The 72,089-nt window shown below is 38.5% G+C and overlaps 4 protein-coding genes across 6 annotated transcripts in view; 3 read left to right on the forward strand and 1 right to left on the reverse strand.

Moving 5' to 3' along the window:
• Nucleotides 1-1,011: 1,011 nt before the first annotated feature.
• LOC753669 (peroxisomal bifunctional enzyme-like) lies at nucleotides 1,012-17,830 on the forward strand. Of its 2 annotated transcripts, none has more exons than XM_030989989.1 (17): nucleotides 1,012-1,403; nucleotides 3,339-3,375; nucleotides 4,312-4,423; nucleotides 5,039-5,177; nucleotides 5,637-5,793; nucleotides 6,646-6,775; nucleotides 7,463-7,574; nucleotides 8,176-8,263; nucleotides 8,850-9,005; nucleotides 9,616-9,879; nucleotides 10,657-10,809; nucleotides 11,511-11,682; nucleotides 12,593-12,733; nucleotides 13,260-13,384; nucleotides 13,942-14,039; nucleotides 14,876-14,988; nucleotides 15,999-17,830. In XM_030989989.1, the coding sequence occupies exons 1-17, from the start codon at nucleotides 1,255-1,257 to the stop codon at nucleotides 16,076-16,078; spliced, it is 2,226 nt and encodes a 741-aa protein (XP_030845849.1). In that variant the 5' UTR covers nucleotides 1,012-1,254; the 3' UTR covers nucleotides 16,079-17,830. The 2 variants fall into 2 exon arrangements, with proteins under 2 accessions (XP_030845849.1, XP_030845850.1); XM_030989990.1 differs by lacking the exon at nucleotides 8,176-8,263 and adding an exon at nucleotides 8,325-8,412.
• A 769-nt stretch (nucleotides 17,831-18,599) lies between these two features.
• LOC105440322 (low-density lipoprotein receptor-related protein 2-like) lies at nucleotides 18,600-38,114 on the reverse strand. Of its 2 annotated transcripts, XM_030989992.1 has the most exons (17): nucleotides 37,977-38,114; nucleotides 37,545-37,596; nucleotides 36,574-36,620; nucleotides 36,047-36,160; nucleotides 35,129-35,303; nucleotides 34,351-34,484; nucleotides 33,568-33,760; nucleotides 32,244-32,324; nucleotides 25,986-31,223; nucleotides 24,775-25,406; nucleotides 24,021-24,176; nucleotides 23,389-23,478; nucleotides 23,054-23,162; nucleotides 22,465-22,590; nucleotides 21,790-21,867; nucleotides 21,192-21,272; nucleotides 18,600-19,214 (listed from the first exon to the last, which is right to left on the reverse strand). In XM_030989992.1, the coding sequence occupies exons 1-17, from the start codon at nucleotides 38,085-38,087 to the stop codon at nucleotides 18,643-18,645; spliced, it is 7,989 nt and encodes a 2,662-aa protein (XP_030845852.1). In that variant the 5' UTR covers nucleotides 38,088-38,114; the 3' UTR covers nucleotides 18,600-18,642. The 2 variants fall into 2 exon arrangements, with proteins under 2 accessions (XP_030845852.1, XP_030845851.1); XM_030989991.1 differs by having other exon boundaries at nucleotides 24,775-31,223.
• Nucleotides 38,115-39,648: 1,534 nt separating this feature from the next.
• LOC373285 (cortical granule protein with LDL-receptor-like repeats) lies at nucleotides 39,649-54,715 on the forward strand. The gene is made up of 14 exons (XM_775076.5): nucleotides 39,649-39,944; nucleotides 40,404-40,470; nucleotides 42,349-42,578; nucleotides 43,583-43,798; nucleotides 44,218-44,362; nucleotides 45,115-45,314; nucleotides 45,827-45,965; nucleotides 46,682-47,385; nucleotides 48,043-48,123; nucleotides 49,659-49,755; nucleotides 50,712-50,834; nucleotides 51,543-51,728; nucleotides 52,495-52,560; nucleotides 53,054-54,715. Exons 1-14 carry the CDS (start codon nucleotides 39,834-39,836, stop codon nucleotides 54,019-54,021), a joined length of 3,333 nt encoding a protein of 1,110 aa, XP_780169.3. The 5' UTR covers nucleotides 39,649-39,833; the 3' UTR covers nucleotides 54,022-54,715.
• Nucleotides 54,716-65,172: 10,457 nt separating this feature from the next.
• The window catches only part of LOC589066 (polypeptide N-acetylgalactosaminyltransferase 13), a 14,182-nt gene continuing 7,265 nt past the window's right edge, over nucleotides 65,173-72,089 (forward strand). The window contains exons 1-5 of the mRNA XM_030990679.1: nucleotides 65,173-65,436; nucleotides 66,045-66,259; nucleotides 67,076-67,325; nucleotides 68,518-68,684; nucleotides 71,435-71,595. Of these exons, the coding sequence (XP_030846539.1) occupies nucleotides 65,273-65,436; nucleotides 66,045-66,259; nucleotides 67,076-67,325; nucleotides 68,518-68,684; nucleotides 71,435-71,595 (957 nt within the window). The 5' untranslated portion in view covers nucleotides 65,173-65,272. The remainder of the gene's footprint in view (nucleotides 65,437-66,044; nucleotides 66,260-67,075; nucleotides 67,326-68,517; nucleotides 68,685-71,434; nucleotides 71,596-72,089) is intronic.

Genomic DNA, 72,089 nt, shown 5'->3' on the forward strand with positions numbered 1-72,089 from the left:
AAAACATTTATTCCTATAGAGTGAGAGATCATGGGGAAACGAAAGGCGTCAGTGAGAGTGAGTGAGACAGAGAGAGAGAGAGAGAGAGAGACGAATATAGATAGGCATCCAAATAGTGCTGAAGATGGAAAAAGAGTGAGGAGAATGTGAGTACAAGAAGAGATGAAATTGAACATTATGTTATGAGCAGAAAGTTAGCGGATTTGAAGGAGGGGCTCAGGGTTAGGCCCCTCCTGCTGGATTTTTCGACCAGGAGAAAGAAACATAATGCACTACTATTAGTACTAGTGAGCACGTTAGAAATACTATCAAGTCAATTCAGGAAACGCAAGAAATGTACTGGCCTATTCCCCAAAGATGGTAAGCTTAAATATGTTGTCCCTCTTGAAGCTAAACTGGATAGGCCATGAAGCAGAATCTCAGTAGATAGTACGGGACACAAGAAATATAGATTAACAGCATTTGCTTATCAAACTTGTTTACATAATTGTAGAACATCGAAATATTTAGGTGTAGAAAGAAATGATTATGAAAAAATGATATTCTTAGTGGCATTATAAACATAGGGCTAAAAAGGGTATGTTTCTTTGACTTTAACTCTGTATAAATACTTGGAATACAAATAACACAAAGTTTTACCATCGACTCACATGTTGAAGTAAGAAGGGGGAATCCCCTGACACGCCCCTTGGATCCGCCCCCTACATTACCATACACATGGACTGCCCTGGGAGTTTTCAGGTTTGTTTACATTTCGTCACATTCACGCTATAGTCTCTAGCAATGCGCATGTATCGATGTGCGATTCATTGCAATTCGATATCAAATAAAAAAATTGCCTTTTGAAATATTTTTAAAACAAATTTCATAAAATAAAGGCAGTTAAATAAATAACTCTTATATTTTGAAATAAAATTCCAGAATAATTTGAGTAAAAATAAACAAATTTATTTTATAAAAGTTTGCTTTACTTAGATTAAGACTAGCACTGTTAAACAAACGAGGTACGGACATCAGTTTGCACTGTGGAAATAGTGAGTAAAGTTCACGAACTTGAGAGGGTTATCACGGCAAAATGATGGACTTTGTGACACCCAGCAGCCGTTCGAACCCAGTGGCCTAGCCCATACGATGTGCCTCAATGTTTAATCTCCGGACTAATGATCACCAACTATAATTTTACGACCATTAAAGTTATTTTAAACGGACGTGGACCGCCTGCATAAATTTCGTTATACAGCCAGCCTTCTCGCTATGTTACGTGCGAGGAAATTGGTACAGCTCTTCGTCAAGTCGAATCTGTGCACGAGCAGCGCTGTAGCATCAGAAGCAATGGCGACTCTATCGAAGCGTGGGCAAGTTGCCGTTGTGACTTTGACAAACCCGCCACTCAATGTCTTGAGGTAAATGATAAATTTGATGTTTCAGTTTTATACTGCATGTAATTTACTAGGCCTACATCATCATGTCAACCACCACCACCATCTTATTCTTAACCTGTGGAAACCTGTGATTGTGAACAGGTGAATCATTTCCTGTATGAAATTAAATGGAGCTCAGCTCAGTACACTACAATACATACAGTAGTCTAGATGTGTTTTTATTTTAAAACTGAGTTGAAAGAATTTGAAGACGCAGTCACAGAATTAGTAGAACACGTCTGAAGCTTATGCTTATGTAAACCTAATTTGTATCATTACTAAATTCAAGAGTAAAAAACAGGACGGGTTCAAGTCAAATGCAAGACAATAATACAAACTCCTTGAATGGTGACGCCGCCGGTCCTTGATCTACTCTGATAATTACTAAGATTAAGAAGTCACTGCTAGTAACATCTAGTAAAGTACATGAAAGTCAATGAATTTGAACCTGTTCTGCTAATGATTCTTGTGTTTAATATTATGGCTAACATGTTATTAAATTCAGCCGAGTCTGTTTGTGCTCTGTCATTTAAACTAGAGTTTTTCCACAGTGAATGAAGCCTACAAATGTAGGCTGTCTCATTGTACTGTCTATATACCCAGACGTTATGTGTCAGGCTAACAGGTTGTGTATCTGGACAGTTGACTTAAAATAGTAATTTGAGGAAGTTTACATGCTAAATTTTCATAAATCTTTCATTCAAGACCCCACCCAGGCGGATGACTGAAGTCTGCGTTGTGTGTTAACATGCCCCTCCCCTTGTTCATAGATGCAGGTTATGTCAAGTGGAAAACACTCTGTCCCTCGGATAGGATGTTAAATGGAGGCCCTGTGTAGAGAAGAGTCACTACCTTTGCACGCTAAGAACCCACTGCACTATTCGTATAAGAGTAGGGGGCAACCCCGGTGTAGTGGTCCACCTGCACACACCCCCAGTATAGTACGATAATACTCTGTAAAGAGGTCTGTACTCAAAAGGAAGAAGAAGAAGAAGACTTCTGATAGACAAGGACAAATAATTATGATCATGTTTACTGCTGTTTGGTGCATCACCGTGCATGCATACCAGACAAACGTGACGGCTTTATTTGCGCCCGGACACACAGCCTCCTATCATACAGGTATGATGGGGTCGTGTGTTGTCTGGAAACCTAAGAAAATTTGAGCTGTCAAGTTTGCAATTGAATTTCTCCAAAAAATTGCATCAAGTACTATACCGGTACTAAAGGCATGAATATTTACCACTATGATATTGTCAACAAACATTTGAAAGATTCATAAATATTGTCTACAAGCTCATTGATTTACTGTTTGAAAGAATCTTTCTGAATATTCAACCTTTCCAGACTTCATGTAATTATGTGAACCATTTTACCAAAGAGTCAAGGACCTTGTGCATGTTCGGAAACAATATCTGACTTACATTATGGATAAGAGTTTAATGTAAATAGCTGTATCTACTCTTAGTCTTTGACTCTTTACACTGTAACAAGTTTTTATCTATGATCGAAATTGATATATCTGTAGATGATTTTCATAACTTCAAAATGCATGCTCTGTTTAAACAGTTTATCATAAACTGTGTAATAAATAAAACTCTTCATGATAAAGTCAAGCAATGGGACTGTATCTGATGTAATGGAATGAAGTATTTCCTAGTGGCAATACAAATCCTATTATAGTAAAAATAGAAGAGATCAACACCTATAACTTCAAGTGTGTTTGCCTTTTTGATAGAATGCATCATAGATTTTAAAACAATATGAAAAGAATGTAGTCAGAAATTTCCCCATGAAGGTTCCTAACTTCCTATTTCTAAATTCCTATACCTAAACATACGGTTTATTAATGTACATTTATTTATCTCTTTCTATTTCCTTTCCTATTTCTCTGTGTCACTTCTTTCTACCTCACAGCTACCCAACTAGAGCTTCTATAGTTCAATCAATCAAGGTGAGTAATACTTCATGTATTTCTGGTTAAAAAAACATGGCACTTCTTCCTAGAGTTTTTCATCACAGTTGAGCCTTGTCCAGGCTTGACTGACAAAAAAAAAAAAAATACTGATCTGTAAAGAAGCATTCACATTCATATAAATAGAGTATATATCAAACATTTATGGCAGATAGATCTTAGAGTATATTTGGGGCCCAAAGATGCATGCAGCTTTTTTCACTTTTCAACAGATACAGTGCTTTCCAGAATACCAAGGTCATTGCATTTGATTCTGCAAGATATTCATCACTGCACTTACAAAGAGTCAACATGGATATTTATGCACAAGTACTAGCACCACCTCTACATGTAGGTTGTAGGTCAGGTTAGCGATTCCAAAGCATAAATCATCAAGGTGCCCTCTTTCCAAAACTATGCAAACAAGAGCATCCAGAACCGGTGCAATATGTATGTGAAAGGGTATCCATACAAAGCAGTATTTACATTCATATCTAAAGATTAGAGTGTATGGTGTAGTGTATGCACAAAGCCTAAAGGTCAAACTTGTGAAGGTCAACACACCTTATGACTGAATTATTTTGATTTTGAATAATGTAATGTTAAATGGATTGGGTAATTTTGTCTAAGATCCTTTAAAAAATCCTTGATTTAGCTCATGCTGCAATGATAATTATAAACCTTCAGGTCAGTCAGGAATCCCATGACTTTTACAAGCCGATTACCTGTCTGATTATCAAGATATTTATGATTTCATTGTAGATTTATTCCCATGCAATCAGCAACTTACTCACTTGAATGTGTATATTCAACTATTGAAAGTTCAGATATGATAACTGCTCAAAAACATAGTTCCAACTTTATAGGGATTAAGCATTCATATTTTGATACGTTTACTTGGATTTCTTTTATTTTCTTCAAATTGCTATACTACAGGAAGCAGAGCAAGATACATCAGTAAAGAGCATAGTCCTCTGCGGCTCTGGCAGAGCATTCTGTGCCGGGGCTGATATCACAGAATTCACCAATCCTGAACTGGTCTTCAAAGGTAACTGAGTGAACACAAAAAGTAATATAGAGTTACTTTTATCACATTCATGTTACGCCCTTTGTACTATGCAGTGTATTTCAAGGGGACTTGGCAAAATCTAGTTGCTCTAAAGAAAATGGAAATAAAAATTATAACAAAGTGAATCAAGGACAAATCAAAATGGTATCAACCCTCCATAGGACATTGACTTGAGTATAGATAGAAGCAGACAAATCCAACATACACTATTTTAGTCCAATTGAATATACCAGGGCCCCATTGCACAAACTTACCATTGGTGGTAAGTTGGTAACTACATGTACCATGGAAACCTTGATTTAATTGGCTGTTTAGCCCTGTAAGCATGGTAGTTGACATTGATTGCAAAGTTACCACCAATGGTAAGTTTTATGCAACAGGCCCTGAACAAAGACTTATAAAGTTAAGTCATTTCTGAATTAAAGTGAGATTATTTATGATATAGGGAATCTCTGTTTGGCAATAGGGTCATGGTTTGGTGACATAAACAAACATAATTGGACTTCCTTGTGCATGTGTCTCCGTTATTGTACTACCGCATTATCCATGAATTTTAGTATACTTATATTTTCAAGATTTGTTGTCCTTCCATAGAACCACACTTGATAGATGTGACCAAAGCGGTAGAAGCATGTAGCAAACCCGTTGTAGCAGTCATGCATGGTACATCACTAGGAGGTGGGGTAGAGCTTGCACTAGGATGCCATTACAGACTCATACATAAAGCTGGAAAGTAAGTATTACTATAATTGAGATCACAATTGTACGTGTGGGAGTTATGGAAGGGAAATTCACAGTGTTGGTACAATTCTCATTTGTGGCCCATGTAAAGCAATTATACTGTACATGTATATATGTCCTCTGCCACTGGAACATTATTTACAATTATAAAATGGGTTCAAGAATGTAGCCGATGAGAAGTGTCAAAAATTTGATGCTATTGTTATACAGTATTTTTAGATTTAGCTGTAACTGTCTTCCGTAGGATAAAAATCCCATCAAATATTAAACATATTGCTGTTTAGGGGATAAAAGAAGAGAAAAAAGGTAAATTAGCAGAAACAATCTCATGCCGTATTTCTTTTAACAACAAGGTAGGGGGTAAAGTAATCTGGGGTAAAGGCCACCTACGTATAATTTAATAGCCAGAAGAACCTATTTAAAGGAACTCATTTCTTTCTTCTATCTCTAGGATTGGTCTTCCAGAAGTGCACATTGGTCTAGTCCCTGGAGCGACAGGAACTCAGAAGGTCCCTCGGGTCATGTCAATCCCTAATGCCATTGATATGATAACCTCAGGACGCCATATATCGGCCAAGGAGGCTCACAAGATGGGCATTATTGACAAGGTTGGGCAACTAGCTATCAAACTCACCATCAAACACTCGTGGTATGATACTCTCCACTATTTTATGTTCCAGTTTACGTATACAAGTGGAGGATGGAAGCTAAGTGAAGTATTGTAGCCCTCAATAATTGAATATACCAATAAAAACAAAGATTACATGTTCAATCTGTACTGAAAAAATATGTATTTCTCAAGAGAAATTAATGTTGCAGTCACATGATGTGTTTTATACATTGTACAGTGTGTATGAAAATGTAAATTTATGAGTCAGTTGGAAGCATGATAATTTGATTTGATATTCATCCTTCTAGATACACCTACATGTACAAATAGGTTGAGAGAAGCCATGTACCACAACGCCTTATACTGTAACTGAGCACCTTTAATCCTTAGCTCAAAGCCACAGACTTTGCATCCCTTTTTTAATAACGTCAAACCACTTAATTACAGACTACTACATAAAGCTGGAAAGTATGTATTACCGTAATTGATATCACAATTGAACACCCATGTTCACGGTTTGAGACCCGCCGCGGCACTTATGTTCTTTGGCAAGACATTGATCTACATAATTTGCCACACTCAACCCAGGTGATGTAAATGGGTACCTGATAGGAATTAATTATTTGAAATGCTAGAGCGCTGTAATGGCAGCACAGCTAAAGCCGGGGTAATAATCTCCAAGTTTGGAAGCGCTTAGTGATTGCAATATGCGCTATATAAAAACTAAGTATTATTATTATTATTGCCGTGCCAAAGCCTGTGTGGACCACTGGACGGGACTTGTGTAGTGACTCGATAAGAAGAAGAAGATTATTATTATTATGTCTTTGCGTCAATCTTATTACTTTAGGTACTGGAAGACGATTACATGGAGCAGGGCGTGGCCTTCGCAGAGAGCATTGCCGGTGATCCAGTAGGACCAAGGCGTGTCAGTCAGATGCCGGTCAAGGTTGATGAGACCACACCCATGGTCTTCAAAAGTATGTGCAGTTTAATGTACCAATGAATTTGTATTATCGGGTATCATGAGTGAAAGTGTTGTTTCATTGGTGTATAATACCTGTTCCTAGAGAAAAAAGAAAGTAGTTTTTTTTAATTCTCTTTTGGATATCTTTCCTGAGAAAGGCCTGAGAAGGCAAAGTGGGGAAATACACTGATCCCTCAAAAATAAGGGTATCTGACCATTTTTGCTCAAAACTGACTCCTTGATTCCTTGTTTTCCTTTGGGAGGACACTAGTGTGTCGTAAGAGAACGGTACATACTATAGAAATGATCCCTAAAAGGAAAACAAGGAACCAAGGAGTCAGTTTTTAGCATACATTTGTATATATGATTATGAAGTTTGAATATTTAGGGAGTCTTGTCAGTTGGACATAATCTTTCATTACTTCAGATTAAGGGATCTTGGACAGATACAAGTATTTATGGAAATATGCACTCTGTTCTCATCCCACTGGTTTTAACGCATTGCCTACTGAGACCTGGTAGCCCCTGTATTAAACCAATGGCAATGAATAAATTAAGTAGTCAACGAGTTAATAGTAACCTCTTTCTTTCCCCTTTTTTAATTTTTAGAGGTCTTTCACAACTTCTAAGAGCAAATCGCTCACCGCTCTTGTGTACATGTAGTTATTTCTTTTGTAACTTGTTTTTTGTTCTTTTTCAGTGGCTTATGAGAAGGTTGCAGCCAAAGCCAGAGGCATGTACTCTCCTCTCTTCTGTGTTAAGGCTATAGAGGCTGCAACAAAGGCAAGCTCCTTTGAGGAAGGCCTCAAGATGTAAGAAAATATGACATATTATTTGTTAATTCAATACAATTATTTACACATATGTGTATGTACTGTGTTTGAGATACCATGTAAATATTATACAGATATGTTTATTTGATATCTTTTATATTTGTATAGAAACAGCCACCGTATAATTTTTATACAAATTTTACCTATAATTGTGTGCATGACCAATGAATTTGAATCAAGTCAAATTGAACTTGATTGAAATACAGAAGTACCGGTATAAAACTAGCAGTTTGTTGTGTATAGCAAAAGGCTATATTTGGCCGACAAACTATAATATTTCACCTATTTTCATTTTGGAGTTATAGCAAGTGGGGGGCAGGCTTTCACCAGTAATAGTTAATTGTAACTAAGTCACCAATGCATGCTTAGCCTGTATATACATGAACATTGAATTTGTGTGAGAGGAACCATGAAGATGAGAAATGGAGGCATGGATCTCCTTTTATTTTATTTTGTCATTCCAATGAGAGATGCGAATTCTGCTTGACAATCCTGTTTCTGTAAGCATCATGTGTGCATATATTTCGCTCATTCATTTGTTGTTGTTGACACTTCCAATTTGTTGACATTTAATTCCCAGGGAGAGACACATTTCAGAATTCCTTGGCCTCGGAGAACAGTCCGGAGCTCTCCAATACGCCTTCTTTTCCGAACGAGCCGTATCCAAGGTAATAAGTGGGAACATCATCATATAATTTTCATCAATTTATTTTGGTTTCAAACATTCAGGGAGAAAAATATTCAGACTTTCCTTGCCATCTCGGATCAAACCCAGGCACTCCAATATGCTTTCTTTGCAGAGAGAGCTGTCTCAAAGGTACATTGGCATTTAATTTCATTTCATTCCATTTATATAATTCTATTTTAATGTCCTGTCATTCCATTTCTTGTTAAAGCTGTGAGTGCCTCAGGCGCCTTAAAATGACAACTTTGCCTGGGAAATAATTCATCAAAAAGGCTCATCTATCCTCTTGAACTTCAAACAAGTTTCTAATTTGTTATGTTTGATACTATGGAATATGTTGAAGATTACTGGGCACTGCTAGCCCTCTACTATGTATTGTGTGAGCATAGTAAAGTTATTAAGATTTACTGGAGGAATTAAGATACATTTGTAGGTCTGTCCCATTGGTATCAATTCTGTTCCTTTTGGTGCTATATCAGGTTAATCTCTCACAAACATCCCTGCCTAAACCCCATTCTCCATCTCTCTCTCTCTCTCTCTCTCTCTCTCTCTCTCTCTAATTGTTCCAGTGGCATGTCCCTGATGGGTCGGCCAGCTACAAGACAGCCAAGGGTCAAGAGGTCAAATCAGCTGCTGTGATTGGTGCAGGTACCATGGGTGTCGGCATCACGATGTCAATGGTCATGGCTGGTATACCGACCTATCTCACAGAGCAGAACCAACAGGTGAGGGTTTGATACGATCTAGGGCCCCCCCCCCCCTGGGAAAAAAATGTGTAAAAACGCATTAATTTTACCTTTTTTTTTTAGATGGCCCAAGGGGGTGGATTCGACTTTTAAATTTTCAGGAGCAAAAAAAAAAAAAAAGAATAGTGCCCAATACCCCCCCCCCCCCCCCCCCCCCCCTACTGAGCGAAATTTTGGCCAGCACGATCTTTCAAATTTCAGCACACTAAATTTCAAATTGATTTCGAATTTGGCTCCCCCCCCCTAAGAAATAGTGGAACCCCACCTGGCCACAGCTCATACACGCTGCTGCACTGTACTGTGAAAATTGAAATTTCAATGTTTTTCAATTTCAATGAAATAAGTGATTTTTAGTATACCATCCCACATTTTTGAGATTTTTAAAATTTGTGTATAATAACATGAATACAAATTGAGAAATATGAAATATTACTGTCTGAGATACTGTTAATTGTGTTTTAGGTAGTCAGGTAAGAGAAAAAGCCTATTCAGCTCTGAATTTGGGACTGCTGTGGGACAACTCTAGTACTACTCTGAACCGACATAACCTTGCTCTGCTTTCTTTGATTGTTTGATTATTTACATGCAGTACCTTGACAAAGGTCTGAAGATGGTGCAGGGTATCCTAGCTCATGGGGTCAAGCAGGGTCGTATGAGCGAGTCCAAAGCCCAGCAGATCTTCTCCTTGGTCCGTCCGACCCTGACCTACAATGACCTGAAGGACGTTGATGTGGTGGTCGAAGCGGTCTTTGAGAACATGGCCTTGAAGAAGGAGATCTTGAAGACACTTGATGGTGTCTGCAAGCCCAGTGCCATCCTTGCTAGTAATACATCCACACTGGATATTGATGAGGTAACTTGTATATTCCATGAAACTTTACAAGCTTCTGTATCACAAAGCTAATACATGTACTCTTACCTTTAATAGATGTACATGTATGTTCACATAATTTGGATAAATTCAATTCCTCATGTACAAGTTCATTACAGTATGTTTGATTATACTCCAATTGTGTTATCTCAACAAAAAATTGCTCTAAGGAATTGAAAGCATAGTGTGTCATAACAGCTAGTGCATCAGTGGCGTATAAACCCATTAACTACTGATTTCTGTACTCCCCATACGCTCAATACAAGAAGCACCCATTTCCCGTAGGCAAGGGGTAAATTTATTACAGCGCCCAAGACATTTGAGGCTGAGCTCTGGGGAAAATGTGTCTTAACGTAAAACTAAAATCTACCTTTATTCAAGCAAGTTACACAGGTGCAGTACCAAACCCTTCCATGTCCTTGACTGATTTTCTGTGAAATGGGTTCATTAGGCCTAAACAAAATATAAGATGTATTGCCCTTTAGGTGCCAAAACATGGGTCGGTCGGTCGGAAATCTTTTTCTTTTTTTAAAGTCTTTTTTATAGTTTTTGCTTCCTCTTTGGGCTAATATTCCTTAGTTTTGAAAGTTTTTATACACATTTTTTTTAATTCATTAAACTTTTTTCTTCTAAAAAACAGTAAAAAAAAAAAAAATTAAAAAAGCCAACAGTAGATTTCAAGATTTTTGGGTCGGTTGCAAAGAGCAATACAACATCTTTTGTTTTAGGCCTTATCTATTTGTTTTCCACACATTTCAGATGGCTTCAGCCACCACTCGTCCTGATAAGGTGATGGGGATGCATTTCTTCTCTCCTGCTCACATCATGAAACTCCTGGAGAATGTCAGAGGTAAAGATACCTCACCAGAAACCATGGCAACAGCTATGGATCTTGGGAAACGCTTGAAAAAGGTAAGTGCTGTTCACAACCCATTGTTAATATAATAAAACACTCCTCTATCATTAAATATGATGTCTGGGGTGTTTCACAAAGATCCCAAACTTAACTCTAAGTTGGACTTAAACATTTGTAGCCTTAAAATAAAATATATTCAAAAGCAAAAATTCAAGTATTTTAAACTTTTCATAAATTCCACATCAAGGACATGAAATCTCCCTGATTTAACTTTGAAATAACTTTTACAACATATTTTCAAAGATGCTAACAGCTTTCCATAATCTTTACGTCCAACTTACATATACATGTAATAAGTTCAGCTTAGGATTTTTGTGAAACACCCCCCAGAAGATGTAGAATATTAGTGTTCAATGATTATTATACAAAAATTATAATAAAGAAATATTGCATTATGGTTGATGCTAAATTCAAATCATTGTCTCTGTTAAAAAAAAAATTGATTTTTTAAAAAAATATTTAAGTACATGTACCAGTAGTTAAATTCTGTGTATCAAACACACTTACACTGTAGTAAATAAAAAAGAAAAAAGAAGAGTGAAATCTTTATAGTGGGTAATGTCAATGATTCCTGCAATGATCTAGGACATTTTTGCTTTTTCTCCTTGATTTTATACATAAAAGGAAATTAAATAGTTCATATACAGAGCGACTATAGAGAACAATATAGATACATTAATACATTTTCTTTTATTAGATCTCAGTCTTGGTTGGCAACTGCCCTGCCTTTGTTGGAAACAGAATGCTTGGGCCATATTCTAGAGAGGCCATCTTCCTCCTGGAAGAGGGTGCTCTTCCCAACGAGGTAGACCAGGTCTTGGAGGACTTTGGTCTAGCTATGGGTCTCTGTAGGATGGGAGACTTGGCAGGTGAGTCTCGACCTGGGTGGTGTTTCACAAAATTTCATCAGTGACAAATGACAGTTTTTGTTATAAGCTACTGAAATCCTTGCTTCTGATTGCTTATCGACAGATTTATCACTGATATTTGTCATTGAAAAAAGGATTTGTGAAACGAGTCCCTGGCCTCTAAATAAGAATCGGTAAAAAGAAGCACATTTTGGACATCCCACTCCATTGCCTACAGGAACCATGTAGTTTGTGCACTAAGCCTGTTTCTCATAACAGAATTCAGTAGTCAATGGGTGAAGCTCCCTTGATTTAGAATTGGGTCTAGGAGCACACTCCTGTCACTATCAAAAGCACTGTTATTATGCTCATTATCATGGTTATCAATGCCGCAACCACCCCAATCACCATCATCACCATTATCGTCCTCATCATCAGCAGCAAAATCTTTATCAGCAACATCATCTCCATCATCATCATCATCATCATCATCATCATCATCACTATCATCATCATTGTCATTGTCATTGTCGTCATCATCGCCAGCATCATTTTCACTATCTTCATCATCACCATTATCATCATCATCACCATTATCATCATCATCATCATCATCATCAACAAAACCACTACCCCACACTGTTATCATCATCACCACCACCATCACCATTCTCCTCCTCCTCCTCCTCCTCCTCCTCCTCCTCCTCCTCCTCCTCCTCCTCCTCCTCCTTATCATCATCATACTGATCCCTTTCTTACATTTAGGTTCACTTCATCCTTTTGGCTGTAACCCACCAATTAATCATTGATTATCTATGTGCAAGTTTATACTACCTCAACAACCAACCCTTTTAGCCACATAGCAGTCATTTAGCATACTTCTACATATGTATTCCCTGGCTGATGCATATTTTCCTGGTGTGTTTTGTAGGTCTTGATGTCGGGTATAAGAGTCGTAAGGAATATGGTTACATTCAGAGAGAAGGACAAGATGATTTCATCAGGAAAGGAGAGCGCTACAGTCCTCTGTCTGATTGGATGGTGGAGAATGGAAGACTTGGACAGAAAGCAGGTAAGAATGATTGATCAAAGGATAGAAGAACTGAGAGAAGAAATAATTGATTGACAGAAGGAAAGAATAATTGACAGAAAGAAAGAATAATTGACAGAAAAAAAATGAAAGTGGTAATTTTAATGGGATCAATAAATCAATTCAAGGACTATCAAGAACATTCGGGATAGAGGAACAAAGGAGAGCAGTGACAAATCAACCAAGTGGGAGAGATAGAGACAGATTGGGAGGGATTTAGAGATGGTAATGGTACACAAGAGAAAACATGAGAAAGAAAACTGGAAGTCGGGGCATTGCTAGACATGATTCGGAAATAGGGGTGGGGGGGGGGGGGTTATTTGGAATGTTTAACTCTCTTTGGTTTTCAATTTACCAACAAAGATGAAAACAAAAAAATCCAATCTGACCATGTGGGGTTCAGATTGTTGTCCACAGTCGTCCAAATTGTCATTCCATATTCGTGGAATGCATAGAATGTATTGACTGTGTGAATAATATGTCATCAATGTTTTTTTTTCTCGTCCAGGCAAGGGTTTCTACAACTATGGCAAGCCAGGCGGTCGCAAGCCAGCAGTCGATCCTGAGGTCACTCAGATGATCATGGAGGTCTCAGAGAAGGCTGGTATCACTAGACGACACATCCCAGCACAGGTGAAGTTTCAGTCTCTAGCTCAGTGTATGTTATGTCTAAGGACTCTACCTGGAACATATGGATTATCTGCATTATGCCAAGATCATATTGTATCCAACTGGTTACAATTTCTAAATATTATGCAGGCAAAGCTCATTGTTGAAAATATTGCATGCAGTACATGTAGATAATGGACAGGAAAGATGTTTGACAAGATTCTTTGTGCAATGTTGTATATTCCTACAATTCAGGTGTGTGCTATGACAAACTGAAATTAAGATTGGAGGGTATTGCGTATTTCCCTTTTTTATGCCCGTAAAACTTTCCCATTACTATGGTATCCTAGTGCTACCTCATTTGCAGGCATGTATCACAAATCATTTGTGCTGAGTCAAGTTAGGCAATTGTTATTTTTCCTCATTACTTTTTACACTAACACCCCTTCCTCTGTGTAACTTCAAGAAGAAAATAATTTCCTTTGTTCAAATAAATGAGAATTAATTAGAAATGTGGGCAGATCAAATTGCATACAGCATGTAAAGGGTTAAACTAATCTTGATACCTTTTCTTTTAATAGGAGATTCTTGAGCGGTGTCTGTATGGTCTTATCAACGAAGGTTTCAAGTGCTTAGAAGAGCAGATAGCATCATCGGATGAAGATATAGATATGGTCTGGTAAGAAGACAACTTTCTACTGCTTCATACTAGGTTTAAAAGCAAGCTTATTTGCTCAGCAACATGTTCTGCAGGCTGTATTTCATCAAAGGAATAGGGTTAGGGATGCAGTTGGGAATGGGTTTTAGGTTAGATTTAGGGTTCGGGTTAGGTACAGTGTCTGGTTTGGATTGAAATTGGGAATTCAGTCTTCGTAGGAAAAACACTCGAGTAATTGTCTACAGAGTGTGCGTTGTGTGACTATAATTTTGTTGCCTGATGATAATTCAAAAGTTACTAATCCTTGAAGCTGAACTTGCTTAAATGTAGTGCTGAAAGTGTGGATTATTTTATATGTGGAAGTTTCATGGCTATTCTTGAAATAACATGCCCTAATTTGTTTTATATGAGCAGTATTTCATATCTTATAATAAACTGTAATATGCAACTATGATTTCAAAGAGAAATATGAATAATTTTATCTGTGCAAACTGCTTATAAGACTGGACAGAACAGTTTTGTTGTGCTTTCTCACGTTATCATGCTTCTAACGAAAAGTGGCCAATTGTGCATTATTATTAAGCTGTCTAAGATCCATGGAAAACTAAGACATACTGGTACACTGTACAATGTACATTATCACTTGCAAACTAAGACATTCATTTGCTCATCTATGAATGGTTGAATAGCTCATAAATTTCCTTTCTTTTCTCCATAGTAGATATCATTTTATGGTTGGCCGAGCAAAAGTATCAATCTTTAAAAAAAAATGTATCATCAAATGCATTTTTTAAATTTCTTATTCTTAAGTGGCTATAAATGTCATGCCTTTCCTCTCTCCTGCAAATATCTTTTAGGTTGTATGGTTATGGTTGGCCGAGACATACAGGAGGACCCATGTACTACGCTAAGAATATCGTTGGCCTGCCTAAAGTTCTGGAGAGAATAATGTTTTACCACTTCGAACATCGTAAGTGGAATTACCAGTAGTTTATTTCATCATACATGTTATTATTATATGGTGTCACCTGTGCATAGGAGGTGAAAAAGTGAACTGAATCACTGTAACCCTCGGGTCTCTCCTCCCGGTATAACTGATTGGGGGTGCATAGCTTGACCACTACTACATGGGTTTTCCCCTACTCTTATATGAATAGTGCAGTGGGTTCGTAAACCCGGAGTAGACTCTCCTCTTCACAGGGACTCCATTTGGCATCCTATCAGAGGAACATAATTTGTATGTAAACCCATCGATCCTTAATTGAGGGTTCCTGTCTTATTTGATTTTGTATTTATTTATTCATTTCAACATAGTAGCCCCACCAGTAGTTAAGATACTGTTATGCTTTGGGGCCCTGCATAACATAAACATACATATAAAGACATGCATATACATGAAAACATTATTACATGGTCTTCTTGATTCCATTCTCCATGTAACTCTGTCTTGAGCCACTCCAGACTCTGCTTCTCTCATCATGTATGGAATATGTGTCCAGTCATACTCCTCTCCTGATCCAGATTGAAATATTGCACAAAATGGAAGGGGGGGGGGGCATTGAGGGGTTAAGTGCTTTTTTGTGTGAGATAGAGAAAAATATATTTTGTTATTATGTGTTCCAAATGTTGAGTTGTCACTTTTAAACAAGACAAGTTCACTTAAAATATGAAAGGTATTCAGAGGGTGAGGGTGGTTCATTTTGCTTTATTATTAAGTTTCAAATTTTTAGCCTGAACATAAACACTTAATCAAATTTCAAAAGCTATCTGTACAAGTATTTGGTTGATCTAATATCATACATGTACCAAGACAGGCCTGTGATTACTGTTGAGGCACAATTATAAGCCTTACATCTATTATAGATGTTCCAATTATGGTACCGGTATTCCAAGATATTTACTACTTCACCATCTCAATTTCATGTGGAGTCTGTTGTCTATCTTTTTAACCGTTTCTCTTTGAATTGTTTCCCCATACAGCTAACAGTCCATACTGGAAGCCTAGCCAGCTACTCATAGACAGAGTATCAGAGGAGCACCCACACGCCAGCAAACTGTAGCAAGCCAGTAAATTCTTCATACAGAAGCCACATTGGAAGTGACTTCATAATCAAATTTTCACAATTCATTGAAATGACCTGTTTCAATAAGCTAAGCTTGCATTCTATGAAGTTCCATTTCATCATACTGCATCCGCAATAGCGCCAGCTACGACATAGGTCTGAGGAAGCTTGCAGGATGCAAGTGAAAGCTTAATACCAAAACAGGAATTTTGTCCACTGATTGTGAAGAAAGAACTCTAATTCAAGTAACATCACCAATCAGATGAACCTCTTCAGTGATTAATCAACAGTGTTTGATTTAGGATGTACAGATCATTCCAGATATCTGAATTCCAAAATCTTTATAAATGAAGCTCCAAAAGACCAAAGATGATAGATTATTCATTGCAGATCTATTTTTCTACCCGAGTCCCACCGCTAAGCCAACCGACTTGGTCATTCTTCTGTCTTTCGTTCTGTGTGTTGACAAATATAGTGTCAGCCATGCTGGTTTGACTATAGTATTAGTTAATAGCTTACCGAGATAATGGCAACTCAAGTTATTAATTTGATAATATTACTTCTTATTCTTTAATAATTCAATTATTTTTATAAAATGCGGTTGGTATATGTCTTTTTGCATACATGTGATCATATGGATTAGCTAATATGCCAAGTATGTATTCTATTTTGCCCTAAAATATGGATTCTGTGCAAAAGTAAAATGTAAAAGGAAATACAGCTGCAATGTGACTGATGAAGTCCTACATGTAATGTGTATCCAGTATAGAAATGAAATCCCAAAATATTAGATAAATGTTTTATTTATCCATCGTTAGTATTTTTTTTTTTGAAGAACAAATTGCCTAATATATTGAATGCTTGCCCTATCAGGTATAATACACAATACTCAAATACAAAGATTTTATAGCAAACCAGTTTTTATAAGGAGGCTCTACTGTACCATTATTTTGTTAAAATCAAAAACAAGAAAGATGGCCAATTTATGTAACAGAAGTACATCAGCTGATATGTTTCTATACATCGTATTTTATTGGTCATTATTGTGATAGGCAGTGGAGAAGAGACTGCACAATGTAATGGTTATAACAATATGTCAATGTAATTTTTGTCAATGAAGTTTTCACATTGATTAAGTGAAGTGCCTTCATAATTACATGTATAACTTGTTTACAATACTGAAATGGATTTAATCATGTGAAGAAATGTCATTTGATTGGTATTTTGGCAAACTTGTTGGTTTGTTATCATTTCTTGGAAGGAAAAAATGTAATGGAAAAATACAAACAAATAAACGATTTTAAGAAAATGAGAATTATGTATGAACTATGTGTTGTCTTTTAACCTTCCTGAAATAGTTGGATGAATGGATAATTTGTTCACTTATGAACTGCAATTGCTGTTCAAATGTTTTCAAACTTATGTGCCCCCCCCCCTTATGATCCTAAATCTACTGCTCATAATAAATCTCTTTTCAACAGGAAAATTGGGGCAACTTAAACAGAAGTGGCAATTGTGTCACTACCTAAATGTAGGAGGAATAGCTTTGTATATGCTTCCATTTAGATCGATAATTGAAGGGGTGAAAATATCAATTCTAAAAAATGAATACTGTACATGTATGTGATAATTCATACAATAAACATTGCCTATGTTTCAACTTGCCTATACAGACAAATTTTATATACTATGTAGCATGTGTTTTCTAATTTGAAATTCCAGACATGATAATAAAGTGAAATTATTTTACATATGGTTTCCACAAGTTTTTATGTTGACATTACATCAAGTGCTGTATTTTTAGAAAATATCTGTTAATTCCAGCCAACATCAACAGCTAAAGAAATACAAGTTACTCGCAAATTTCTTCCAATTTTTGAACAGAACAATATTTATTGTTTTAACAGGAAATACAAAAATGACAAAGTTTTCTTCATTGTTATCATTATAATCATGAAATTGATTCATTTAATGAATTATAATTATTTGGCATTGATCCACCATGCACTAGCTAATGAAACATAGTTTTGAACTAAAATCAAAAGCAATGAATAAAAACAGATTCATAAAATTCATCTCACCATATGTTATTACAAATGCACCTGTAAATTAGAATGAGTCCTTCAAGGACAAAGAAATAAAAAAGCGAATTTGTCTTTTCCAAATCCCTTAAAAACTTGACTTTTAATAGCCTGCTGATTGAATTGTATTCTATGAAATAATTGAAATATTATAAATGTCCACATACGATCCTTATAACGAATGGCTTCCTATTCTTTGATTGCAGATGATAACAAAGGAGTGTATTCGAGCTAACACCATTAAAAACTAGTTCGCTCGATCGCCACTTAAAGATGACTGTATTCGAATTTCGTTTTGTGCAACTTATTTTATTACTGCAAATATGCATCCGGAAGATAGATATATATTTGTTTTTGTATGTCCATCTTATTTTCGTCTCGAACCGTTTTATGTTACATGTAGGTAAATCTCGCTCTATATTTATTGTGATATATACTTAAGGAGAAACGTTGTGATATATACCTAAGGAGAAACGACGCTCAGCGTTTTTGCAACGCTTTCTTCTTTCTATTGAGTAAAGCATTCTCCAGTGTCACGAGGCGTGTCAACATCCCCTTACTAAGCAACGCATCATGCTTTCCTTCCATACCACCCTGTTCAGTGTCGGCTTGAACTGCGCCATCTTTGTCAATCCTCTTAGATCGCCTTTCCTTCAATTTCAAGGACAGTTCATTCTTCAAGCTGCCAATGAGGTCGAGTTTCTTTCGGGCATCCTCAGACAGAACGATTTTACGACGTCGATATGTTCCAGGTCCGGTCGCTCCCGTCTCGGCATCACTTTCGACATCGTTGCCTCTGGTATCCTGGTCATTCACGCCGTCGACTACATCATTAGACTCGTTTTCTTCAGGTTTGCGAGTCTTGCGCGCGGCTGTTATAGCTTCCTCCAGATCATTGACGATCGAGTCGCTCATAATTTTCTTGGCAGTTTGGAAAAGCTTCTTGTTCGAGAGCTCTTTTGGAAGATTTTGGTCACGATCAGCGAGAGGACTTGGTTCTTCGGTTGTTGAGCTTGTCACATTGTCAACCTCCTCTTGTTCTGTGAGATATTCTGCAATAGATTAAAAAATATGATACGTTATCAAAGGATGGTCCTATTTTTTTAGACAGGGGTCTGGCAAATATTTGAACATTTTGAAAAGTTCACAATCCATGAGTGGCGTTACGTATATCTAATAATAGCGTGTGTGTGTGGATAGGGGAGGGGTGGGTGATATCCCTCTATGTGCCCCCCCCCCTCAATTGTGAGTAAAGACAAAGGAATGTACTAGTGCTTAATCAGGGGCGGATCTAGCTTTTTGCTAAGGGGGGGGGGGTTGACCAAAATAATGACGATGCGGAGCATCGTCCACGAGCCGCAAAGCGGCGAGCCGATTTTTTTTGGGGGTGTTTATTAAACCCCGTAAGTGATGTTTTCCTGGCATCTATTAACGCAATGGAGACCATAAAAAGCAGTGCATGATAACGTCTTTTTAAATCAAGTAACAGTTTAATACACAGTTATATCCAGAGTTATCATGTGTTTGGTTAAGTTACCAGATGAGTTGAATATCTTCTCACAATATTTGCACTTGAAAGGGTTTTTCTCCAGCGTGCGTTCTTTTTTCTTTCTTTTTTTCTCTCCTTTTTTCTTTTTTTTTCCTTTTTTTTTTTTTTTTTTTTTTTTTTTTGGGCCGCCCAAGGGGGGGGGGGTTTAAACCCCCTAAACCCCCCCGTAGATCCGCGCCTGTTAATGGTGAATTATCGATGTTTTATCATAACTTAATCACAATTATAATTAATAAATGACACATATTTGTAAAGCTTAATTCCTCCTTTTTCATTTGATGCAACTCACATGATGCATATTAGTAATTAAAAGCAATTTAAAGGGAGGAAACCAAAAAGTAATTTGGCGGGCGGTATCTGAATTTCGAAGAAAAATTCACATTTCTAGAAAGTTCATTTTCTGCTCTTACATATGACACCTCAAATCAGGAATAACAACGTTCTGTATGTTTAAAGTGATGCTTGCATTTCAATAATTTGATTAAGCGAATTCGTTTTCACTGGCTGCCTGCCGTAGCAACAAACGGAATTGAAAAAAGGACTTAAGTTCGTTTCGTTGACGATCAGACATAGACGAAATACTTCATGCATGGCTGATTGTCAATGAAACGGAGTTAAGTCTTTTGTCAATTATGCTTGTTGCTACGGCAGGCAGGCAGTGAAAACGAACTTTTAAAATCAAATTATGGAAATGCAAGCATCACTTTACAGAACTTTGTTATTCCTTGCTCATTTTTCCTGATTGAGGGGCAGAAACTGATCTTTGTAGAAATGTGAATTTTTCAACCAAATCCAGGTACCGCCCGCTTAATGAACCCAATGAGGATCAACTTCACTGGGTTACGTAATACAATGTAAACGTGTGCCTGGGGGGGGGGGGGCGTTTCACGAAACAATTAGTCACCGACTAATGTCATTCTCACCGACTATTTTCCAGGCCTCTGATTGGTCAAATTTAGTCAGCATTGACAGTTGTCGGCGGACAAATGTTGATGAAACTTCCCCCTGTAAGTGTGGGGGTCTGTGCGCTATTCATAAGGACAGCTATTTATAAAAGACCGCTATTCATTTAGTCTCGCGTTATGGATAGCGGTCCCTATGAATACTGGTGCTTATGAACGGCGGTCCTTATGAATACCGAGGTAAATTGTCTCTGGTTTGCTCGCTACTCATAAAGGAACGCTATTCATTTTGTCCCGCATTATGGATACCGGGTCTTTTGAATAATATTCCTTATGAATAGCGGTCTTTAGGGATAGCGAGCTTGACCTGTTGGCCCGAATTCACAAAGGAGGTTTGTCGACAAACCTCCTTTTGTTTCGACAAACCTCCTTTTGTTATTTACAAACCAGGTTTGTAAAAAACGCGTCAAAACGCGTCATATGACGTATATAAACCTCGGTTTGTCGACAAACCTCCTTTGTGAATTCGGGCCTTTGTGTGTAAGTTGTCAGCAATGATCCATATCGAATATACGTACCTGCACGGTGCAATGTTTGCTCAATGTTATACAGCGTGTCAGCTACATCCTCTGTATTGTAAGTCGTATCATCATTGTTACCTTCAAACAAAATAAAATGAGATTAAGCCTTTTACTTTTCAAAAATATTTTTGTTTTATTTTTTTTATTAAAGTACAAGGATTTTAACTATTGCAGACACAAGTAAAATTTAATTTCCTTATCTTCTCACTTGAGGATGAAAGAAATAATAACAGACATCAGGTCTCTGCCCTTCTTTTGATAATATATTTAATTTCATTTTAAATCAATGTCAAAAATTATCAATACCAAACCAGACTTAAAGGTGATAGAAAAACACGCTCTTTATATACCTTCAAGTTTTTACTATTATATTTTCGAATGTCTTTGATATGTTGAAAGAATTGTGTTTATAAAAATGACATTTTATTTTTACTGTTGTAAAAATGTATTTCATCGATTTTTATGCACTTCTTTAACAAAGCTATGTAGATCCCGATTTCAGTTTTCCCAATTATGGATTACCTGGGGAAAGGGGAAATGTAACATGTGTAGGCCTGTTAAAATAATTTCGTGCAATTTAGCTGTGCATACATACCATTTTCAAGAATACCATTAAGATCCTCCAAGTCGTTATTCAGTTCAGTCAACACATACGAGAGACCATCATTGGTTCCTGAAAGATGGAAATGGAAATACAAAGTACCTAAGATTGAAGCTTAATGCGAAATGAATTCGATAAACTCTTCCACAATTATTGTTATTTGTTGGCATTGTATTTTAGATGATAACGTTTAATGAAATGATTAATGAAATGATTAATTAGATGATTATTTGAAGTTGTAGAAGCTCTCTCTTCTCCTTTGTAATCGCGTCTATTTGTATGTTCGTTTGTCTCTTTTTCTCTCTCTCTCGAGATCACTCACTCTCTTTCTATCTATCTCATTTACAACCCGTCTCTCTCTCTCTCTCTATCTCTCTTTTTTTTCATTCAATCTCTGTCTCTATCTACTTACCCCCTCCCCCTTCTTTCTTACTCTTTCTTACTCCATTTCTTTTTCTCTCTTTCCCCCTTTCTCTCTCTCTCTCTCTCTCTCTCTCTCTCTATCTATCTTTTTTTTCATTCACTCTCTGTCTCTATCTACTTACCCCCTTCCCCCTTCTTTCTTACTCCATTTCTTTTTCTCTCATTCCCCCTTGCGCGCTCTCTCTCTCTCTCTCTCTCTCAGAATGTACAGAGATGCAGTTTTAATAACGAGTTTCCCATCCATACCTTGTTGTGCTGGACATAATGCTTCATCTTCTCCTCCCAGACAGTCATTATAATCATCACACACAGCATGTACAGAGATGCAGTTTCCTTCATAACATTGGAACTGGTAGTGGGGATCACAATCTCCTGCAAAACAAATTCAGGGTTTATAAAAGAGCAGCGTAAATGCTAGACAAAATGGCAGATGTCCGTATTCTTCAAAGCAGTTCAAGTTTAACCTGGAAAAGTTTCATCCAGTTGAAAATGTCGACCCACCCTTTTCCATGTATTTCCCACTTAAACTTTAATTTGACAATACCAACAGATCATAATACGGAGTAGCACTGCATGTCTCTCCCCTTTGCAAACTTTGCCTGCCAACCCCAGACAACTCTTTAAAGCCATTTCGTGTTTCATTGAGTAACGTGTTTATAGTTTATATCGTTAGTTTAAACTGTATTGTCAGCAAATCGCAAAGGTTTACACTGGGGAGGAAGGAGGGATGGGGGGGGGGGGGGCTTTGGAACAGATACCCGCCCCTATCAGAATGGCTTGGTGCCAGTGATAGGGGCGGTCCATCTGTGCCACCCAAAGGTCTCTTGTCTCTTACCTAGGTTTTGGAAGTCATTACAGTTTAAGGGTATTTCGTCAGATCCTGTGGGGCAGTCATTCTTGCCGTCACACATACCCTGAATTGGAACACAGGTACCAGACTCGCACTGAAAACAAGAGGACAAATGTTTAAGTCCAATGAAACAATCAAAGACAGTGAACACGCCCAGCAAAATAAAACTTCAAACAAGAGAAGCCAAGATAATCAAAGAGTTGGCAATAACCAATGTACATCTTGATAAATTTACGGGTGTGTTTGGTCTATTTTTTCATATTTTTTTATATTCACTTTATCTAATTTCATTTCTTGCACATGATCTTTGTATGACTTACCTCATACTCATACGCGTTACACGCACTCGGGCAGCTGTTCTCATCCTCACCATCTTCACAGTCCCGATAACGACCGTCACACACGTAATCCTGCAGTCAAACAGAAATACAGTTTGTAAACGGGTCAGAAACCGTCTTACTTTGTCCCGTATCATAGCGATGACGTAGAGGATTTTAGTGTTTCAGCCTACATCTTATTATTTTATTCATTTCATAGCCCTGCTAGATCATGCTGACCTAAATGAAAGCGTTTTGCTGATGTCAATTAATATGCACCAGTCCATAAAATTACTTAACGTCTGGGACACAAAATTTCCAAAAACATTTGACTTGTCCAAACGCGGGATCCATTGAGGGTGAGGGGGGGGGGGGTATATCATATAGGGCCATCCGGCATAGCCTCCTGTCGATGGCCCTCGCGCTGTTGGAGTCCGTAAATTCTGGCTCGCTGGTCAGAATATACGGACTCCCAACAACGCGAGGGCCATCGACAAGAGGCTACATCCGGCTTGACGTTGAAATGTTGCTCCGTGTTCACAAAACAAATGATCCTTGCTATCTTGAAAAAAGGTGTTTCATTTTTTAATACAAACTGTAGAAAACAAAATTTGGACAGATCACTGCAAATGTACCTTTGGAATGCAAGACCCGTCGTTACACCTGAACTCTGATTTTCCGCAGTCGACAACGTTGTTACCTCCGCAGTTCTCCTCATCCTCTCCGTTCATGCAGTCCGTGTATTGTCCGTCGCATCGCCATGTGGAGGATATGCAGACTCCATTGGCGCACTAGGTTTTGATCAGAACGAATGGAAAAAAGGAGAGTTTATTTTGTTATTCTTGATGAAAAGGAAGAGTTTATTGACGAAACCCATAGTTGAGATATGGATGGAAAAAACTTTGACCTATCGTATTGAATTGTGCAAGCATTTGTCATCATTATCTGTCAAGTTATATTCAAATAATAAAATAATTGATTTTGTTTTCTTCAAAGAAAAGTACTATTGTTTAGTATTTCTAGACTTCGTTGCCCCCCCCCCCCCCAGACACACACACACTTAAAGTTGAACAAACGCACTTCAAAACAACTATCATGACCAAAGCAAACAAGTGTTTGGTGACAATTTTCACTTATGGCTCATTTTTGTTGGTAATATTTTTGGTGACATTATGTGGGTCTGATATAACATAAATAGAAGAATAAAATAAATAAGAAGTTTAAGCTGGGCAATAGTGCTTTTACTATTCGGATATAGACAAAGGGAACGATATTATGAAAATCATAAGCGATTTTTAAACCAAACCCATTCTAAGATCAGTTAGTGAATTGGCAACTTGATTATCAATGTGGAAGATGCAGGATTCTTATAAAAAGTTCTACATTTACCTGAAACTGGTCCCGGTCGCATACACTATGTGGTCCGCAGTCTGTCTCATCCTCACCGAGAGAACAGTCTTCGTACAACCCGTCGCATCGGTAACTGGCAGGAAGGCATGAACCATCGATGCATTGGAACTCGTTGCTGTTGCATCCACTGATCGGGCAGGCCTCCTCATCCTCACCGTGATAACAGTCTTGATGACCATCACAGCGGGCATCAAGAGGAAAACATTCTCCGTTGCTGCATTTAAATTGTCCTGTACAATCTTCAATGATGGGACAACCATCCTCATCGTCCTTGCCATAGCAATCGGAGATGCCATTACATTGAGCCGTTAGAGGAATGCATTCTCCTGAATTGCATCTAAACTGACCCGCACAGTCTTCTACCACCGGACAGCCATATTCATCTTGGTTGCCCACGCAATCTCGAATACCATCACAAACAGCAATTCTTGAGATGCATTTTCCTGGAGAACAGGTGAACTCACCCGGACACTGGTCTCCGAGAATAGGACAATTAAATTCATCCTCTCCTTTCAAGCAGTCTTGGGTGTTATCGCAGATTCTGGTAGCTCCAATGCAGCTACCGTCATCACATTCAAATTCACACCGATTGCAATCGACTTCATCTTCGCCTTCAAAACAATCCAACCTGCCGTTGCAGACATAACTCCTTGGGATACAGTTCCCTCGGTCACATGCAAATTCACAAACAGTGTTGCAGTCATTTTCATCTTCTCCATTGTAACAATCTCGATTCCCATCACAGACTTTGCTTTGCGATATGCAGGGGCCATCATCACACACGAATCCATCAGAACACAGACTTCTCATCTGGCATCCACCTGATTCGTCTTCTCCCTGAACACAATCACGTACTGCTCTGCATCTACCTCCGAAAGGGATACATTGTCCGTCGCTACATTTATATTGTCCTGGACAATCTCCAATGATAGGGCAACCAACCTCATCATCCCTGCCATAGCAGTCAGAGATGCCATTACACCTAGCCGTTAGAGGAATGCATTCTCCTGAATTGCATCTAAACTGACCCGAACAGTCGGCCACTACCGGACAGCCATCTTCATCTTCGTTGCCAAAGCAATCTCGAACACCATCACAAACAGCAGTTCTTGGGATGCAGTACCCAGGAGGACAGGTAAACTCACCAGGACACTGGTCTCCTCTAATGGGACAATTCAATTCATCTTCGCCATCGAAACACTCTTCCCTGCCGTTGCAGATATAACTCCTTGGAATACAGTTCCCTCTGCCGCATTCAAATTCATTTCCACATCCTGCTGGGCAACTTTCCTCGTCTTCCCCGGAAGAGCAGTCAGGTATGCCATCACAAACATTATCACCACCAATACAATGGCCATTATAGCAGGTAAACTCAGTACTGTCACATCTTTCGTTGATAGGACAGGAACTCTCGTCCAGGCCATTTGAACAGTCTCGACGACCATCACAGATGTACCGTAATTCAATACAGAATCCTGTCTGACAATTGAATTTACCAGGGCAGATATCTTCTGATTCACAGTTCTGCTCATCTGTACGATCTGGACAGTCTTTGTAGGTGTCACAAACTTTGCTAGACTCTATACAGGTTCCATCGCCACATCTAAAGCCATTGCAAGGGTTTGTTAATGGGCAACTTGATTCATCTTTACCATCATAGCAATCACGAACTCCATTACAGACAGCTGAATTAGGTATACAGTTTCCAACGTCACACAAAAATCCATCAGAACACGGACTACTAATCTGGCATCCACCTGCTTCATCTTCTCCTTGATAACAATCACGTATTCCGTCGCATCTAGCTCTTAGAGGGATACACTGTCCGTCACTACATTTATATTGTCCTGGACAATCTCCAATGATAGGACAACCAACCTCATCATCCCTGCCATAGCAGTCAGAGATGCCATTACATCTAGCCGTTAGAGGAATGCATTCTCCTGAATTGCATCTAAACTGACCCGAACAGTCGGCAACTACCGGACAGCCATCTTCATCTTCGTTGCCAAAGCAATCTCGAACACCATCACAAACAGCAGTTCTTGGGATGCAGTAACCAGGAGGACAGGTAAACTCACCCGGACACTGGTCTCCTATAATAGGACAATTCAATTCATCCTCTCCTCGTGAGCAATCTTGGGTGCTATCGCAGATCTTGGTAGCTTCAATGCAGCTTCCGTCATCGCATTCAAATTCACAACGATTGCAACCAACTTCATCTTCGCCATCGAAACACTCTTCCCTGCCGTTGCAGACATAACTCCTTGGGATACAGTTCCCTCTGTTGCATTCAAATTCATGTCCACATTCTGGTCGGCAGCCTTCCTCGTCTTCCCCGGCAGAACAGTCGGGTATGCCATCACAAACATTATCACCACCAATACAATGATCATTATAGCAGGTAAATTCGGTACTGTCACATCCTTCATTGATAGGACAGGAACTCTCGTCCAGGCCATTTGAACAGTCCTGACGTCCATCACAGATGTACCGTAATTCAATACAGAATCCTGTCTGACAATTGAATTTACCAGGGCAGATTTCTTCTGATTCACAGTTCTGCTCATCTGTACGATCTGGACAGTCTTTGTAGGTGTCACAAACTCTACTAGACTCTATACAGGTTCCATCGTCACATCTAAAGCCATTGCAAGGGTTTGTTAAGGGGCAACTTGATTCATCTTCACCATCATAGCAATCTCGAACTCCATTACAGACAGCTGAGTTAGGTATACAGTTTTCAGTGCCGCACTGAAATTCACAAACTGTGTTGCAGTTATTTTCATCTTCTCCTTGATAACAATCACGTATTCCATTGCATTTAGCTCTTAAAGGGATACACTGTCTATCGCTACATTTAAATTGTCCTGGACAATCTCCAATGACGGGACAACCATCCTCATCATCCCTGCCATAGCAATCGGAGATGCCATTACATCTAGCCGTTAGAGGAATGCATTCTCCTGAATTGCATCTAAACTGACCCGAACAGTCGGCCACTACCGGACAGCCATCTTCATCTTCGTTGCCTGAGCAATCTCGAACACCATCACAAACGGCAATTCTTGAGATGCAGTACCCAGGAGAACAAGTAAATTCACCCGGACACTGGTCTTCTACAATGGGACAATTCAATTCATCCTCTCCTCGTGAGCAATCTTGGGTGCTATCGCAGATCTTGGTAGCTTCAATGCAGCTTCCGTCATCGCATTCAAATTCACAACGATTGCAACCAACTTCATCTTCGCCATCGGAACAATCCAACCTGCCGTTGCAAACATAACCTCTTGGGATACAGTTCCCTCTGCCGCATTCAAATTCATTTCCACATCCTGCTGGGCATTTTTCCTCGTCTTCCCCGGCAGAGCAGTCAGGTATGCCATCACAAACATTATTACTACCAATACAATGATCATTATAGCAGGTAAATTCGGTACTGTCACATCCTTCGTTGATAGGACAGGAACTCTCGTCCAGGCCATTTGAACAGTCCTGACGTCCATCACAGATGTACCGTATTTCAATACAGAAACCTGTCTGACAATTGAATTTACCAGGGCAGATTTCTTCTGATTCACAGTTCTGCTCATCTGTACGATCTGGACAGTCTTTGTAAGTGTCACAAACTCTACTAGACTCTATACAGGTTCCATCGTCACATCTAAAGCCATTGCAAGGGTTCGTGAAGGGGCAACTTGATTCATCTTCACCATCATAGCAATCTCGAACTCCATTACAGACAGCTGAATTAGGTATACAGTTTCCAGCATCACACACAAATCCATCAGAACACGGACTACTAATCTGGCATCCACCTGCTTCGTCTTCTCCTTGATAACAATCACGTATTCCATTGCATCTAGCTCTTAGAGGGATACACTGTCCGTCGCTACATTTATATTGTCCTGGACAATCTTCAATGATGGGACAACCATCCTCATCATCCCTGCCATAGCAATCGGAGATGCCATTACATCTAGCCGTTAGAGGAATGCATTCTCCTGAATTGCATCTGAACTGACCCGCACAGTTGTCCACTATCGGACAGCCATCTTCATCTTCGTTGCCAAAGCAATCTCGAACACCATCACAAACAGCGATTCTTGGTATGCAGTATCCAGGAGGACATGTGAATTCACCCGGACACTGGTCTCCTATAATAGGACAATTCAATTCATCCTCTCCTCGTGAGCAGTCTTGGGTGTTATCGCAGATTCTGGCAGCTTCAATGCAGCTACCGTCATCACATTCAAATTCGCAACGATTGCAACCAACTTCATCTTCGCCATCGGAACAATCCAACCTGCCGTTGCAGACATAACCTCTTGGGATACAGTTCCCTCTGCCGCATTCAAATTCATTTCCACATCCTGCTGGGCATTTTTCCTCGTCTTCCCCGGCAGAGCAGTCAGGTATTCCATCACAAACATTATCACCACCAATACAATGACCATTATAGCAGGTAAACTCGGTACTATCACATCCTTCGTTGATAGGACAGGAACTCTCGTCCAGGCCATTTGAACAGTCCTGACGTCCATCACAGATGTACCGTAATTCAATACAGAACCCTGTCTGACAATTGAATTTACCAGGGCAGATTTCATCTGATTCACAGTTCTGCTCATCTGTACGATCTGGACAGTCTTTGTAAGTGTCACAAACTCTACTAGACTCTATACAGGTTCCATCGTCACATCTAAAGCCATTGCAAGGGTTCGTTAAGGGGCAACTTGATTCATCTTCACCATCATAGCAATCTCGAACTCCATTACAGACAGCTGAGTTAGGAATACAGTTTCCATTGCCGCACTGAAATTCACAAACAGTGTTGCAGTTATTTTCATCTTCTCCACTGTAACAATCACGATTCCCATCACAAACTTTGTTTTGCGATATGCAGGAGTTATCAGAACACACGAATCCATCAGAACACGGAGTACCGTCACAGGCGTAAGTTTCCTCGTCTGAATTATCACCACAATCGTTATAACGGTTACAAACGCGATTGGAGTCGATGCAATTACCATTTCCGCAACGAAATCCTGTCGAACATCTGTCATCTGGACAACCAACTTCGTCATCTCCTCCAGAACAGTCTCTCCGACCATTGCAAACAGCAGAATCAGGAATACACAAACCATCTCTACATTTGAATCCCCTGCACTCTTCTGGACACCTTACTTCATCCTCGCCTCTCAAACAATCCGGTCGACCGTTGCATACACTGGCCGTATCAATGCATATCCCATCGTTGCATCTAAACCCAGAACACTGCTCCGGGCAGTTGATTTCATCGTCACCTCGTGAGCAATCTGGTCGCCCATTGCAGACATCTCTAGTGTCTATACACGAACCATCGGAGCATGTGAACCCGGAACATTCCTCTGGGCAATTAATTTCGTCTTCTGCTGCGCGGCAATCAGCATTGCCATCGCAAAGGCTTGATATTGGTATACATGTGCCATCAGCGCATTCAAAGGCAGTGCACCCTGGCAGACAATTTTCCTCATCTTCTCCCTCGGAGCAGTCTCGCGCTCCGTTGCACACCGAGCTGATATCGGTACATTCCCCGTTGTTGCACTCGAAACCATCGATACAATCAGGTGCTGTGAAGCAAGACACTTCCGTTTCATCTCTGCCATCAATACAGTCGAAACTACCATCGCAGATTCTTGTAGATTCAAGGCAGTAGTCAGTGCGGCATAAGAACAATCCCCGACAGCTAGGTGACTCTGGGCATCCTGCTTCGTCAACAGCCCCGTAGCAATCAACCCATCCATCGCAGAAGGCCTCGCCTGGGACACACTGTCCTGTACTGCACATTTTAAGATCAGCGTCTACATCACATTGTGGAAGTTCCCTGCAGGATACCTCGTCTTCACCATCAGCGCAGTCAACTTGACCGTCACAGATCAAGGACGCCGGGACACACGTCCCATCCATGCACTGGAAATCACCGCCACATTGCGTCATCACGCAGTCCTCCTCATCTTCACCCTCGCTACAATCAATGAACCGATCACATAGCCGACTCCTAGAGATACACTTGCCTTCGTCACACCGGAAGTCACCCCCACAGTCATGTGGCACAACCAAAGGGCAGTTACGCTCGTCTTCCCCTCTTAAGCAGTCATTCCTTCCGTCACATACTTTCGCTTCTGCGAGGCATCCTACTCTACTGCCGACGTTGCAACGTATCTCATTTTGGCGACACGTTGGTTGCGTTGGTTGTGTTGGACGCGTTGGATGCGTTGGTTGCGTTGGTTGCGTTGGTTGGCTGATGCATCCACGTTCATCCTCTCCTCCAAAACAATCTACTCTCCCGTTACACACAAAGCCATAAGATAGACACCGGCCATCGGATGAACACTCGAATTTACCCGGACATGCTGCTACGACTGCACAGTTCTCTTCGTCTTCTCCTGTAGCAGTAGTATAGGGGAAGAGAGTCGAGGGAAGAAAAAAAAAAAAAAACGATAACCAATAGATATAACTATGATAACTTTGTTTAACACACTAGTTGAAATGTACTACTTTATACGTATTATATTAATTTAATACAGATATGATTTTGGCCTGCAAATACATGTATTAGCATGCAATATAATGCTAAAGGAATCAACGAATACAACAAATCAGCTGTGAAGTATCAACAATTCGATATAAATTGTAATCCTTCAAATACTTGCTATTATCAGGTCTTAATAGCTTAACCCAAAACCGTATTATCTTCATAATTAATTTATCTTTCATGAATAATATACAAAGAGAGCTACTTCGTGGTGTAAGCATAATTTACATAAGTCAAAGGAATGTTTGAGTTCTTGTTTAAGACCGCGAGTGCCTTCAAAGTGTATGGTTATTACTCTTATCCTTATTTATGACATTTATAGTGCCCTTTTAGGACCTAAAATTGCTATGAAGGTAGTTTTAGACCACAAAATGTGTGAAATTTAGATTAAATCCGATCATACCAATTCAGCTCCACTTTCCAAAAATAAAAGGTAGCCGTTAATCTAATAATTTAATAATAACTAAACACGGGCCGGTAAACAAATAGCCAACATTTGCATTGGCTGGAAAAATACGTATGAGGCGCGATCTCGTTTTTTCAACGGCTTGTTCAATATTATCAAATATTTTTGGGGCCCCACAACATATTAGAAATGGTAATGTTATAGATATTTCAACCGTGTCTGAATCGATATTATCCTTTTAATTGTATGCTCATTTAAATTTGACACTCAGTTTTTCATTATTTCACAACAAAATATTTTGTGTAGCGCCCTTTATACCCAAACTCAGCTTTCCCTTTTAAGTAAAATGACCTTAACTATGATAACGAACACTCACTTATCATATTTTACAAGTGAAACAACAATACTTAAAGGCTTGTCGATATTCAGAATAGATATGAAAAGATCTGTTCCCTAATATCTCACCATATCGGCAGTCTTGTTCAGAATCACAAAGAGCTGATCGAGGCAAGCATAGTCCTTCTGCACACTCAAACTGATCATTTCCTGTATAAAAAAAAAAGTTGTTGAGCCAAATAAAATATTTTCCCGGTACCCGGAATCTTTCGGGATTCTCACTTATGGTGGTGGTTATTTTATTTTTAGAAAGCATAAATGCTTGTAATAAGTAAGCAACCAGACGGCCGACGGCTTTAGGTCCTCCCCGAGGGACCAAAATCCGTCGATAATAGAACGATAACAAAACGATAACGATGACGATATAGATGATGATGATGATGATGATGATAAACATGATCATAATAATGATTACAATAATACCTCTACTTCTAACAATAATAATGACAACAATAGCAATGATGGAAAAGGAGACATTATTCCCTTAATGTCTTCAGGAAGCTAATTATTTCTCCTTGGTTTAGTATTAAATGTAATAATGCATGATTCATGGATGGATACATAATGAAAATGGAGTAAGTTATTTTACATCGAAGGGCATAACTGTCAGAGGTAACTGCGCATAAAGGGCTTTGCTATCCTAGGGGGGGGGGGTTTATTGGTGAGAGAATTGTTGTACATGTAGGGGTCGTCTTCATTGATGGTATTACAAGGGGGTGTCCGGGAATCATTTTCCGGATATTGTTTTCCGCTCGAGGGTAATTGTCAAAAAATATTGTCAGGGTATCAAGTGTCAAGATGTAAATGTTCAGGGTGGTAGTTCGAGGGTGGGTGCGTAGGTGGGTAGGTGTGTAGTACGGGGTAGTAGCCGGGAGTAGTAGTCCTGGGTGGTAGTTCGAGGGTAGTTGTCGGCGGGTAGTTTGCCTTGTTTTTCTCTGTCTTTCTGTTGTAATTTATATTTAATTATTTATATAGTTATGGAACAAACCTTTGATAGGCCTTTCGACTTTGTTTGTCCCCCCACATTTTGATACTTCTGTTCTGTTGAGTTATTTGTTGAAATTGACTTTGTATTGTTAATGTTTGTTATTGTGATATCAAATGCGCGAAATAAAATAAATTGAATTGAATTGGGTAGTTCTCTGGAGGTAGTATTACGGATACAAGTTTGATGGGTACCCGGTAGGATGCGACCGTCATTGTTGGTCAAACAGTTTTTGAGCGTCAAGTAACACCTGGCTGGAATGCTCCCCAGGGAGTGGAGATTGTGCGGGCAAACACTAAATCCAATGACCGGGGTAATAGTATATTTGTAAAGCGCTTAGAGACATTATATTACGCGCTATATAAAAGCTAAGTATTATTATATTATCATTTGATCAAAGGAACTTACGGCATGAGAAGCAGTCTTGTTCATCTTCTCCATACGAGCAATCGTAAGTCCCGTCGCAGATCGTCTCGAGTTGGATACACCGCCCGTCATCACACTGGTACCTGCCTGAGCACGGCTCAGTGATTGGTATTCCACCACAGTCTAGCTCGTCCTCTCCAAAGTAGCAATCGTGGACTCCATCACAGACATATTGCTGGTAGGATATATTAAAAGATGAGAATATAAAATAGTGTGCAACTTAAATTAAGATTAACTATCTGTAAGTCAATATTTATCCAATTAATCCAAAAGGAAACTTAAACATTTTTGTGTAATCATGTAAAGCGCCAATGTATCAACCGAGTTTCCTGATGGGAATATTTATTTTTTCAACAACAAAAAGTGTTCATGGGGCAGGCCACAAGTACAAATGTAAAGAATTGGATCTTTGTAATTTGCTTTGTAGATCCAATTTAAACATGTAACATTAATTTGCTACTGTAATGTATAGAATGGGCTAAGCTCTGAAATATTCTAGCAAAATAGCAATATAGAGTGTTTAAAACAAAATTTGCGAATGCAAAGTTTAATTTCTTCAACATAATTTATTTTGATATAATATGCAATATATAGGTGTACAACCTAGCCAAGTTGATTTTTCAAAGGAGGGGGAGGGGTAAAGGGTGGACGCGTTGATGTATAACCCATATAATTCTATAATTTATTGTTGTAAAACTCGATTTAAACAAAAGTAGAATCATATCATCATATTATCAGATCATAATGACGTATATGATGTCTCACATTGTCTACGCAGGCATCGTTGTTGCACTTGAATTGACCAGGCGGACATGTCTGAGTAAGGCAAGCCTGTTCGTCTTCTCCTTCTAGGCAATCAACATGACCATCGCAGAGCCAGTCTTGAGTTACGCAGGATCCTGGGATACAACACCATGATACATGCAGATATATGGAGAGAGAGAGAGAGAGAGAGAGAGAGTGAGAGAGAGTGAGAGAGAGAGAGAGAGATTGAAAGAGTGTGAGAGAGAGAGAGAGAGAGAGTGAGAGAGAGAGAGGGAGTGAGAGGGAGAGAGAGGGCGGATCGACGAAGAAGAAAAAAGGAGGTAGGAAAACAAAACCATTAGATACCTGAATATATACATACAGACAAAGAGTTGAATGGCAGCCAGGTCCAAAATACAGCTGCAGCCCGCAATTTAGGACTCTTAAGATTACCTACATGACAAAAGTAATTTTATACTATACGGTATATTCTAAAGTTTGCTCGTTCGATTTGATAGCTCTGCGTTTTCTTAATGAAAAGTTGATACTTAGGCAAAAGAGGTCCAACTCTCCCCAAACAAAACTATGCCAGTACACATTTACATTTTGCCTACCAAGTATTATGGCAGGAATTAATTCCTTGAAATGCAAGAGCGCTATATAAATGGCAGCTATACATGTAGGCTAAAAGCTAAATGCTAAATGCGCCTCGAAATAGAATTTCTAGATAGATGGCGCTATAAAAAAAGCCTATTATTATTATTATTATTATTATGGATGAAATCATGATTGGTGTTACCTGTACTGCATTTGAATTCATCCTTGTCGCATTGTGTTCTGGAGCATCCAATCTCATCTTCCCCGTTGGAGCAGTCATCGATCTGATCACATAGCCAGTAGTCCGGGATGCATTCGCCGCTCTGGCACCGTGTCTGGTCAGGAGGGCATGTGCTTATCGAGCAACTTTGTTCGTCCTTTGAAAAGATAATGTTAAACATTGTACAGTAGGAGCCACATAATTATGAAAGATTCACAAAAAAAGAGAAAATTCGTAAAATTGGAGGGCCTGAGTAACCGAATTGGTATATGTGTACGTAGCCATTGTTTAGAAAATGCCACCGCCAATCGTGAATGTGTGACGTATGAATCGAGTGAAAGGACTTTTCGAGTCCTTTCCCGGAGGCATTTTAAGTTTACACCCAAGAAACGATTGGCAGTACACTATCTTCTTTGCGATTAGTACACACATGCATACACAATTCCAAATGCAGTTACCCGCTGACACGTCACAACTCGGCAGGGGTACAGGCTTAGGCTGTGAAAATGGCGACTCCCTATGTGGTACACGACCAGTCGACGCTTGTCATATAGTTAATAAAACTACCTCTGAAGGCTCGAATGAGAGAGTTTTTTTTATCAAACATGTTTTTATATTACTCTGTACAGGATTATGAGACTTTAAATGGCTGAGTTTTATTTTCCTCTTTCATGTAAAAAATCACATATTTGTACATTTATTTCAGCTTCATTTCACAGAAAACACATTTTAATTTCTAATCTTTTCATTTCAGGACAAGAGGAATGTGTATTACTACGTTACCCTTTGAATACCAATAAAGACAACCTGTTATTTACTTTTATTACCTGACTCCCTTCTATATATTTAAAGTTGAATATATATACTCTCATAATATCAGAGACTGAAACCATTTCTTACCTCTCCGCCTGGGCAATCATACAGCCGTCCATCACAAACCTGATGAGATGGGATACATTTACCACTCTCACATTGGAAGGACGCCGTCGGACATCGGTAAGGGTAGGATGGCGCCTGGAGAAAATATGAAATAGATTCAAACTGAAAACAGGGTCGACTAGGAATGCAGGGGTGCGCCTAACTCTTTTGGTATTTTGTTTAGTGCTGACACAAAAAGGGAAGGAAAAAGAACAATTTATAGTCCTACATACTCACTCCACTTTCATTGTTCAAAGTGAAAAGTATTGTAAATGATAATGTTATGCTTTCAATAACGTTAACACTGTAAGACTATACAAACTTTCAATTTTATATCATTTAATTTCGATAATAACTTAATTTCATCAAAATGCGCCCAATTATCTGACTCGTAAAAGCTGTAACAAATTGGTCGTTTAATTTAAGTCTTGATACAAAATTATAAGAAGAATAACTCGCAAAACTTCGTTGTTTTCAAAAGAATAGTAAACTTTAGAAAATAACCTTACCAGTTGCCTCTCCTTTAGATGTAGCTTTGTAAAGTTTGTCGATCGAACTGAAATGTGAAAAGGGAAATCATTAGATCAAATATATAATTATCCTTTACAAACAAGCTTAGAAATCAACAAAATATAGCATTACCGAGAAAGTGGGCCGGGATATTGTTTTGATAAATATGGTTACATAAATAATGCAATAAAAAAAAAATGGTATTTCTATATTATAGAACTAGCCATTGCCAATAATATGTTTCAAATTGCAGTAAAACATGAAACTAAAAATAAAGTTGAGATCGTGAACAATAAATATATATTCTTTCAGATGCGAAGAAGTGTAGCAATTTCGATGATTTTTATGTTGGTATTTACGCCCAGGCGTCCATCTTTGACCCCGTCGGACTTCGCACCCCTACCATCACCTTCCCCCTAATTTTGAGGATTAGTGAATACGTTGGCTGCGTTTCCACTATCTATATACGTACTCTCTATCGATACATTCATGTATTTTTCATCAACACTCATTAATTTTATTCCATTCTTTTTAAATTTGCATAATTTCTTTTTAATTTTTCATAATTTCATATAATCTTATTAGCCAGTTCGTATATACTATCTGCGCATGGGCAGATAAAGGTACATGTAATTTGTTCCCAAATTGTAAAATCTATCGAGACGAATACTGTTATCGTGCTCTTGAAAGTTATGTAAATCTGTATTCGTTTGCAACGACAGTACATTTATCAAATACACAGGTGGAAGTAGGGGGTATTCTTCTCAAGAGGCAAACAAAAAGTACCTCCATTACCTCGGCAGTGATTATTCCAACATAAACGCACAAATAAGACGTATCCATCGTGTTAAATGTCTGTGGATATCTTGGGGTCATGCGTTCCGAAGCTTTTTACGAACTGGCTTATTTCAGTTCATTCCTCTTTTTTTTTAAATTCAGGCTTGCATTAGTTCATTCCCAATAGACTCACCGTTATCTAGATGGCGGAGTACCCGTAATTTGGTCGATCGTTCGTTTTCCAACTACAAAAAGGACCAAACATGAAAGAATATACAGTTTATTTGCCTTTCTACTGTCTTACTTGACACTGGCCGAGACATTAAACATTATATGTCAATTTAAATCAGATGGTAATTATTCCATTTTTCTTTCAAGTTTAAGGGTAAAGTAACAACCAAGTTTTACCATTTGAATATCCTAGATAGGGCATTGTCATAAATAAAATACATTAAAAAAAGAATTGCAGCAGGCTTTGAGAAAAAATACCAAAACACTTTTTCAATTTGTATTCCTTATCATTATGTGTGTTCTTATTCACCCCGATTAAGCCCAATGACACTATGACTAGAATAAACATGTGACTACATTAATGGTACTTGAAAAGACATTTAGAGATGCATACCGAAACACCACGCCTCAAAAATCGTCTTGCCCTCTCCAACTTGCCGTCCTCTGAACCGCTGCAAAGAATGATTAAAATCAGCAAACCAAATATCAATATTTGATTCTTCATGTTGGCCCGAACTTTGGATTTTCTTGCCTATTTAGCAAGTTTTTTTTCGTGTAACTATTCTGGGTGGACTTTCCCCCTTCCGAACAGGCCTGCAATAAGTCGAGTACAGGCGTGGCATATGCATATAGTGAAATGCATTCATTCACAGTAAAGTAAGCCAAGTTCCCAGTTCAAAACTACACGATTATGTATGGCGATGATGAAGCAATGATTTGTACGGAATGTTTAGCATTTGAACGTTCCGTATCAATGACTTCACGCACTGTGCGCATAAAAGAAAACAATGGAATATGCAGATGATGCTATGTCAGTTTGACATCTTTTAATCGGGGAAAGGTCTCGCACACAATAAAGTTAGGAACGCGGGCTGGTCTTGGTGTTGGTTGAACCCTTCTCCTGCCACACCGCCAGACCGACTCTGTATCGACCGACTCCGTGCCATGTGAGGGTAATGTAATCTGTGTGCTCGGTTATTCGTCGGTATAGGGTCTATCAAGTCGGTGTGACCTAGGCGTTTTAAGAGCTGGAGTCCAAACAAATTATTCCAAGCAGCTGCCGTTTTCTAAGGTTGCACAATAGAATTTACAGGTCTTTGATATCTGAGGTTCGATGCCGCCAACGTCGTTGGAAAGCTTGAGTAGTGATTTTATTTTAACGAAGAAATATTGTTAATATTTCACTTTTTATTTAAACTAATGAGGGGCAAATTGAACAGATAATAATAATAATGATACACAACATTTATTAGGCGCTTAATACGGTTGTTTCTAAGGCTAAGCGCACCATTGTCTGTCTACAAAATTCAGCTATCCACCAAAACTTAATGGCCCGAATTCACAAAAGAGGTTTGTCGATAAACCTTGGTTTTCGTGCTTAATATGACGCGTTTCGACGCGTTTTTACAAACCAGGTTTGTAAAAAAAAAAAAAACGCGTCAGAACGCGTCATATGACGTACATAAACCTCGGTTTGTCGACAAACCTCCTTTGTGAATTCGGGCCATAATGAACACATAAATCATGTATCTGTTCTTTTGTCAATAAATCATGCATATAATAATAATACAAATGAGATCGAACAAATGATAAATATGAATACAAAAGCCTCATTGTGTCAAGAAGTTTGCTTACATTTAATTTGTGAAAAACTCTAAAATTGTACAATTCAAAAACCTGCAATTTGACACTTTTTCGATTAATTCTTGCACACTAAATAAAAAGTGAATTTGTTCAAGTATACAGTTTTTTTTTTATGGTTTTGAAATATGTCAGATTAGTGCCCACACATGCCCATTGGAGTAATTTAGATTAATATTTCAGGAAATTTTGCTCAATTTCCTTTCGCTTGCCTCCTAAAAAGGTAATCACTGTGTAGTGTTCAGACGAGTGGTAGCGAAAAGTAATTATCATTACAAAGGCATATTTCCCTTTGAAAGTGGCCGGTTAGCTAGTTTGCAGCTAGGCAAGAATCTTTTGTCTACGTACCTGCTCCAGTTATTAAGCACATGTCTGACATATCTTCTACTAGTGGTATCGAAGATGGTACAAAGGGAATGAGCTTGATATGACTCCAGCTCTTTAAACTTCTTGCTGTGATTGAGATATAATCATTGGGTGTGGTTCGTGAGTAGCGTGGTGTAGACTGTCACGTAGAGTACTCCATGTAAGAGTACTATAAATCCCAATATAGGCATCAGCTGTGCCTATTCCGTTCTAAATATTTTTTTCCTCTGATCTTGGAAGAAAGATGGAGGTCCTTATACAGTTAGTGACCATGTTACTATGTTCATTTTCTCTGGTTCACTGCAAGCCTGTGGAAGTGGAAGAGAACTGGAAAGGGTCACCAAAGAAACAGACGGTAAGCTAACGGACTTGAAAAAGTACTTTCAAAGTTATCATTATTACATTTATATGATGGTATGGCCTGATGTGTTTGTATATGTAAAAACTGTTTTCAAGAGTGAACGAATTAAATTTGTCGATAAACCTGTGTGAACATCCACATTAATTACATTCGGTCTGATTTGATAGTACTTCACCATCAAATATGCCGGGTGAAAAAGGGTCATACCGCGAGGTTGTCTTTATTTTTTCAATGTAACCGCGTAATCAAGTGATTGAAGTAGAGTAATATAATATGTATTATAAAATGTATTTCAATAGTAAGGAAATAACTGAAAACGATTTTATGAATGCTGAAATCAACAATGTTGATAGATAAAGTTGTAGAAAATAGAATGAAATTGATAGGACCGATTGAGATGGAAATCGGTAATAACTAATAGGTTTGTATCACCCATTTTTAATATTTCATCAGATTTTACAAGCTCGGCCGATGGACTTTAGGGATGAGATTTACGTGAGCAAAAGGAATGCATTTGGAAGTAAGTTTCTGTCTCCATTTTTGATGTTTCCCGGACTATTTTAAAACAAGTTGCTTTTGACGCCCGCTATATCATAATACTTTCACATTAAACACCACCCCGAAATTAAATGAAATTAATTAAGACTTATATTACTTAAAGTCCAAGTCCACTCCAAAAATGCTGAATTTGCTTTTAAAAGATGCAGAAAAACGATAGAAACAGAGCAAAACAGATTTGAGTAAAATCTGATGACTAATAAAGAAATTATGATTTTTTGAAAAAGTATGGAACAATGGAAATCACTACATGTATTGCCAATTTGTTTATCCTTTTGTGACGTCATTGCCTCACTATTTTTCAATTGCTTTATATATTTTATCCCATTAATTTCCCGCACCCCCCAAATCTTAATTTTCCCACGCCTTTGCCCAGGTTATATGATATTATTTAGCGTGCATGACATTTCACAACATCTTTTATAAAATTTGAAGAATTTATACTTTTTTCTGAATATTCATAATCTTTGATTTTTATATAAATCATTTATCGAAATTCACATTTTTCATGATTTAACTTACACAAATTACTCTTTATTAGTGCATCCACTCACAAATATATTACTATCAATATAACTAAGATTCTTAGGGGGGAATGGGAAATTTGTATTATCAATGTAAAGAAAACAATAAGTAGATAGTGAGGCAATGACGTCACAGACTCATGAGTGAGTTGCCAATTTACGGTCTTGTAATTTTCAAAGTTTTTCATGTCATTAAAAATTCAAACCTCTCTTATTAGTTATCAGATTTGGTTAAAACTTTTTTTGATTGGTTTGTCCGCTTTATTTGCTTCTATTGAAAGTAAGTTATTTTTGGAGTGGACTTTGTATAGATATTTTGTATCATTAATTTATTTTTGATAGATAATTTGCATTTACAGTTTCCAGAAGTTCATATGATTTGATAAGTCCCTATGTATTAAAGTAAACAAATTAGATAATAAGAATAGCGACAGTTTGAAATAATCGGACTAATATAGAAATAAGAAAGTTTTTTATGAAAGTTTGAAAAATCAGATTACTATAAATTGTATGTTAATCTCAAATTGGCAGTTTGGTGGATTATGACGAAGTCAATCATAACTCTTCTGTTTGTCCTTTACACAAAATATCGTTAGTTCCTGTTTTCCCCTAATTGCATTCTCCCTTGGGGCTCTACTCAAAACATATTATTTACAACATAACAGTATTGGTACTCTAATCAGAATAGACCATCCCGAGTCATCACTGTTGAACATTTGAAAATTCTAGTAATTTTTTTGTGTTGGGAAAATTGGGGAACTGCAACAAATTCATAACTTTCTCTCAATTTTTGTCAAATTTCATCCAAAATTTAGCCCGTGTCCTTTTCTGATTTTTAAGATCTTTCCTCAAGAGTTTTTTGCTATTTCAACATTGGATTTTCTGTTAACATTTTCCCCACTTAACTGTTACAGCATAAATAAATCCCCTACCATCTAGCAACATGACCAAATTGAAATATGTTATGGAAGCTGGGGGTATTTCACAAAGATCCTAAATTGGACTTAACAATGATGGAAAGGCGTTAGCATCTTTGCAAAAGTTACTTTAAAAGGCATAACATGTTGATTCAAATCATTCATATTTTCTATTATCATGGGAAATTTCATGTTCTTGATGTGGAATTTATGAAAAGTCTAAAATAAATATATTTCATTATAAAGCTGCAAATGGCTCTCCATAATATTTAAGTCCAACTAAGAGTAACGTTCGACTTGGAATCTTTGTGAAACACCCCTGGTTTGGATTTTCCCCGTTGGTATTCCATACAAGGTGCAAGTGCATAATTCTATTCAATCTTGTAATCATTCATTCAGATTGCATACCACCTGGCACTGACGTCCCAGGGTTCCGCTGTGCAACCAGTCAGGAGTGCATCCCTTTGAGTCTGGTGTGTGATGGCGTCAATGATTGCGACTACGACGCCTACGATGAGACCGAGGAATCATGTAAGGTAGTCCAATGCGACGGGTTTCTCTGCCGTGATGGGGCGTGTCTTCTGACCGAGTTCGTGTGTGACGGCACCTATGATTGCAGAGACGGGATGGTAAGCATGAATCTCGGCTCCGATATTTCATAAAAGAGCAAGCTCAAGCTATATTGTCCCAAACGTTACCGAACACAACTCAGAATTTAGTAATAAGCCCGTTCGTAAATACTATGCGCATGGGCAGATAAAGGTTATTTGTAACTAAATTGTAAAACCCATCGAGACGAATACTGGTATCGTGCTCATGAAAGTTACGTTATCAGTATTCATTTATGCATAGACAGTACACTTATCTGATACACAGGTCACATGTGGAAGAATTCTTCTCAAGAGGCATTCTAAAATGAACAAGTGGGACGTATCCATCGTGTAAAAGATCTGTGGATATTTTGAGGTCATGCGTTCTGAAGCTATTTACAAACTGGCTTTAATATTGTATTGATAGATCTATTAATGCTTTCCCCGAGACCAAATAAAGTGTAATGACACAATGGATGTAAGTTAGTGCTTACAATTCCATAATACTTTGTAAGGTATGCGACATCTAAAAAACAATATACATGTTATATTGAAGGATGACATAATTTATCACAATCTCATTTTTCACATTAAATAAAAAGGCTCTATATCATTTCTCTTTATACTTTAAAGCCTCTTGTGTCTAGTCTTTTGCACAATTAAAACAGTTTAATGCAAAATGAGTATTGGTATTTCAGTGGAGATAAAGGTAAAGACTAATCGTGGGTATATTAAGCCCCTGATAAAAAAATAAATAGTATAGATTGGACTTTAAAAGTGTTATTTTCCTGCATGGAACCTCTCCCCCCCCCTAAAAACAATATTTTTTCCACCGTAATGTTCATGTCTGAAATAATATTCTGCGGCTAGCCTTCACCCGATCCCCTCTTCACAGAACGCTTTTGAAAGACCGGTGTGATTCTTGAAAATCATTTTCTGTGAGAAAGAAAACAGAAGTTTGTTGGATATTTCATAAAAGGACGAAAACATAATTTTCCTCCTATCATCATTTTCCTCATTGCATCATTCACTATCTATACTAGGATGAGATGGAATGTAACCTGAACCAGTGCAGTGCTGATGATCAGTTTCAGTGCCGAAGCGGACGATGTATACCTCACTTCTGGCGGTGTGACATGCTCGAGGACTGCCAAGCAGGGGAGGACGAGTTAGAATGCGAACACAATCAATGCCAAGGGGACGAGTTCCGCTGTGACACAGGGGCTTGTGTCATCCGCATTTGGGTGTGCGACGGACAGGTAGGTACAGGATGAATTTAAAGGCCATCTGTACTAGTTCGACCAGAAGGGATTAGACCACCCAGCGAGGTCACTGACAGGCGGCTATCTTATCAACTGAGCTCTCAATAAACATATGAAAAAAGGGTCACGGGGGACCAACAGGCACCGACTGGGGAAGTTATCTATATAGAGAAAGCAAATAGATACAAGTAGTACAGTGGGGCTTTAAAAAACATAATCAGAAAAACAAAAAGATTAATGAATTAAAAGATTAAGGATAGTTTGATAGACAGCTAGTTAGTCAGATTAAATGAACCCTTTTTCAAGAATATCGGCTTTTGCAACTTACCGTACACCTCATCTGCGATGAAAATACTGATGTTGTTTTCGTATCTCGAGAGAGAATCGCCGTTTAATCGATGTTTTTATTTTTTCAGAATGATTGCCCGAATGCAGAGGATGAGACGGTTGGTTGTAACTTGGTACCTGCTGTCGTCTGTGATGAAGGGCTCTTCCAGTGTGGAGACCAGTCCTGTATACCTGACTATCTGGTCTGCGATGGCAATACAAATTGTCCTGCAGGTATGGGTATGGCAAATCACAATAATACCTCCTAAAAGTCATAGTCGGGTAAAATCAATAACACTGGAATGTTGACAAAAATAAAAGTGTTATGTATTTGAATTGTATGTGTTTTTTTATACGCTAGATTTTTGAGACCTCGCACATAAGTTTGTCCGACCTAGCACTACCAATCCATTATGTATTTTGTAAACGAGGGGGCATAATTCCTAGGATTTTATGACAAGAGAAAAAAGGAGAATGAAATAAGTACAGGTAATATATTTGTCGGTATTAATGTACTAAAACAATTATGACAGATAACAAAATAAAGTGGTTGCACACTTTCAGTCACCTTTAGTCTAAAATTTGAAAGAGGGGGAGGGGGAGTGGGGTGTGTGGTTGTGTATTCAATGTATGCAAAATGGGTTTTAAAAGAGACATAGATCACTTTTTACCATCCCTCCCTAATAAATATATATGTATATTTTTATTTTGATATACACCACTCGGAAAGTACGGATGCCCTAAGCAGTTCATAGGTCTGATAGAGTCACTACACACGGTTATGATGAATAACTTAAAGGAGGCAGGCGAAACATCCGATAGCTTCCTTGTAAATAACGGTGTAAAACAAGGATGTGTGTTGGTCCCTACGCTTATTTGGAAAGACGTCTATTACGAGCATGATATGATATGGCAATTGTATTGTATTATGTCAAGTAACAGTAAAGACAGTATAGATAAACAACCATCCTATGTTTCGTTAACAGGTGACGACGAGCAACAAGAATGCTGCAACGCTGACGAATTCCGCTGCCAGACCGGGCAGTGTATCCCTGAACAGTATCGTTGCGATGGACTTATCCGGGACTGTCCGGCTGGTGAGGATGAGGACTGCGGATGCGGGGCGAACGAATTCCAGTGTGACACTGGGACATGTATTCCAGATATCCAGCGCTGCAATAATCAGGTGAACCGAAAAATTGAGCCCCTTTTCCTGAAACAATACCTATTTTGTTTCTTCTTCGAATCATTGGGTAGCCAAGGGTCAACTAAGATCGCTCAGAAAGGTGGATATTCTCTTCGAGGAATCACTTTTAGGAATTCCGCCGACCCCCTTTTTGTGGCTACAGAATGGAGAGGGTACGTGGATTGGTGATAAAGGAGCTGGGGACGGCAGTTTCACAAACATGGTTCCAACTTTATGAAGGAAAAAAGGGAGAAGCAATTCCTCGAAAACTTAAAGAAACATACACCCCAACCCCCCCCCCCCCAAAAAAAAAAAACCCCAAAACAACGACAACGACAACAAAGACAGACTGATATTAAAGGATGTTAAATATTTCTTACCTAGATCATTGTCTGGCCTTCTCAAAACATCTTTTTCAAACAGTTGAAGAAGTTGAAAATCTTTATCACTGTCTTGTTTATAATTTCTTACTTTTACCATAGTAAATCTTTCATTCTCTCTCCTATTTATAGATTGACTGTGATGACGGATCTGATGAAGCAAGTTGTCCTATCATTGATCGTGTATGTATAACGGTTGGTACTGTCCAGTGTACGTATGGACATGTGTGTGCTGTACTCTGCAATGGTGTCCGGGAGTGCCCTGTCAATGGTGAGCAGACTGAACAGTACCATATACCGGAGCACTTATCGATGGTTTAGTGACACAAAGACGTAACTCTATATTTGCCAAAATGAGTATTTGATATCAGAATGTTCAGAAAAATGTGGGCTTTCCAGGAAACCAAAGACTTAACTCCACCCAACAACACATTGAAGTCAATGGCTAGTGAAACATATACTTAATACCCAAGTGCTCAGTGAGACATAAACCACTTTTATTAAAAATGGCCAAAATGGAGTTATGTCTTTGTATCACTGACCCATCGATATATTTTATTTGAGTTGTGCATTTGAAAGCAGTATAAGTTTATCGTGTTTATGAGTAGCTATTAGGGACTTTTAAATTTCCACGACGAGAGCGTGGACTACCGCGTGTGACATTGTGTTAAGGCACTGGGCCGTGCCCGGCAGGGCCTTAAAAGGACGTCACATTACCTTCAAAGGATGTCACACGTGGCGGTCCACGTTCTCGTCATGTAAATATAAAAGTCCCTAATCAATAAACGACAACACCATCAACAAAAATAAGAATTACTATTACTGCTCCCACTACTACTATTAACACTGCCACTACCACCATCACCACCACCACCACAACCACTACTTCTTCCACCCTTACTATTACTACTTCTATCACCGTATTTATGCCCCCCCCCCTTTCCCCTTCGTATTGTGTCTAATTGTGGTGAAAATATTTGAACACAGGTGAAGACGAAATCGGATGTCCGCTCACCAACTGCCAGCCATCCGAGTTTGAATGCACAAACGGACAATGCCTACCAGCATCGGATAAGTGTGACGGCTACCCGCGTTGTTCCGGCGGGGAAGACGAAATCGGATGTCAGCTGTCCAACTGCCAGCCATCCGAGTTTGAATGCACAAACGGACAATGCCTACCAGCATCGGATAAGTGTGACGGCTACCCGCGTTGTTCCGGCGGGGAAGACGAAATCGGATGTCAGCTAACCAACTGCCAGCCATCCGAGTTTGAATGTGGAAACGGACAATGCCTACCAGCATCGGATAAATGTGACGGCTACCCCCATTGTTCCGGCGGGGAAGACGAAATCGGATGTCAGCTGTCCAACTGCCAGCCATCCGAGTTTGAATGCGCAAACGGACAATGCCTACCAGCATCGGATAAGTGTGACGGCTACCCGCATTGTACTGGTGGGGAAGATGAAATCGGATGTCAGCTGACGAACTGCCAGCCATCCGAGTTTGAATGCAAAGACGGCAAGTGTATACCCGCTTCGGATAAATGTGACGGGTATCCGCATTGCTCCGGCGGGGAAGACGAAACGGATTGTTCCCTGTCAAACACGTCGCCGGTTGAATGTGGACCACCTTTGACCTTTGAATGCCCGGATAGGACTTGTATATCGTCTGACCTACTATGTAACGGACAGGTATGGATACAAACAGAACTATGGCGCCATAATATATTGTATTTCATGTAACACGAATGAATGTGGTGGTGGTTATTTTACCTGACTGCTAAGAAAGCATAAATGCTTGTAAGTAAGCAACCAGACGGCTGACGGATTTAGGTCCTCTCCGAGGGACCTGGAAATGAGGACTAATGCTTTACCAAATGGCACTAGAGCATCGACTTGGTTTCGAACCCGGGTCACCGGATCACGAGACCACTGCTCTACCGACTGAGCTATCGCGCCTCCTCAATGCAAACCATATATTTCAATTTATTCGAATTATAATCAAATCTAAACCCTATTGATGGAGAGAAAAATGAACCATCCTTGTTATATGGCAATATGGAGAGAAAAGCTTTCGTATAAAGTGTTGCACAATACCTACAGATCAGAAAGTTTAACTTTGATGTTTGTCCTTTTTGCACAAGATTGCTTATTTTAGAAATTGCGTTTTGACTTTAGGAGTTCTATTTCAACACTAATATTGATTTAAGAACCCTCTGTAGTCAGAACTGCCAACTAATGTTGTGTACATATGTAGTTTAACACATAATTGAATAAGCATGAGCCTCTTCCCCGGGTTGATTAAACTTTCATTCTGATAAAATTATTTTGTTCTTCTTCAATTTTCAGCCTGATTGTCCATACAGTGATGCGGACGAACAGCCTGGTAACTGCCGGATCATTTCTGCATGTTCCCCTAATCAGTTCGAGGTGAGTAGAAACCTAACCCAGGGGGTGTTTCACAAAGACTAAGATCGACTTTAAGTTGGACTTAAAGGAAACCAAAACCTTTATACTAAGTTACTTTTATTGTAAAGTTTAAAAGATTTGAATAAAGTCAGTGAAAATTTGAACAAAATCGGGCAAGGAATAAGAAAGTTAGAGCATTTTGAAATGACTAGTCACTAGAGGGCGGTATTCAATTTGATGACATCATCTGTGAACAACTCTCCATGCCTTTTGTACATAAAATTTCACAATTTTTTTGTTTTCTCCGTATTTATTTGTGTTCTTGATCCGACTTCATAACATGTGAAGTAGAATATCATTTTGTATGCTATATCTTGCTTTCAGGGGAGTACATTATCTCAATCACAAGAAAGAAGGAAAAACATGAAATTTGATGTACAAAAGGCATGGAGAGTTGTCCACAGATGATGTCATCAAATTGAATACCGCCCTCTAGTGACTAGTCATTTAAAAAAGCGTGCGCCTGTAATCCAGCTAAAAAGTGGAAGTTACAAACTGATTCAGCCGAGGACGCAGGTTCGAAACTGAGTCACGTCTTTCGGATGGTGACGTTTAAAGGTCGGTCCCAGACGTAAATAATCATATCTGATTGATACACGTCTGTAAAAACCCAATACACACACACACACACACACACTCTTACTTCATTATTCCTTGCCCGATTTTGTGCAAATTTTCACTGATATTTTTTTCAAATATCTTAAACTTTACAATAAAAGTAACTTAGTATGAAGGTCTTGGTTTCCTTTAACGATGGCAGGCTGTTCATACCATTGTTTGCTCTCGTCATTTACTGGCATTTGTCTCTCAAAAAACGTACAAATCATGGTAACAAATTTACAAACCGTTTTAATATTTTTTCCTAAATATCAAGATTTACCGTTGCTTTACAACAGAAAATTATTTCTTGATATCAAGAAAAGGGAATAAAAGTTAAAACAGCGCGTTCAAGATGAATTTCTGCACAACTCATGCGTTCGAAATAAATAATAGGAATAAATGTTAAAACGGCGCGCTCAGGATGAATTCAAGCAATACTTTTGCGTTTAAAATCAATCACTATAACAGTTCTTGATATCAAGAAATGATTTTCTGTTGCAAAGCAATGGTAATTCTTGATGTCAAGAAATAGGAATAAATGTTAAAACAGCTTGCCATACGCTCGTCACGTATGAATACGTTTTCAGATGAGTAATTGTGGTGGATTTCGTTTATACCTTTACATGATAATCCATCGAAGATAATGATATGTCCGATTCACTTGTTCCGTTTTGTCATTTTTGAACAAAACAGAGAATAAATTTCCAACATCGAAAATCAAGGTACAACTATAACGTGTTTCTCTTTCAGTCTGTTATTGATGTCCTTGTATCGCATCAAATGTAACATTTTCAGTTTGTAATAAGATGATTCACAGTTCTTAAAGCAATCGAAGAAATTGAGCTACAAAGCAATAAACGCACTAGGTTTACCATATCTATGTCCTTTGTCCACAGTGTGATGATGGAAGCTGTATTTACTCGGGGCTTGTCTGCAATGACCGAGATGACTGCCCGGACCAATCCGATGAAGCCGTCGAACGATGCGGATTTAGTGAGTATACGATTATAGTAATGTATCCAATATTCAAGTATAGGAGGGAGGGGTGGATGAAAATTAACAACAATCGTCAAAAGGTCTTGCAATAGATCAGTTCACGGTAAGCACATGTCCTAAATGACCCGAATATCCATATATCTTCAAAACATGAAGAGGTCCCACTTTGATTTGTACATTTTGAAATAATCACTCCAACTGCGATGCCGATGGAGGTGCTACATAAAAAGCCTTTGTTTCCCTTTTCAAAGAATACTTCCACATGTGTATCATGGAGTGCACTGTTTGTGCATAAATTAATAATGATTACAAAATTTTCATGAGCAAGAATTATGTAGGAAATTGGATTTATACGTATTTTTTCTTATGCAAGTGACTTTGTAACATTTGCATAAAACTTTCGTTAAAAATACGGTGAACCAAATGTAGTTCCTCGATTTAAAAGTTTGTTTTGTTATCTTGAGGAAGAATTGTTATATTGCGAGTCTATGTAAAAAAAAAGGAATAAGATGGCATATAATGTGGAATAACTAATTTTTACTTAATTAAAAAGGTGTTTGTAAAACAATAGCAAGAAGAGGAAGGATATTTTGTTAGTACAATTGTGATAGGTCCTTGTATATGGGCGCGGGAATCTGCCTGACATAGCAGTTTACGTAGGACACATCTCCGTGTATTTCATAATTTGGTCTGCAATGACCTTTATCTGCTCATGCTCATACTGCAACAACTGTGAACTAGATCATTGTCAAGCACTGATTATTGTAATGTATAGCTAATCCTTTTCATCACAACTATGTGAATTTAATAAGAGATGCACTTCATCGTTTCGAGTGCCGTTGATTTTAAAAACATTTCCCCCAAATTAATTAACATTGTGCTCTTTCAATCCATTCAGGTACAACAACAATGAATTTATTTTGTCCTCATTATTCAAATTCTCAAATTTTCAGATTTGTGTAACTCTGAGGACGGGTTTAGGTGCCAGGATGGAAGCTGTATACCACTGTATCAAGTCTGTAATGACGTGCTCGATTGCTCAAATGGGGAGGATGAAGATAATTGCGTTTCCACTTGTAAGTTGAAAGCAGCAAAAGTATAGAGAGAAAAATCGAAGGATAGAAACTTAAAAAGAGAGGGAAAGATAGATAGGGGAGAGAGAGGGGAGAGAGAAGGGAGAAGGAAGAAGGAAGAAGGAAGAAGGAAGAAGGGAGAAGGGAGAAGGGAGATATACACGGAGCTTTGAAGATTGTTACTTGTTTAATTTTAAATAATTATCCAGATGAAGTAGTCTTTCGTAGGGGTAGACCAGTTTACCCGTTTATCCAATATTATTATATAAAAATGAGAATGATCTTGCTTTGGGGTCTTGGAAAAGGGAGCAACGTCCGACTCACATGTCCCCAAATCGAAAATGTTTACAAAGTGACATGTTATATGCAATCCTATATACATAACAGCATCAGGAGTTTTTGGAGGAGATACCAAAGCATTTTGAATACTAACAGTCCTATGTTGTTTGACCGTGAAGCTGTAAGTTTTAGATTCTGGTTCGATTTATATTCGCTGTTTTATAACTACAATTTTCCTACATCGTCTAGTTCAACTTGTACGTCAACATTCCTTAGTGCAACTCGGCTATAGCCAAGGTAACGTTAGTACCACTTTGTAGGTGCCTTGAGCTTCCCTTTGGTTGAATACTTGCGCAATATAAATGTTAATATTATCATAATTTTCTATCAATAAACAATCTGTTTTTTCTTCCCAATCTCTCATTTGATAAGATACTAGACCCGGTATATGCCCTCCCCAGTCTAATACTGCGTACGGAGGAAACAACGACCCCGGTGTGTGCGTAGACAATTGCTTCCAGGATACTGACTGTCCAGAACCTATGAAATGCTGTGCAGCGCCCTCTGAGTGCGGTCTAACATGCACACAGGTGTTCCTTCCGGCTAATCCACTTACAGGTATTTTGTTGATTCAACTTATACAGTTATTGGCAGATCCGGGATTTGTGTTCCACCTAAGAAAAGGCATTTGATATTTTCCCCGGCCCTCTCCCCCATTGTCCACCAATGAAACATTGGGTTTGCTTTGGTTACGATAAGCATATCTACATGTATGAGAGTCTGGTTTGTGGAATGTTACAGGGTCTACAGTACTTACTCTAAAAAATGGTGGCAAATACATGACGATGTATTCGTTCGTTCGTGCAAAGAATATCAGGGAGTACATCATCTAGATAGGAAGATCCTTATTAAGCCAACATATTGTCTCATCATCGAGCTCGCGATGTCCGGAAGCGCCGTGGGGGATTTGTAGGTCGGACAAACATCAATGACATGATCCATAGTTTGGATCTCTCCACATGCGCAGTTTGGTGATGATTCAGCTCCAATTTTATGTAGGAAATGTTGTGTACGGCCAACTCCAGTTCTGATACGGTTTAGGTTGACCCAGGCTTTTCTTGGGAGGTCGCAGCCACTTGGTTGTGTATTCATATATAACAAAAACTTAATATTTAAAACATCGGTATATAGTAATCATTATTAAACAATGCAATGCCATTTAATTTCTATGTACATTATGTTTACAAAAATGTTTGATTACATGCAGTCATGGCGTGGATAATCATTTTTGGTTTTACACTGTCGATGCACTTTTCCTTTACATAATTTGAAACATGCATTGTTTATGAATAACTTATTTACGTCTTTCAATTCTTTGATCCAGGGCTGACGGAACTAACGAACTTAATTGAGATCCTTCAGGACGATCTAAATATCATCAATAATGAAGGTGAATATTTTTTTTTAAATCACCTATGATAACATATTTGAAACATATATTATGGTGGTGATCCTAAATATCCCGCTGCGACAATTCTTCCGCCTCTTTTTTTCAAAAGTAGAGGGTAATGTTTGCGATTCCGTTTCAAGTTAAAGTAAGTGTAGTGAAAGGTCCAACTTAGGAATTTGTTCGGTTAGTGTAGGAAATTAACCGCGGAGCATTTGATGCCTGAGCGTGTGTCTTGCTACTACAACAATTGATCCTGACATCGAAGCTTTCATATATGCCAACAAGTGTGAAAAAAGTACTGAACAAAAATATGTAACTTATATTGGAGGTGTAGCAAATTTCATTCTGTGCCAACTTTTACAAATTTGGAGAAATTGTAAGTCAAATTTATTATAGTAAACGTCTGCAGTTTTAAGGACATAATTCTGTTTGATATTACGATAGTATTTATTATCACCATTTAATTCACTTTATTCCATCTTTGTTTTTGTAGTTGCGATCCTTGCAGACGATGTAGGCGGTATAGAAACAAGATTAGGAGCCCTTGAAACAGATTCACAACTACTGAGACAAGATGTGGATATCCTCAAACAACAAGCAAATGAAAACAACCAACCTTACGCACCGCAAGAAGTCCAACCATATGAACCAGAAGCTGTTCAACCTTACGCACCGCAAGAAGTCCAACCATATGAACCAGAAGCTGTTCAACCTTACGCACCGCAAGAAGTCCAACCATATGAACCAGAAGCTGTTCAACCGTACGAACCCCAAGATGTCAGGCCGTACGAACCACAAAATGTCCGACCGTACGAACCGCAAGATGTTCGACCGCCCGAACCACAAAATGTCCGACCGTATGAACCGCAAGATGTCCGACCGCCCGAACCACAAAATGTCCGACCGTACGAACCGCAAGATGTCCGACCGCCCGAACCACAAAATGTCCGACCGTACGAACCACAAGATGTCCGACCGCCCGAACCACAAAATGTCCGACCGTACGAACCACAAGACGTCCGACCGCCCGAACCACAAAATGTCCGACCATACGAACCGCAAGATGTCCGACCGCCCGAACCACAAAATGTCCGACCGTACGAACCGCAAGATGTCCGACCGCCCGAACCACAAAATGTCCGACCGTACGAACCACAAAATGTCCGGCCGTACGAACCGCAAGATGTCCGACCGCCCGAACCACAAAATGTCCGACCGTACGAACCACAAGACGTCCGACCGCCCGAACCACAAAATGTCCGACCGTACGAACCACAAGACGTCCGACCGCCCGAACCACAAAATGTCCGACCGTACGAACCGCAAGATGTCCGACCGCCCGAACCACAAAATGTCCGACCGTACGAACCACAAGATGTCCGACCTTACGAACCACAAGAAGTCAGACCGTACGAACCACAAGACGTCAGGCCTTACGAAACGCATAATGCCCGACCTTAATAACCACAAGACGTCCAACCTTCAAAACACAGGATGTCTGACCATACGAATCACAGGACGTTGGGCCCTAAGATCCATACATTGCCTGACCTTAAAAGACGTTTTCTGTGGGTTTTTTGCCAATATTAAAAAGATATAAACTATTGGAAATAAATTTATATTGTAAGCTTCAAATCATCCAAATAATATGAAGAACGGTATTGAGCTTCAGAGAATTTGAGAAAACATAAATAAAATAATGACCTATCAAAAGGATGAGCTATTTTGATTCAAGCAACCACAGCAACATATGGCACGCCTGGCAACAACCTAAATGATTTGTACACATCCAATCAAAATATAAGACAATGCCAAATTATTTCAGTATTAGCACTATACATTGTAACTTCATTTTTATTTAGTTAATTAATATTAATCAGACGAAATAAACCTGCAAAATTATATATTTAAAAAATATCAATTGCACTCAATGGTTTGAAATTACTTGAACTTGAATACAAATAAAATTTAAAGGTTATAGTTTTTAACTTTTGAAATAAAAGAAAATTCCTTGTTTGGCACCAGTCTACGTATGCCATCATAGGCCTATATCATGTTAGTTGCTATGATTGTATCACATCATTCTGTGTTAGCTTTATGTTAGATTTCAGTAATTATTTTTATGACTAAAATCAAGTGTCATTTTATTGTATTTATTTTGCAAAAAAGAGATTTGTTTGGATATAATTGATGGACACTTCCACTGATGGATTACAAATTAAAAGTGAAATTTGATTTCACTCTAAACTTGGTAAATCGATTGTAGTTTTGTCAAATGCTTTCCTTACTTTTTCACCCCGTGGATGTTCCTTCAACATGAAGTTTCCCTAAATGTTACCTTAAGGAAGAGATATGCCAGTTCCAGCGGCCCTCTACATGTCCGAGTCATATAGTAGGGGGGGGGGAGAATTTTTCTTTCCCTCCTGAAAAAGGACAACGTTAACCAAGTACAGTAATACAACAAAATTGGAAAAAATATCATGAAAGGGAGGATAAAATGAAAAAGGAGGTCGTGGAGAATGTTAAAATTAATTAAATTGTTCTGGCATGTTGAGATATAAGGAGAGTGAAAGGGAGAAAATAGATAACGGGTGTGAGAATGAACGAGCGGGAGAGGAACAAAGGATGATGAGAGAGAGAGAAAGAGAGAGAGAGAGAAAGAGAGAGAGAGAAGGAAAGAAGAGTGAACAAGGAGAGAGTGGAAGTGAAAATGAAAGAGTGGGAATAATGGAAAAGAGAGCGATGGATGTATGGCAATGGAAATATCATAATGCAGTAAAAGCCAGAGGAAAAATACATATAACGGATAGAAGTATAAAGACAAAAACGTGGTATAAATAACACCTACAATTATTGATTACAAGTTTTCATGATCATTACAAATGTTGCAAGTCCCCCGGGATTCTCGGACCTGCCGCACCGTAAAGTTACCGTCCGATTTGATTAATATTTCATTTCAGAGTATATATGTCGATTGATACATTTGTTGTTAAATATTGTGGTGGGTGTCGGGCCCATTTCAGGAAGAGTATTCTCCCCCCCTTTTTTGGGGGGGGGGGGGGCTAAGGGGATATGGGGGACATCAGGGACTTGGGATCCTAAAATTAACTTTTTACATGTGCCTCGTTTAACTTCATTTATAATCAATATTTTGCGGGTAAGGGCTTTGCAGGGTGGGGGCTTTAGCCCCTAACCCCTCCCCATCTACAACCGCTACTGATGGATGTAGGTGTTTAGCAAATTAGGACTTAATAACAACTTGGTTCTTAAATACTAAATATTGCTGCTGTCAGAGAAAAATCAGTACGAGTAAACAAACTTCCGTGTATTCTTTGATTTCTTTCTGTTGATTCAAGCCTTATTCGCTCTATCCCGCTAGCAGCAGGTGCAGAGCGTGGTAATCGAGTAGGTATGTAACTATTCAAACTAGCCTGATGAGACGATTATATATGCTAATGCCTGATTTACAAGGGGCAGACGTAAGTATTAGTGTGAGAGGTTTCGTAATCCTTTATGGAATTAAGCGTATGGGGGAGGAGATTCAGGAAACGTGTTTTTAATGAGAATTTCTGCATGTTTGAAGTCGTAGAAAAATGGAATCAAGATAATGAAAATCAGTTATTTATATAAAGAAAATGAACAAGATAAACAAATTAAGTGTGGTACTGATTTGATTCCTTTGCGTTGTCCTGTCATTTTTGTTCTCTTCCTTTGCATCTTCTATTTCTTGCATTATTCTTTTCCATCCTTTTCATTATTTTGTCCTTCACCATTCGAGATCTTTCAGGGGCACGTTCCCCTCCCCACCCCTTGAAGCTTCCCCTCTGATCGTAGGACACGACGAACCGAGCATTAACATTATTTGCATCGAATGCATTATACCTGTCAAAATCCCTATACATGTATGTTCGACAACAATTATACCAAAGCGCATTTCTCACTTTAATTGTTACACCTTTTTGTTATGATACTACAGATGTATTTGGAAATTATTTACCAAACTCATGCTGGACTTCGAAGTTTGAAATTCATATAGGAAATATCGCAAGTGTATTACAAGCTCAAAGAGAAGGTTGGGTCCTAGGGAGAGGTGAAAATAATTTGTGAGCGTTATCATTGTTATTATACAAGTGTGGATGAACATCAGAGAAAAAATGGTCCCTGAAAGCATGGCACTACAAATTCCTTCATATTCTAAATATGGCATGAAACAGCTTAAAAATGAGGGCCTCATTTTTATGCCACATGTTTGTGTAGTCCCGTATACATCTTTCTGTGCACAGTGCCTGTTACTGTTACTAAGACTAGGACAAATATCTTATCATTTTGATGATTCCAGGACCTTGCAGTACACACCAATACTTATATATATATATATATGCTACTTGATCAACCTTTTCTGATTGATTCCACACCGTTTCTCTGACAATGCAATCGCATGACCAGGGGGGGGGGGGGGGGTATTTCACAAAGATCTTAAAGTCAAACTTAACTCTAAGTTGGACTTAAACATTATGGAGAGCCATTTGTAGCCTCAAAATAAAAGATATTCAAAAGCAAAAATTCAATTTTTTTGGACTCTTTATAAATTCCACATCAAGAACATGACATCTCCTTGATAATACAAAATATGAATGATTTGAATCAACATTTTATGCCTTTTAAAACAACTTTAACAAATTTATTTTCATATATGCTAACAGCTTTCCATAACTGTTAAGTCCAACCTAGAGAAGAGTTCAACTTAGGATCTTTGTGAAAATACCCCCAAGAACTCGTGGTGAAGCGGTACCAGCACAAATCAGAAGAAATTGAAGTTGATAGAAATGGTGCAGTCGATCAAACTAGGCAGCCATTAGTTTATGATAAATTGAAAACATCTGGTAGAATGGATCTAATTTGCTACAGATTTAGACATCATTAGAAAAGCTTAAACATATCTCTGTTTAAAGCTAATTCTTTAATGTTCCTGTACAAATCACCTCTGATATAAGAAAGAGCAAAATTACATCAACTAATATTTTAGAAGGAGGAAGTACAAAGGTAAAACAAATTATTTTATTACTTTACACGCAGTATTTTTCTCTCGCTCTCTCTCTCTCTCTCTCTTTCACTCTCTCTTTCTCTCTCTCTTTCACCCTCTCTTTCACCCTCTCTCTCTATCTCTCTCTCTCTCTCTCTCTTCACTCTCTCTCTCTCTCTCTTTCACCCTCTCTCTCTCTATCTCTCTCTCTCTCTCTCTTTCACTCTCTCTCTCTTTCACCCTCTCTCTCTCTCTCTCTATCTCTCTCTCTCTCTCTCTCATTCTCTCTCTCTCCCTCTTCCTCCCTTCCTGTCTTCCTCTCCATGTCTCTCTTTCCATTGACTCTCATTTTAACGATATCATGTTATGTAAATCAAGTATGTAGCCTCCTCTCCAATCCCTCCACACCCCTCCCCCCTCCCCTCCCCTCCCAATCCAATGTCCTCTCGTCATATTCCTCTCCGCGTCATATTCTCTTCTGGTATTTGTGAAACATAACTAGATGTGTCATCGTGCTAATGGCATCATGTGCTGAGACACAACAGTTGCCAGTGACGTGATTGATGTCAAACCAGTGAGGTATCATAACAAGGGTGTACCTGCAAAATAGAAAACTCATACAAAAACAATTCAATTCACATAAATATTCAGTCTATATTCACATTAAAAAAAAGGCATTTTGTAAAAATTTTAGCAACTAATGATTATTTATGGCTGGGTTTCCTTCCAAAGTATAATGGCATGAAGAAGAAAAAACATATACGAGTATTCACTGCATCGGGAGGGTGAGATGATTGTAAAATTACTGTTTATTTAGTATATTCATAATACACTGTAATTCTATTTTGATGTTAACAACTGCCAATGTTAATATAATATATATTTCATTACTATATTGGGACTATAAGAAATCGTTTACATGATCATTTTATATTCCCTACCAAAAACTCAGTACAGCATGCTATTGCTATGAGAACTACTTATTAAAGAGTTTGTTTTTGTCTGCTTCTTCCTCCCATACTCAACCGACAAAACCGAATCCCTCTAGAAGTATTAAATATGTATTCATGTATTTTTTGTAAAAGCCATGTAACGTACACCCCCCCCCCCTTCCCATCCAACCCTACGTACGCCGTAGATTTCATTTCATGGCAAATCTTAATTGTACAGTCGATTTACCTGTAATGTTATTAAACTGTATGTGATATATTGTAGACGGATTTGTCATGCATGAAGTTCTAACCCACGGACAAGGCTTTAACGAGTAAATTGGCACAAACACCTGTTTACCGCTGATTAAATATTCAACAAAAAAATTGTGGAGCGCCAGAACGATGAGCTCACTATTTATGAAGAAGATCGATGCTGTTATAACCACAAGCGTGTTAACCTTACACGTTGTCTATTGTTGTCATGTTCATGTTTATCCACAGGGCGGGAGAGGTGAGGAGGAGAAGGGAGGGCGGGGGAGGGGGAGGAGGAGGGGAGGGGAGGAGGTGAGGAGGGGTGGAGAGGGAGAGGGGTAGAGGGGTGGAGGGGGAGGGAGAGAGGGAATGGTGGATGGATGGAAGGGAGAGCGTTAGAGAGAGAGGGGAGAGAGAAGGGGGAGAAACACACACACACACTCTCTATCTCTCTCTCTCTCTCTCTCTCTCTCTCTCTCACACACACACACACACACACACACACACGCATAGAGGCAGACATAGATAATCAAAGGAAGAGAGAGGAGAGGGAGATAAAGAGAGAGAGAGCAAGAGAGAAAGAGAGAGAGAGAGAGAGAGAGAGAGCAAGAGAGACAGGCAGAGAGAGAGAGAGCGCGCGCTACTCTTCACTGTATGATATGCCAAGAAAATTATTATTAACCTGTAGATCATTAGCAGACCAGATTTCCACGAACAATTTTGGCTTCATACCACTGCTGGTAATATAATAGTGCAGCAGTGCGCTGTCTCACTCTCACGATGCTAGCCATTTAAATAGTAACTGGATACTTTGAATGCCATATGTTCTCGTTTTTAATTACTGGTGTGTCAGGGAATTAGTAGTGATCATTGCTTTCGAAGTGAACTTTCACCCTGATCATCAGAACTCTATACATTAGAGATCTCTTATCATCGTCTGTTTAGATCATTCACGTTTATACACAACGGTCTCTGTTACCCAGGTAATGTAATAAAATGCATATATATATATTTCTTTCGATTTCCACCGAAACTATATTAGTGTTTTCTGTGTAGTGCCTAGATCTATCACTATGTTCTTAAGCATGAAACTGTATAAATTGGCTTCAATTATCGTTAATGATGATCTTGGCAGCTGGTGATATTACATCGGGATTTCATGGAAAAATCATTTTATAATTTTCTCTTGAATAATGGAAGCGACCTCACCGATTTAATGGAACTATAGAACTAAAGAACTACATGTATAACAAAAGTTGTTATTGTTTGCTGATCCAACCTAATAATAATGTCAGGTATGGTATATTTCATATGCCTGTATGCAGGCTCAGGGTTGATTGTATTTACAACATGTTTAAAACATGGGCAGCTCTTATGCCTTTTGTTTTAAATCATTAAAGCCAATCTTGAGCTCTGGCATGGCCATCGAATGTCGAGAGATATTATGGCTATAATTCATTCTGTATTGATTATCCTGCAGTAAAATAAAAGCAACCTCACAAAAACGTTCTGTGAATCATCTTAAATAAAAACCAAAACTCTCATTTGCACATAGGGCTTAAGCATAATTTTGTTTTAACCACATGTTGAAATAAACTAAGCTTGAACTAAGCTTGTACTATAATTTTTTTTTAAAAAGCAACAGGTGTCGGGCCTATTTTATTTTTTTCTTGATTTCCTTATCTTTCTATGCTCATTTCTCAGCTCCTATATTTTCTACCAAAATCGTTTGGCACTTGTCATTTAATTGTATAATCTTGAACATTCAGTGTAAGTTTTATTAGATTCGGTGAGTCTTTATTTTCTATCATTACCAGCCAGAACTCAAGCTTATTTATGATATCTACATTGTACAACACGCAACACTTACACCTTCTGCGTCCTGTGAGACCTGCCCATATATGGCCTCCTTGAATAAGGGTTCATTTAAAACGTGGCATTATTCTATTGAGCATGCCGTTAATATCCGTGTTTCCCATTAATTACCTTTAAAACGAAATAGTTCAGATATTGGCATTATCGAAGCGTTGCTTTCTGCCACCCTTTAACACTCTTCTGTTCATTCTCCTCATGCGAGAGAACATTTTTTTTTTTTTTTTTTTTTTTTTGGGGGGGGGGGGAGGTATAATGGCTACAATAGCAACGAAGTTTAGGTCATAACATATCACAAAAAGTCGGGGAAATATAGAAGAATCCCACAATGGGGTTTAGAAAAATAACATTGTTCGATTTTTGTTTCCACTCTTAACTTTTAGTTTTATTTGTAATAGAATACCGGATGTTTCTAGGGAACATTAACAATTTGAGCGGAAGAAATCTTTGTATTGATACTGAGGTTGATGTGTTGATAGGTATTGTGATTGGGGGGGGGGGGGGGGAGGGAACTACATCTAACAAAAAAAGTGTAATTACCCTCAGTTTGTTTGAAATCATATCTTCCTCTGTGTTTAAAAGTGGTGTGTAAATGGAGAATAGAATTCCATTATTAAGTAAATTGAATCCGTCTACCTTCTATACTTTCCCATGCCCCCTTCCCCACCCCATCTCTCTCCCTCCCCCTTCTCTGCCTCTCTCTCTCTCTCTCTCTCTCCCATTCTCTCTTCCCCCTTTGTTTCTCTTTCTCACTCTCCCCCTTTCTCGTTATTCTCTAATGCCTAACTCTATTTCTCCACCTCTTTATACATGTATAAGCGAGCCCCTATGCAGCTCCCATGCCGCGTTTATCACAGCATGAAAAATATCACATCTACGGGTATCACACCTTTTTACCTGGAAAACATCAACATCTGCGCTACACACTTGTTCTAAGACCATGATTCATAGCCTTCACACTAGATTTAAAAACAAGGATTATAAGTTATTCAATGCACTGGAAATGGGCCCCAAAATAAGAAATTAAACTCAATCTATGCGATGTGTTAATTGGTGACGCACAGATGTAATTATCTCAGAAATGACTACTTGGGGAGGTATCCGTTAGAGAATAGAGCTTGAGGTAGTGACAGTCCACTCAACACATAAAGGGGCTATTGCAATGTCCATTGCACACAAAGCATCATTTGTCTGACGGAGCAGTGCGTCAGCGACTACCGTGCTCCTTGGCGCATATTGCATGTAAGCGGTATTTCCAACATAAAATAAATGCCCAATAAATAAACTGAACATGGCTTTGAATTATTTGCGTATATTACTCATTTTCTTCATCGTACAGAATTGAAAAAGTGTGGTCACTGTTGGATAAAAAATCGAAATGTCGCCTTATGCAACGAGCAATGCAATGAGCATAACGAAAGTGGTCAAGAAAAGACTTTTAGGGAGTGCAAGATCATGGCCTGAAATCAACCTCAAATAAAGTATGCTGGGGATGGATAGTGGGTATGTTTAGGCTAGCATAGCGCAGAGATCTACCCTTAATAAAGGTAATACAAAGTTTCGGTATGGGGTCATGAACTTGGTTCAGATGAACATATTTGAAGCATATGCGATCATACAATATTCAATGATCATTGTCGTGGTTGAAATCGAGTCTACAGTGATGAAATTGTGAATAATAAACTCTTTATGTTGTATAGCTCCCTTTACAGGTTTTAATTACTTTAGCTTCAAAACAGTGTTTCTTGACAACAATCGACCGATTTGTATTCCCGTATGGAAATTATATATCAGAACTGCAGGTTCCGAGATTTTCATGGTCGCAGCTACCATTGTATGGCCGTAGGCGCTATTTGAAATTTATCGGGAGCACCGACAAATTTAATATTTGAATTTCTCGATATCCTTAGCGTTTTAAAACCCAATTTTTTCAAAGTTGATTATTTTAACACTAGGTTTCACAATGGCAATGCAAATTTTAAATTTCATAATCCAATCCTGTTGAAATATTACCAAACCTTTGTATTACCTTTAACAGAATGGTCATGAGAAAACCAGGCTCATTCGGTTCTGTCGTTTGCTGTGGTTAGAACATGTGCCCATAATGATGAGATTATAATGAGGCCGTGTCTATAAAAATCATCGGAATTGCGAACAGGGGTGGTGACATTTAGGATGGTGACGTATAAGAATGAAGTTAAAGTCATTAGTGATTGTGATGTGATTCTAGTGGTTCGAAAAGACTGAGATCGAGACTTTTATTTGACGCACACTAAAGTGCAGTTTCAGATTCAGATTCAGATAAATTTTATTGGTCCATTTGGAAATTCAGTTGTTGGCATTTAATACATAAAGCACACGAACAATATAAAATATAGAATAATATACACAAATACATAATAAAAAGTAGCAAATGACATATTCATATGGAAACACGGATATAAATCGTCTTTACACAGTGGAATAATATAAGAGAATAGGATAAATAAATAAGTGGGAATAGTAATACCATATAGGATTAGGTCGTTGAAGAGGTAGAACAACCTTTTTGATTGTGAAACTATGAACTTTAACTAGGATTAGGTATAAAGCTACTCAAAGTGTATGCAGCAGTTAAACAAACAGTTAAATTATGGTAAGAGTGAGGGGGAGCTAGGGGAGAATCTATGAGCATGATTTATTTTCATTTTTAGAATGATATCAATGAAAAGGACTGCTAGCTGGGAGAAAACAAATTCCCGATGATAAAGATTATAGTCTACCCCACAAAATAATTATTAGGCAGTTTTGGGAAATTTCAAGATCACTTTATACTTCGATTTCAGAAGAAAAAATATTACCTGAGAAAGGAATATCACTGCTCAGAGCTAGGTCGGGTACATAGATACCCCCACGTTGTTTTTATGTAAAGATTTTTAAAACCTATTCTTGTTTGTAATCCAAATTGTGCCACTCATGAGTCATGATGCGGTGGGTGCTAATGGCTTAAAGTTTGTCCACCAGTCATATTCACGTTGTAACCTCATTTCGTAGCATAACTTATTTGGTGACTAAATCTTATATAAAATTCACCAGTCTAGTCGAGCAGTAAAATAGGAGTACTGCTAATTTACTCATGGTGGAAATATAACAGCTGTGAAACTCCACAGCTGCCTGGAGTATGGAGGTTTACCAGAGAGTTTCACACTCGGGCGTAGTACGTCGGCTACACCAGGGTATGTGAGTTAAAGTCTCACCTCCCTGGCTACACGTACCATTTCGATCTTGTATAATGGACTGTACCCCCCCCCCTCCCCACCCCTCTCTCTCTCTCTCTCTCTCTCTCTCTCTCTCTCTCTCTCTCTCTCTCTCTCTCTCTCAGTTTACCTCTCCCCACCCCTCTCTCGCTCAGCTTTCTTTCCCTTCAAGACTATAATTATTCTCACTTTTTCTCTTTATCCCGCTCTTTTTCGTCTCTTCTCCCCCCTCCACTGTACTCCCTCTTTTCCCATCAATGCATCTCCCCCTCCCTCTCTCTCCCCCTCCCTCTCTCCCCCCCTCTCTCTCTCTCTCTCTCTCTTCTTCTCTCTGTCTCTCTCTCTCTGTCTCTCTCTTCCTCTCTCTCTCTCTCCCCTCTCTCTCTCTCTCTCTCTCTCTCTCTCTCTCTCTCTCTCTCTCTCTCTCTCTCTCAAATCATTGTTCCCTCAATGTCTTCTCTTTCCCTATTTTACCGCAGACACCTTGTTCCACCCGAAAGGAGCGTAGCCTTACTGGTAATATGTATTTTGATATCAGCTTGTAAACGTGTTTTCTGTTCCCTCTCGTAAAGGAAAAAAAAACTGACGCCATTTCACGTTTATTTGATCATATTGTCTCAAAAACAACGAAAACATACCCTTGCAAAAATAAATTGAAGCACTTATTTACAATTTCTTGCCTTTCCTTCTTTAAATCACAGCGATAGGCGAGGAGTCCTTAACAGCAAGCAACATCCGCTTTACAACGTTTTAGATCGTCACGTCAGTTTGACTGAACCAGTGTCTAGCTAACCAGGATATAGGACGGAAGGCTGACAAGAAGATAGGATAAGCGAAGGAAATTGTGTGAAAATGGACTATACTCTGTTACATCGTCTTACTGAAATTAATCTGACTTGAAACATAAAACTAGTTTAACCAGTCTTTACACTTTACTCAGCCTTACTTCATGATACTAGCTACAGCAGGAAGCTGGACAACAAAAGGAGCTGACCTAGTCTATCTATATGATCCATATTGATATTTAAAGGTGGTGTTGAATGTGATTCAATTAGCTTTGGCTAGCTACATCTACCGTGCCTACGATCCATCAGTACCTTCAAACAAAGGCAAAATCAATCCAAGCAGTATCAACCACAATATCAACTTTTCCCACTTTCATGTTAACTGGCTTTAAACCAGTTACAGCTAGTCAGAACTGGGAAACGAGGACGAGAAAGAGATGCTAACAATTTGTCTTTCTTATCGGGTGAACGTTTTCGTCAAGTGACATTAACATGACAATGTCTAAGTGACTGCTATTTCCACCATACTGTTTGGTCTTCCACGCCAAATTGACTGTAACAGATACTAGCAAGTCAGAATAGGAGACGAGGAGTTGGGCGAAAAAGACCAAGATGAGAAGCAAACATTTAAAGAGAAACTGCGGCGTCTACTTCCTAGTGGCTTCTGCAGGGGCCTGTCTTCTTGCCAATATCTTATTTGTTGTATACCACTTAAACCACGATGAGAGCCACCATGCAACAGTCGGAAACAAGAGAGAAACACTCGACCATCTCGTGTAAGTAATTCGACGAGGAGCATGAGGAGGCTTTAAGTAGTAGTAGTAGTAGTAGTAGTAGTAGTAGTAGTAGTAGTAGTAGTAGTAGAAGTTGTGGTGGGGTGGTGGTGGTGGACGTACGGTATGAGTGGTAGTGGCAGAAGAAGTCAGTGGCTGATACAGGGGGACCGGGGGTCCCGGGCCCCTCCCCTGGCCAAAAAACAGGTATATTAAACCTTTTGTTAAGATAAAAAAAGAAGACGGGTCCCTCCCCCTTGTGCAAGAGGGGGGGGGGGGGTGGTGTTGATTCGGCGCTAAATATTTTCTCACGAATTGTGAAGGAAAAAAAATAGAGCTCCTTATTCACCGGCTGGCTGGTAGATGTACCATATATGTAATTGTTGATTTCATAGCTACATGTACATAGCTCATGGCAACCAGTGTTAATTATTCAGGGAAAAGGGGACATGGCAAAATCTTTCTTTTTAACGCCTTTTTCCGTATAAATTCATTCCAATGAATGTATTGCAACGCCGTAGATATTTGCCTTATCGAGTTGAACCTGTTACATGTCAGATCGTGTCAATACTATTGATCATCTCTTTTCATGTCAACGATCGTAACTTTAGATTCACATCGATGGACGACAACAATTTCGAGGTTAAGAATAACGAAGAAAAGATCCGACATCGTAAAAAAATTCTGCGTCCGCACGGTAAGGTCGCTGACTTCCATGACGATGACGGTCGTCGTAAGCCTTCCGATTCCGTTGATAATGACGAGGCGTCGAAGTTCAGAATACCTGCAGAGGAGATGATGGAAAACATGCGAAATGGAATAGTAGGTGAGTTGATCGGATTCAGGGGCACCCCCTCTCTCCCTCCTCTCTCTCTCTCTCTCTCTCGCTCTCTCTCTCTCTCTCTCTCTCTTTCTCTCTCTCAGACATGGAAAAAGGAATGTGTGAAATCATGCAGTCCTTTTTTTAATTGTGGACACAATTCCCAGAGGCAATCCTCAATTTTTTTTAAAAAAATAAATAGATCGAAGATCTCGAATGATAAACCCATTATACACCATCATAATGTATGTAGGTTAAGTATGAATTCATATAAAGATGACAATTTTCTGTTTTAATTTACTATTCAGTTATTTTTTCAAAAGTGTTTGCGGTAATACAATTCCAGGAGGCATTATTTGTAAAACAGATGGCCTTGTCTGTACACGATCATTCATTCATTTTGAACCATGTGTCAAATGCCAAGAACATAACATATATTAACGTCGATTACTGCATTCATGCAATGAATTCATTCTTAATGATCTTCACGTTCCGCTCGTTATAATGTCAGACATATAGCTTAATCAGACCCGTCCTACAACGTCCGTGTAAACAAATTTTCTGTCTTTCTATCATTAAGGAAAGAGTGTTTAAAAACGGGAGAATTTTAAAACATGGTACCTTAATATTGTACTGGTCTTCTTTTAGACGACGCACCTGCTTTCTGCAGGTTCGCATCTCGTAATATTTACTTTTTCATTTATTGCTACCATTACTGTAATGAATTGAAGTTAGAATGATAACAATCATTATTATTATCATAATCATCATCGTCATCGTAATCATCATCGTCACCATCATTTTGAAATCATACCCATGCAGGTGATGAACATGCCAAAGAGGAAACAAGTGATGCTGATAAACATCGTAAAACAACTCCACCCCCAACGTTTGATAACAAACCGAATGCTGATGTGAAGAAATTAGGTGACAGAGGTTCGGGAGTGAAGCTCGCCCTCACCGTCGAAGGGAAGAGAGTGGAGGAGACACGATACAAGAAACATTCCTTTAACGAACTGGTCAGCAGCAAGATATCCCTTCATCGGACATTGATTGACGGCCGTTATGAGGAGTAAGAATATATTACTTATTCAATAGAGGTAACAGTCGTACTCTGCAGTCCAGGTCGAAATAATTCCGACCTTTCATTAGTAAACGACAATATTACTTTTGGTTCAATATCTTCTTAACGTTTAATGTGTCATTGGTGCAATATTGCACACACACAAAAAAAAATTATACACAAGTCCTATAGAACGGTATTCTTCCTCGCTCGCAGAAAATTAATTATTGTCAGATTGTAAAGAGCTGGTGAAAACAATATTAAGTGGTTTATTTATTTGTTTTTTTTAATAGTTTCTGACATCAGTTTATCCAATATGAACAGTATATCTTTTCAAAATGAACGAATTTTTGTTCATTTTTCCTCAAAATTTCATCAAACTGATTCCTTGATTTTTTTTTCACATCTCCACACACTACCACCCACATATCTGACTTATCGATCTCTGTTCTACACACGCTCTCCAGTCTCTTCATTCAATGAGGATAAATTTATCCTCAAAAACTGCGTTAACGAAGATAAATTCATCCTCATTTAGCTGTGTTAACGAAGATAAATTTATCTTCATTTAGCTGTTAAATGAAGATAAATTTATCTTCATTTAACAGCTGAATGAGGATAAATTTATCTTCATTTAGCAGCTAAATGAGGATAAATTTATCTTCATTTAGCAGCTAAATGAGGATAAATTTATCTTCGTTAACGCAGTTTTTGAGGATAAATTTATCCTCATTGAATGAAGAGACTGGAGAGCGTGTGTATATAGAACAGAGATCGATAAGTCAGATATGTGGGTGGTAGTGTGTGGAGATGTAAAATAAAAATCAAGGAATCAGTTTGATGAAATTTTGAGGAAAAATGAACAAAAATTCGTTCATTTTGAAAAGATATACTGTTTATATTGTAATTAGCAAGCAGGGCCTTTTTGCAGAACTAAAGAAGAAAATGAATAATATATGAACATAATTTACGCCTTCCTGTTACACTTATAGAGTATCAAGTACGTTATCTATATACTGACCTATTGTCTATGGGAACCGAGTAGTCTCTGTAATAACCCTGACTGGAATTAGAGAATTTAGTAGTCAACGGGTTAAAGGATGTGAATTAGCACCCTTCGACTCTCATAAGGAAACAGTCTTTGTCAGAGTGTTGATGTCATGATATTTTTTTTTGTGTGTGTTTACGTTACTTCATCAAGGTGTAAGAATATCAGCTACCCACACGACCTGCCCTCTACGTCCATCATTATCTGCTTCCACAACGAGGCATGGTCCACACTCCTGAGAACACTCAACAGCATCATTGACAGGAGCCCTCTACGGTTGATCAAGGAAATCATTCTTCTTGACGACGCAAGCACAATGGGTTCGTACGAAACGGCTTTGATAAACCAGTTCGTAGTTAGTACATGGTTCAGATGACCCCAAATATCCACAGATCTGTTAAACATAGATAAATCCCACTTTTTGACATTTGGGATAAGCACATCTAAAGTCATGAACAGGCGCGTACACAGGGGGGGTGTTTGGGGGGTTAAACCCCCCCCTTTGGTAATTTTTTGTGTGTAAACCCCCCCCCCCTAAATTTCTCTAAACCCCCCCCCCCCCCTTTTGGATTTTTTTTTTTTTTTTTTTTTTTTTTTTTTATGAAAAAAAAAATTAAAAAATCCCATGGTTGACCTAAAAAAGCTGACCTTACCCCCCCTCCCAACGGAGCAAAATGTCAATTTTTCAAATTTCGAGACCCCCCCCCCAAAAAAAAAAAGTGTCTTCCCCCCCCCCCCCCCCCCCCCCACCCCCCCCCCCCCCCCCCCCCCCCCCCCCCCCCCCCCCCCCCCCCCTGACTTGAAAAAATCCTGCGTACGCGCCTGGTCATGAATGGGATTATTTGTTTGCCCTCTTGTATGGATTACTTGCACCTGTGTTCAATAGAATGTATCACAGGTGCATGCATGAACTATGATTACATAACTTTCGTCAGCATGTATCCAGTATTAGTCTCGGTGGGCTTTACAATTTTGTACAAGGGACCTTTATCTGCTCATGCGCAGATTGTATCTATAATAATAATATAAATAATAATAATATTCATTTGTAAAGCGCAATAACTATGTGGATATATTCTATTGCGCTGCAAGAGCTTGTAAATGCTGTGCTATACATACTATATGAACAAGTGAGTTATCAGTTTTGATTTAAAATTATCTAGTGATAATTATCTACAAACTGGTCCATTTTGATTGGATCATATGTTATCCAATCTACTTTTGAAAATCGCATGTTTTGATAGAGAAAATAATAAGCCAGAACTGGCTGGAGAGTAATAATTAGAATTTCCAACAAAATATTTGTTTAGGCCCAATTATCTATGCGACCTGGCCCCCCGCCTTACAAAGACTTGCGATTATTCAAAATCAATCGCAAGTTTGCAGCTTCCTATCTCGTATATACAACGTTGCGATTGATATCTACTCTTCTTCCTTATCATCTAATCCACGTCCAATATCACATGATCCTTTGCTGCCAGTCGACATTGCTTTCGAAAATATTTTTTTTTCATATTCCTATCGATTTCTTCTTTATAAACTGATATACACGCCTTATGAATTAATAAGTTATTAATATTCCTGGATAGTAATATCTATCAATCCAGCAAAATTGATATCGTGCCAGGTAAAGGTCACATTACCATGATGAAATCCCAACTGAGATTTCTATGGTAATTTCTTAAAGACAAAAAGCTCACTTTTTAGGGCGTTTATTGATATGCCTGGTTCACTTCGAGGGTAGTTGTGATAAACATGCATTACCTTTGAATATCAAAGAAAGAATTACGAAAAAGATTAAAATGTAATTATTGCACCGAATGTCTGTAAGCGTGGTTTCTGATTAAACAGACAAACTTTTGGAGAAACATGTAGGTAACCAGTCTCAGATGGTATTTGAATAAATCAATTCTCTATAAATAAAAAAAAATAGACAATCATTCCAGCGACTTCAAATCTTCCGTTTAGAGCGCAGTAAGAAAATGTAATGATGTTCTTTAATTTCCTTAGCATCCCATATGGATTTTTTAAAATCATTTTCTTTATCACTATTATTTTCTTAATCATCATGAGTATGGTGAAGCGTAGGCCTATGATAAAATAATGGGCTGTACAAAATACACAGGACCAGTGCATCCTCTAATCTAGGCCTATACCGTAATTGTATACATGAATAATCTAACTGAGCTGTTTCCCTAGTACGAGGTATAACAAGTTGATATCCAATTTGATTCGCATCACGCCTTTCCCGATGAATCGAAAGAGCGAAAAGATACGACACCGTGGCTGAATTTCATCCATCAATGCCATCTCCAAACAATTTCAATTATTCCCTTTCCCCCTCCTTTTTGTTCTTTTTATGTATCTGTTGTTGTTATTGTTCAAACGGGGTAATCATTGCGGATAATCATTGCACGAACTGTGCATTTTCGTGGATCAACTCACATCGTTTATCATAATTAATTTTATTCACAGTAGGCGTTAGATAGATGTATAGATCGATGTATTATCTGCTAGGAAAGGCTGAGAATGAAATGCAAAGACGAGTCGCACTTGTGAGATGTAGAAGACATGATGCCTGCCAAACTCCAATCTTAATACTTGCCTGTAATGGGTATTAGTCGGTAGAAGAAGGGGAGTGGTCGGGGAAGTAGAAGAGGAAAATATCATTTCATTGACCGTAAAATCTTCTTTGAAATGTTTGATACTAGATAATTTTAAGAGATCTCACATCGCTAGGTTGTATCATCAGCATTTTATTTATACAATAATTAAAATAATCTACCAATAGTGGTGATCTTTCACTTTGAAAAAACTTTTTTTTATTATGAAAATATATGTACTGTTACCTAACGAGGTCATAGCTAGTCGAGAGAAATAGTTATGCAATGGAAGTTTTACATGACTGGTAAGTCATTTCATGACTATTGGGAACTCCGTAATGAAACTTTGTGTTTGAGTATGCGCGTGTTACAACTATCTCTTTTAGTAAGCTATGGTAAATGTGCGCTCTCTGTTGTCAGTGCTTTGACAGTAGTAATATAACGCTATTTTATATGATTTGTTTTAGAGCATCTCCAAGAGCCCATTGAGGACTACATTTCCCAAATCCACTCGGTTAGGATACGCATGGTGAGAGCTGAGAAAAGACTCGGCCTAATTAAAGCTCGCATGATGGGGGTCGATGCGTCAGAGGGCGAAACGTTCACATTCCTAGATTCTCATGTCGAGGTAACATTTGATCTACTTTCAATAAAACAAGACATAACAAAATTAAACCAAAGTCGAAAATTCTCTTTGGTGTACGAGTTGTTCTGAAAATTCATTACAATATATAATTTTGATTGAGTTTGCTTTTTTTCTAAATATACAAAATTTAAATCCAGATTTTAAAGTATCATAACTTGTAATATGGTTATCTGTGAACTAGATTCTCCACACGAATTACAGATACACCACTAATCGATAGAAATGAAAATAAAGCAATCATTACAAATATCCCTAATTCATAGTACTTTGCGACTTCTTGTCCAATACTACATATCATTATAATTGTAATAATGACATAGTCGAACCTGCTTTAGTGACCACCTGTCTACAAAGACCAACTGTCTACAACAAGCACATTAATTTTTGTTTCCCTTGAAAATGGTTTCTCATTGAAACATGTACTAAAGGAACCTGTCTACAAAGACCACCTCTCTACAAGGCCGCTTTTTTGTGTT

The sequence above is a fragment of the Strongylocentrotus purpuratus genome, unplaced genomic scaffold (assembly GCF_000002235.5).
Source record: "Strongylocentrotus purpuratus isolate Spur 01 unplaced genomic scaffold, Spur_5.0 spur5_scaffold_19, whole genome shotgun sequence".
NCBI classification, from domain to species: Eukaryota; Metazoa; Echinodermata; class Echinoidea; order Camarodonta; family Strongylocentrotidae; genus Strongylocentrotus; species Strongylocentrotus purpuratus.

Bases quoted from the DNA above. Each gene is read 5' to 3' on its own strand.
- LOC753669 (XM_030989989.1), top strand. From the start codon at position 1,255: ATGTTACGTGCGAGGAAATTGGTACAGCTCTTCGTCAAGTCGAATCTG. The intron at 3,376-4,311 runs GTGAGTAATACT...GCTATACTACAG, and splicing joins CTATAGTTCAATCAATCAAG to GAAGCAGAGCAAGATACATC. The intron at 8,264-8,849 runs GTAATAAGTGGG...TAATTGTTCCAG, and splicing joins CCGAACGAGCCGTATCCAAG to TGGCATGTCCCTGATGGGTC.
- LOC105440322 (XM_030989991.1), bottom strand. From the start codon at position 38,087: ATGAAGAATCAAATATTGATATTTGGTTTGCTGATTTTAATCATTCTT. The intron at 23,163-23,388 runs GTAAGTCATACA...TCTTGTTTTCAG, and splicing joins GTAACGCGTATGAGTATGAG to TGCGAGTCTGGTACCTGTGT. The intron at 21,868-22,464 runs GTATGGATGGGA...TCCATCTTTCAG, and splicing joins ATTATGTCCAGCACAACAAG to GAACCAATGATGGTCTCTCG.
- LOC373285 (XM_775076.5), top strand. From the start codon at position 39,834: ATGGAGGTCCTTATACAGTTAGTGACCATGTTACTATGTTCATTTTCT. The intron at 49,756-50,711 runs GTGAGTATACGA...TCAAATTTTCAG, and splicing joins CGTCGAACGATGCGGATTTA to ATTTGTGTAACTCTGAGGAC. The intron at 50,835-51,542 runs GTAAGTTGAAAG...TCATTTGATAAG, and splicing joins AGATAATTGCGTTTCCACTT to ATACTAGACCCGGTATATGC.